General features: G+C 42.0%; 5 protein-coding genes across 7 annotated transcripts in view; 3 read left to right on the top strand and 2 right to left on the bottom strand.

Annotated features, from left to right (window-relative positions):
• The first annotated feature begins 18,210 nt into the window (after nt 1-18,210).
• On the top strand, nt 18,211-23,508 carry LOC133150323 (potassium voltage-gated channel subfamily A member 3). The gene is made up of 3 exons (XM_061272778.1): nt 18,211-21,091; nt 22,774-22,843; nt 22,935-23,508. The coding sequence occupies exon 1, from the start codon at nt 18,476-18,478 to the stop codon at nt 20,069-20,071; it is 1,596 nt and encodes a 531-aa protein (XP_061128762.1). The 5' UTR covers nt 18,211-18,475; the 3' UTR covers nt 20,072-21,091; nt 22,774-22,843; nt 22,935-23,508.
• A 4,478-nt stretch (nt 23,509-27,986) lies between these two features.
• On the top strand, nt 27,987-33,999 carry LOC133150409 (potassium voltage-gated channel subfamily A member 2-like). Of its 2 annotated transcripts, none has more exons than XM_061272914.1 (3): nt 27,987-28,224; nt 28,820-28,957; nt 29,354-33,999. In XM_061272914.1, the coding sequence occupies exon 3, from the start codon at nt 29,431-29,433 to the stop codon at nt 30,928-30,930; it is 1,500 nt and encodes a 499-aa protein (XP_061128898.1). In that variant the 5' UTR covers nt 27,987-28,224; nt 28,820-28,957; nt 29,354-29,430; the 3' UTR covers nt 30,931-33,999. The 2 variants fall into 2 exon arrangements, with proteins under 2 accessions (XP_061128898.1, XP_061128899.1); XM_061272915.1 differs by having other exon boundaries at nt 28,729-28,957.
• A 4,016-nt stretch (nt 34,000-38,015) lies between these two features.
• kcna10a (potassium voltage-gated channel, shaker-related subfamily, member 10a) lies at nt 38,016-46,493 on the top strand. The gene is made up of 2 exons (XM_061273008.1): nt 38,016-38,338; nt 43,944-46,493. The coding sequence occupies exon 2, from the start codon at nt 44,039-44,041 to the stop codon at nt 45,728-45,730; it is 1,692 nt and encodes a 563-aa protein (XP_061128992.1). The 5' UTR covers nt 38,016-38,338; nt 43,944-44,038; the 3' UTR covers nt 45,731-46,493.
• Nucleotides 46,494-54,206: 7,713 nt separating this feature from the next.
• Nucleotides 54,207-58,592, bottom strand: LOC133150439 (patatin-like phospholipase domain-containing protein 2). The gene is made up of 9 exons (XM_061272968.1): nt 58,285-58,592; nt 57,957-58,189; nt 57,820-57,885; nt 57,538-57,747; nt 56,177-56,237; nt 55,829-56,086; nt 55,631-55,745; nt 55,317-55,439; nt 54,207-55,014 (listed from the first exon to the last, which is right to left on the bottom strand). Exons 1-9 carry the CDS (start codon nt 58,490-58,492, stop codon nt 54,849-54,851), a joined length of 1,440 nt encoding a protein of 479 aa, XP_061128952.1. The 5' UTR covers nt 58,493-58,592; the 3' UTR covers nt 54,207-54,848.
• A 729-nt stretch (nt 58,593-59,321) lies between these two features.
• etv7 (ETS variant transcription factor 7) overlaps nt 59,322-60,948 on the bottom strand; it is a 4,343-nt gene continuing 2,716 nt past the window's right edge. For both annotated transcript variants that reach the window (XM_061272620.1, XM_061272621.1), the window contains 3 exons: nt 60,543-60,685; nt 60,366-60,466; nt 59,322-60,271 (listed from right to left, as the gene is read on the bottom strand). In XM_061272620.1, coding sequence (XP_061128604.1) covers nt 60,082-60,271; nt 60,366-60,466; nt 60,543-60,685 — 434 coding nt within the window. In that variant the 3' untranslated portion in view covers nt 59,322-60,081. The remainder of the gene's footprint in view (nt 60,272-60,365; nt 60,467-60,542; nt 60,686-60,948) is intronic.

Here is a 60,948-nt window from a genome sequence, read left to right as displayed (position 1 = left end):
CACTACTCACACACCCCCAAAAACTTTAGTTCTGGCAGAGCAAGGATTCTTTATTGGGTTGGGGGGGTGATTTGTCCGGTGATCTGCCAAACGTTTTACGTTACCAACCCCTCATATTCTTCAGAAATTTGAGCCACGTGAAAACAAAAAAAAAAAATCTAGAAAAATCTAAAAATACCCAATAGTCAAGCATATTTTTTTTGGAGGAGGGGGGGGGGGCGTAGATCCTTGGCTTCCCCTCTAGCTCCGCCAGTGAAGGCAAGCTATGTGCTATTTTGGCTTTCTGCACTTCATGATGCTGTCCAGCAAAGTTCAAAAGAAAAACTGGGTATTAACTTTCTTGTCTTTCTGCTGTCCTCTTGATTGTTTTCAGATTCCAAAATGTGAGAAAACATTTTTCAGTTTGTACAGTCAGCGCTTGAGTCTGCAAATAATGCTGACACAGGGGAAATTAATTTTCTCTACTTTCAAGAATAACAGATTTGATGGATTCATTTTCTTTTCTTTTTTCCGTTTTTTCAAGCAGAAGAGAATGTGCAATGCATTTGAGAGCAAATAAAATAAGCCACTTCCTTTCATACTACCATTATTCTGGACACAACGTACTGCACTATATGCCTGTTGTGGTTTATACGCCCGCATGTTATTTGACATTCTTCACTTGTATTGTTCCTTTCAAACAGATGCCCACATAATTTTTTATTTTTTTTATCCTTTGGCCTTGATTCTAAACCGCTAAAGTCGTGTTTATCAGCTTGCCAAGACACAATAGCATCGGACCGCACAGTGGGCAATTACTATATTTAAACTTTTTATTTGACATGGGAAACCATTCCACTTGAACACACTGGGGAGTTGTTAACGTGTTTTTGTAGACGACCAGTATGATTTTGTTGATATGGAGTTTCGCTGGTGAGAAACTCAGATATTGTGGATCCTTAATTTTATACCTGTTAGCATAAATATGCAAAAACTACCACATGCATGAAAAGGATTCTTAGAGAGTTAGTTCAGGAGCGGCAAATATAAATCGCCGCGTTGTGTTCAATTAAGGTCTTAAGCCTGAATGATCTGGCGATGGCGGTGAACAAGACAACATAAATCTTGCAAGCGATTCAAAACAAGCACAGGCCAACTTCCCAAACGCTCACATTCCATTTCTGGTGTACACTGTGCTGGTGTCGGCCTGCACAGTTGACATATTCACGCCGGGTTTGGATTACAAAGGAACATCCAAGATATACACTGGTTTGAATCAGATGCCCCCCTTCCCCTCCCACCCCTCCCAATTGTCTCACTTGGGTTCTGTTTCAGTTATTTCTTTACATGCCCTTGAATAACCTTATGAAACCTGAATTGTATTGACAACAGAACACATGGCTGTTTTTTTTTTCAACCGTAAATTCAAAAAAGCTCTGCAAGAGATGAGTGCTTGCAAGGGAGCATTTCATCACTTCCCTGCTGGCAGAGTACCGCTGACATGTTTTTTTAATTTCACCGACAGCTTCCTAATTCATTATACAAAATACATAAGCGCACATGTTAGGGACAGTAAATCTCTCATCGCCACGCTATTACTGTTTTCAGTCTGTCAAAAACAACATGCATCTGCTTTTTGTGTTATTGTTGCAAAGAGGAATTCATGGAGAAGTAATTAGTGTGAAGGCCTTCGCCTTCACACTTATCTTATTCTACACCATTTACTTTCTTCTTCTTTTTTATTCTCCTCACTTTTTTGTCCTGCTACTACTTCCACATAATTCAACCGATTCACTCCATTCCATTTTTGACGTATTCTAAATATTCACGAGATTTTTCTCATTCTGAAAATTTTCAGTTTTTGCAAAATTCGCAAATTTACGACAAATTCACGACAAATCTTTCCCCGTTCATTCTTAATGGCACAGTCAACATTTCACATTTATGTCTTTCCAGCTGGAAATTCACATTATTCAGCACATTCAAATCACATTCGGGAAGATTTTTGACACTCCCAAAGTTGCCAACAACCTAACCTTTTAAACCTGTAGTTTTTGTTTTGTTCCAAATTCCCAAAACTTTTAATTCCCATTCATTCTCTATGAGGGATTCAACATTTGCTCTAATTTCTACATTTTTCAACTGATTGCACCCAACTTTAAACTTTTGCTTACCAATTCCTCAACTTCCCACTTATCAAAAATTCCAAATTTTCAATTTTGAAATTCGCACCAAATTCTCCAAAATTAGTTTTTTCCCTTCTAATTTCGAATTTCTTTCACCGATTCAACCCGTTCAAACTTTCAACTGTTCATCTTTTGCCTACCTATTCCACAACTTCCCACTTACCAAAAAATCCAAAATTTTAATTTTGAAATTCACGCCAAAATCTCCAAAATTTGGTTTTTCCTCTCTAATTCCTACATTTTTCAACCAATTCAACCCGTTCCAACTTTGAACTGTTCACCTTATGCTTACCATATTCACTTCTTCACCCCCACTTCCACAATGGGGCGGCCATCTTGGATTGACCCAGAAGTGCCCCAAAATGAACACAAACTGAACCGGAAGTGCCCCAAAACAAACAGGAAGGGCCCCAAAATGAACAGGAAGTGCCTCAAGATGACAAGGAAGTGAACCGTAAGTGGCACAATTTTAACAGAACGCGAACCGGAAGTGCCCCAAATCAAACCGAAAGTGACCTATATTAAACCAGAAGCACCCCAAATCAAACCAGAAGTGAACTAAATTAAACCAGAAGTGACCCAATTAAATCGGAAATGACCTCAAATAAACCGGACGTGCCCCATATAAACCGGAAGTGATCTTTATTAAACCAGAAGTGCCCCAATTCAAACCGGAAGTGACGTAAAGTAAACCAGAAGTGCCCCAAATAAACCGGATCGCACTCACACCTAGGGACAATTTGGAGTCTTCAATCGGCCTATGTATTTAGGATGCGGGAGGAAGCCGGAGTGCCCGGAGAAAACCCACGCAGGCCCGGGGAGAACATGCAAACTCCACACAGGGAATCGAACCCGCACCCTCCTAACTGTGAGGCGGACGAGCTACCCAGTGCGCCTCAATGCACCTCAATTATTAAAGCAAATCTTTACAACACCCATCACGTATGGCATTCGGAAACTGCAAGCCTAGTTTTAACTTCGACATTGAAGCTATAACCCGTATTGATGTTGAAAATATTTAATCTCCTCATACATGAACAGACTTTGACTCTGACTTTAGACACCGTGAAAACTAGAAAAAGGAAATGAAACAAATTAATATTTGACATTACAGAACTTTCACATATACATCACCACGTACTTCACAAACACGTTACAAGCACACATTGCACAATAGACGTTACAATCAACAACTTAAGTCAACAACACAAAGTAATTCTTTAAAACACAGTTATCGTGTGCGCCGTTGACCAGGTATAGCTAAATTAACTTTCGTCGTTCAATTGCTCCTCTCGCTATTTCGCGCATCACTCTCGCTCCTATCGCTTCTCTATTTCTTTGTTACTTGTTCCGCGCTATGCAATCTCCCGTACGTAACATGAACAAAACAACAAAAACACAAATTAGAGAAAAACAACAAAATAAATAATGACAAATTAGAGGAAACAGCTAAATAAATTACATTTCTTCTGCAAATGTGTGCAGTTATTTATACTCCCAGCAAATTAGCCATTGATTTAACAACATACCAATGATGAGCAACGCACTTCTAGGCAACTAAATCAATGGTAATTTTAACGCTACGTCTAAACGATTGTCTAATTTGACACGCAGGGAGTTGTGTTTTCCACTAAAACAACTAATTTCTGGATGGGACGTTCAACAACAGATGGCCTGTTAGGACGTTCACCTCTTCTGGCGAATCTTCGATCACCTATCTGCACAGTTGCTTTGCGAACAACTCCACCTGCATCCTCACATAAGCTTCCATTCGTTGCGAGGAGCATCTTTTGATTTCAATCTTTTCTATGCTCTTAAGGTCACTGACCCAGCACTCCCACCTTGGCTTTATCTCATCTGGAAGTGGCTCATCCCAGCTGATGCCGTTCTGACACATTTTCTGAAGGACCTGTTGCCTGAGACTAGAAATGGGGCTAAAAACCCCAAAGGGTCATACATGGAGGCTACAATTGAGAGAATTGCACGTCGTGTCCATGGTTTCTCTTCGAGTATGACCTTGAAGAAGAAAGTGTCCATTTCTACATTCCATCTCACTCCAAGAACTGTCTGAACTGGTAACTCTTCATGGCTAATCTGTACGTCTTTCACTCCCTTGGCTTCTTCACTCTCACAGATGGATTCTAGAACTGCTCGATCATTGGAGATGAATTTGTGGAGACGGAGTTGTCCTTTGGCACACAAAGCTTGGGCTTCCTTCGCCAGTTTAATGGCTGGGTCCACAGATTCAACACTTGTAATCCCATCATCAACATAAAAGTTCTTTATGATGAATTCAACGCCCAGGGGGTATTTCTCCTTATTCTGCTTTGCAAGATACTTCAAGCCATAAATTGCCCAGCCTGGAGATGACGATGCTCCGAGCAGGTGAACCCTCATGCGATACTCTTTAGGCTCTGATTCTGTATCCCCACCTTTCCACCACAAAAAATGCAGATAGTCGCAGTCTTCCTTGCTGACGTGGAATCAGTGGAACATTTTTTCTATGTCACACATGACAGCTATACATGCGCTATATACACCGCGCAGTCCGTTGGTGAGATCAGGTCCGGTCAGAAGATGATCGTTTAACGCAGTCCCTTCATACTTAGCAGAGCAGTCGAAAACGACTTTGATCTTATCTGGTTTCCTTGGGTGATAGACCCCTTGATGCGGGATATACCACACATTTCCTAGCTCAGGGTTGCTATCTGCCTCTTTGGCCTCTCCATTTTTTAAAACATCTTCCATGATATTCACATAATCACATTTAAACTTGGTATTTCTTCCAAACCTGTTCTTCAGGTGCCTCACTCGGACCATTGCAAGCTTCTTGTTGTCTGGGAGACACGGTCGTGCTTTGAAAGGTAAAAGCATCTCAATGTGATTACGTTCATAATTTGGAGAAATTGGATATCTTCCTGTGATGCGTTCTTTTCACCTCGGTCGGTGTCGGCAGTTGGTGTCACAAGAGGCAGCTCTCTGATCCCTATGCGAGATTACATAGGCCTGTCACATCTTTGGAGCTTGCACTCTGACATTCGCTACTTACGATGCTCCAGCCCAAGTTAGTCCTTATAGCGAAAGGCTCGCTGTCATTTCCTGTAATAACTTGGCGTGGTGCTAGTGCTCTAGAGCAGTCCTAGCCAATCAGTAACCCCACAATCCAACAATGGGGGCATTTCCTGGGCGATGGCTGCAAGGTGATTCCACTTGTTTGCAGTTGTGCAGGTAGGAATGTGTGCTCGCTCAAATGGAATGAAGTCCCTTGAATAGGCAGGGGGTAGGCTGATGATGGTCTCTGATGTATAGCCTCTGATTTTAAGTCCACTAATTTTTGTACTTTTAATTGTTGATTCCTTTCCCATCATGGTGGAAACGTTGAGTTTCACCATTTCTCCTGCTGCTTGGAGCTTTCTGCACACCTCTTGGTCGACAAATGTTTTACTGCTCTGGGTGTCAAGCAAAGCATACGCCAGGATCTCTGGTTCAGAAGTGATCAATGAGGAGATCCTGACTGGAACTATCATTGATGTGCTACTGTCAGCACCTTCACTCACAGTGAATGATTGTGCAGCTGTCTCCATTTCTGCATTGTGCGCAATTTGTGAAGGTGATTTCTCCACAAATGGCCAGTCTTCATGTAACATAGCGGGATGGCTTCTTTTACATTTGTAGCTTTTACTTTACAGTCTTTTGACAGATGACCTCTCCTCAGGCATGCAAAACACAACTTATTTTCTCTTACGAACTTTTGCTTTTCTTCTACGGACTTTTACATTTGATGGCATTTATGAATGGAATGATCTTCTGACAGAACATAAATTTGAAAGGACCCACTTTCTGTGTGGTTGCAATCTCTTTTTTGGGTTTGTGTTCAACACTACTGTGGGTTTTGTCTTTGATGATTGCAGCTTGTGTGGACTCCGCGTTCGTGACACAGGTGTTTGCCTTTGACCCCTTTTTCTCTCGTCTGCTTTTCTTTGCTGGGTTTCAGGGCATGGAGTGAAGAAACTGGGTTGCACGCGATACATGCTTCTTTTGAGATGAAGGCCGCAAACCCCTTAAAGTTTTTTTAAAGGTAGTCATTACCACGGTCCAGCTGTTCGGTAACATGACGATTCCACATTACCGTTATCCATTAAGGGAGCTTGGCCAGCAACTTTTGATTCTCTTCATAGTCATTAAGTACTTGCAGACCTTTGACATGAGGCATAGCCGAGTCACATGCTTCTAGGAAGTCACCAATTCTCTCAATTTTATGTATCTTGTTCCAATCTTGGGCCATCCCTTCAGCTTCTCTCTGTATGCTCTCTGGACAACAAAGGAGTGTCCATGTCTTGCGTTTAGCTTATCCCATGCTTGCTGACGGGCCTCTGTATCTGTTCTGTAAAAAATACCTTCTAGAACTGACCTTGCCTCTCCAGCTACATACCTTTGTAGGTAAAACAGCTTGCATTGTATGAATGCCAATGGTTTGCCAGAAAATACTCCAGGTTCTGGAACTGGGAGTCGATTGAGTATTATTGAATCATTCAATGCTTGCTGTAATGATGGTTCTATTTTTGGGGAATATTGACTTTGCTCGCTCTGAAGAAGCCATCCGGAACCCTAGTGTAGCACTTCGGAAGCCACAAGTTCATCATTTCTTGATCCATCCACCCTTTCTCATTTACAGCGACAGTAACTGAGGGGGATTGGATTTTTGGCATAGTTTTTAGTTTAGAAATGACCATTGGTGGCAATCTTCGCAACATGCCAGCACCACTGTCAAGTGTGATTTTTCATGACCAGTTGTTAGTATATTAACACTCTTCTGCCCTTTTTCTGCTACACTTCGGCCCATGGGAATGTCAAACGTGAGGGGCATCTCGTCCATGTTAATAATATGATCCGGTTGTGCTCACTTACATGCTTCTTAATGAACTCACGGAAACAGTCGATCTTTACTTGGAAGTCTGCTGCGAGTGTTTCGGACATCGATGTTCTTGTTCTGATAGAGAGGCAATTGCGTTGCATGAAGCGATAACACCAAGAAGGTCCTCCTTGAAAATCTTTTAAATTCATCTCCTTGCCAAGCACCCGGGCATGGATTGAGAGGCGATTGCGTTGCATGAACCGATAACAAGAAGATCCTCCCACTACAAAGTCATTTACTGCACTGTTAATAAGCCTCTCCCAGCAGCACGTTGTTCAAGCACCCATGTGCAAACTCGTTCTTCGAGCTGTGGCCACCTAGCTTTTAGCCCACGATTTTGTTTTCTTCATTTCGCTAAGAGTAACCTCCGCTTTTCGCCAAAGTTTCTCACGAACGCTAAACTTTCCTTCTGCTGCTTGATTACTGTTTTCGGCTGCATATTTTACTACTTGCAGTTTGTAACCTGCAGAGAATGAGTTTCCATTTGGTGCCATTTTTGTTAAGCCCTTCCCAGTTGTTGAGTTACTGTCAATGGGGAAATTTAGTGCACCCTCATCCGGTTTAGTCTGAAAATGACTTTATGTATTTCTTTTTTCAGTTGTTGTTTTTTGTTTTGTTTTGTTTGTTTGTTTGTTTGTTTGTTTGTTTGTTTCATGGACTTGGATATGGATATGGCGCTTTAAAGTGTTAATTGCTTTTATTTGTTTTTTTCTCTATTTTTCATGTTTTGAATATGTTCAAGATAAAGATGAAATAACATGTGAAGTGATCAACTATACTAAAATAACATGTGAAGTGATCAACTATACTAGTAAGTAAGTAATGTGTTAATGATCAAGTAAAAATTTGTGAATAATTTCACCTATAAGTCACTCCTGAGTATAAATCGACCCCCCCCCCCCCTCAAAAAAAAAAAAACTATGGTGGTGTGAATGTGTGTGTGAGTGACAAAAAGAACCGTTTTTGACAGCTTTTTATGTGGTAGCACGAATTTTTCATTGCGACCTGTATTTTGCTGTATCAAATGTCATGAAAAGGGGATCAACACTACATGGAAGCGCAATGCAATAACTGCTGCTTTGAGTTCACGGGGAGCCAGCTTCTGTATTCACTGTACATAGTCTGCTCTCTAGCGGCAAAGACGGAACTACAATGCTATGGATGACACCACGCAATATAGGTTTGAAACTCGGGTTATAGTTTCAATGTCGGAGTTAAAACTAGGCTTGCAATTTCCGAATGCTATACGTGATGGGTGTTGTAAAAGTTAGCTTTAACGATTGAGGTGCAAAAAAGAATAAGTTACAGCACCTGATATTCCCAGGCGGGTCTCCCATCAAAGTATTAAGCAGGCTCGACCCTGCTTAGCTTCCAAAATTCTCAGGGTAGAATGGCCGTAAGCGATGACTGACGTCTAAATTTTGCATTTTATAGATAAAATCGAAGTTTCTAAGACCGTGTTTCATGGAAACATGGCTATCATGAAAAGTTATTCAGAGAGTGGCTGATGGTGTAGGGGTACAGTTGCTTGTCTTGTGTACTGACTCCGTGAGTTAGATTCCCACATGTGAGTGATGGTGTGATTGTGTGTGTGCATTCAACATTTGTTCTAACTTTTACAATTTTTGTCCGATTCAACCCGTTTCAACTTAGGAATTCCAAAGTGAATATTTAAAACCTGTAGTTTTCGTTTCTTTCCAAATTCCCCAAATCATCCCGCATTTTTTTTTTTAATTCCCATTCATTCTTTATGGGGCATTCAACATTTGCTCTAACTGCTACGTTTTTCAACCGATTCAACCCATTTCAACTTTCAACTGTTCATCATTTGCCTACCTATTCCACAACTTCCCACTTATCAAAAATTCCAGATTTTCAATTTTGAAATTCACGCCAAATTCTAATGCATTGCTATATAAATTGTAAAATTAATTGTAAAACTGTCCACAGTGTATAAATGATAAATTTCTCACTTTGTCTCCTTGTCAGTGGGAAACACGACTAGTCCTTGCTCCCCAATACAGCCAGAAACTTTGATGCAGAACAGTTTCATGCTGCCCTCTGGCCTCTAGTGGGTAATAACAATATTACATGTTCACGTGCGTAAACAGCTAAACAATAAAGTCCATTTCTCAAAACCAAATTTGAGTCATACAACTAGTATGGTTAGTGTGGAATCACTCAGCTCCCCTCCACCGGGCCACCGCACACGCAACAGGCAGCTCTGGAAACCCAAACCCTCATTATAGCCGTCATCCGTAAAAGCTGCACAATGGGGACCTGTTTACCATTGCTCTCACGGTCCCCAGATAGAACACACACATGCACATGCACTTCATGCCCTCGTGGCTGTCTCTCTCTGGGCTGATCAGGTGTCTGAGGCTCTTTCTATTCTCTTTTGTAGTGTGATACAAAGAGCAGGTCTTTACCTCTCGCCTTTTATCTTTTTACATTATCCACTCAGCTTACCTGCATGCATCTCCTACTTAAATCTCCTTGCCCTCATATGAAGGGCAGAGTGTGCTCAGTTCACTTTAAAGACCACCGGGGAGCAGCAGCGGCTGGCTGTCATTTGAATGGAAAATTGAAGATGCCACGAAAAAAAGGGGGCGGGGGGCAACAGTTCGTCTCAGTGCCTCGTTTAGCACCAGTGAAGCTCTGCCTTGCTGCTAAATGATTAATAATTGAGATTACTAGATTGACTCAAATCGCATTTGGAGTATAGCTTTCAAATGATGGCTGCGTGATTAGTAGCAGTAGAAAAAGTAAAACATTCCTTCCTTCCTTCCTTCCTTCCTTCCTTCCTTCCTTCCTTCCTTCCTTCCTTCCTTCCTTCCTTCCTTCCTTCCTTCCTTCCTTCCTTCCTTCCTTCCTTCCTTCCTTCCTTCCTTCCTTCCTTCCTTCCTTCCTTCCTTCCTTCCTTCCTTCCTTCCTTCTTTCCTTCCTTCCTTCCTTCCTTCCTTCCTTCTTTCCTTCCTTCCTTCCTTCCTTCCTTCTTTCCTTCCTTCCTTCCTTCCTTCCTTCCTTCCTTCCTTCCTTCCTTCCTTCCTTCCTTCCTTCCTTCCTTCATTGTATTGCACAATGATGTACGGAACATTGTTCTGGTATGTTAGCAATGAATAAACAATGGACAGTGAAGAGGAATTGAATTGTTAAGCTTTCACAGAGAGAGTCTCCATCTGGTGTCCTGAGGCGCAATTCCATCATGTGGCAAAAAAACTAGACAAAGCGCAGCAACATCTTGCCGTTCTAAACACACACACAACCACCACACTCATTCTTGCACACTTACATTCACATTCCCAATTATTATTTTCCCTTGAAAAAGAACACTGCACAATCTGTGAAGACGCTGTTATGTTTCGGGGCTACTGTGCTGGATCCGGAGCAGATTGTCTTGAATCTGTGCAAGGTCCAATAAAATCCCAAGATTACAAAGGCATTTTGGAGCAAATTGTGTTGCCCAGGGTCACACAGCTATTATTATTATTATTATCATTATTATTATCAGTGATTTGGGGTAAAAGTGCAAACTCGCCTTTTAACGGAAGGATGCCAAAGATTTTATCCTCAAGTGTTGATGATGCACATGTGCAAAGAGGATGTTTGATCACCCACAACGATGGGAAGAAAAAAAAACAAGTGGGTCATGATGGAAAGACTGCAGAGTGTGTTTACAGTCCCAGCACATATCGACTGCTGCGTTTTCACACTCGCTACAGCGCCCAACTGGAATATTTGCACTTTGAAAAATGTGTTAATGAAGTTTCCATCACAGTTTTCTTTCCAAAGACACATGCTATACAGCACATACAAAAAGAAACCAAAGGCCTGTTCCAACATTCCCCACTGATGATTGGAAAGAACATTCTTGACCTCTTACCATGGAAAAGCCCCTTGTGCGCACAATCTGCATGTCAAGAGCCTGCACGTGCTGATGATGTGGCTTTCCATTGCTGCAGCGCATTTACAGACACAAAGCAGCCATACTGAGGTAACACTTTACTCAATGACTCCTAATGACTCGAATGAACAAACCACGTTTCTTTGCTAAATGAAATAACAGGAAATGGTAGCAAAGACAAGAACTGTGTCTCAGGAAGCAGTTGCAGTGCACTTTTTACAGTGTATTTCATGTCTGCCAACACACAGACACACACACACGCACACAACCTTTCACTTGTATTTTGTCATGTCATGAGCTGTTTGCAACCTGCAGCTCGCTCCTTTCTCTTGTGCCTTACATAACAAGCAAATACCTTTCTTTCCTCCACGCTTTTTTTCTGGCTCACTCGCATACAGTGAGTGACATCGGCCTCAGCTTTGTCATGCTCTTTCCAGACTTTTTTTGTCATTGCCTTTCTCCACCCTACCTTTCCTGTTCCAATCAGTGCCTGTGATGAATAATTCACCGGGAGTCGCGGCGACCGGAGCGCTATGATTGGCAGTTTTATTCTCTTGTCTGTTTTATTATTAATGCACTTCTAATAGGCCTTCGTTCTACAGTGGACGCCATTTCAGACAAGAGGACAGTGGGCTGTGCGGAGAGCAACCCCCACCATCTCTGATCACACACCTATTTTCTCCCCTACCTTCCGGCCCGCCGTCCTTCACGTCGTTCCATATTTAGTTCTCCTGAAGGTCAGTGGCGTACAGAGAGTCCTGTGGTCTTTTTGTCTGTGCGGCCTAATCGACATGGAAGTCATGAATATTTGGGAGCCTCGATATAGGAAGAGCACTGACATTTTAAATGAACCAGTTAACCTGAAAAGTAATGCATGTTAATATTAGAAGTGGGCAGAAAACCGGTTATTGATTGTTGAAAAATTATACATGCGCACACGCACGCACGCACACACTCACACACACACACACAAACACACAAACACGTGTACACTCTGAGTAGTGGTTTCATTTTTAGCTCCGTCTTCATCATGACACACTGATACAGGGATCCACTATAAAATGGAAAAAAAAAAGAAAATGAAACAATAAAAAAATGCAGATAAGAGAAAAGATGACAAAATGAAATAACTGGAGGAAGGAAAATACCTCTCAAGCAAAGAAAAATGAAGTCTACTTCACACCACCTTGAACTAGCAAATTGCTCGTCAAGAGCAGTTGCACCCTCTTTGTGGCGATTTGTTGCTGCTGAGATTTCAAACATCAAGCCCAGACGTGCTAACCGCTAGCCCACACACTCATGCCTCATAAAAGACCACAAAGGAGCTACAACTTCTGTTAGTCTTCTGCTTGGTTGCACAAGCTAAAAAATGTGTCTGCCGAACATGATGCAACATTTGGCAGCTAACGTGCTAAATATTTTCCTCAGCAGCTGTTCGAGACGTGTTATTTCTGCCACTGTGACGGAGAAGCACCCGACTTTAAAATAAATATTTTCCCTCCGAAAATGTGAAAAATAAATGAAGAGAATAATAACTTAAAATAAAATAATATTTCCCAGATGTATTTCCACCCTAAAGTCACCACACACTGGCTGTCACTTTAGCTGTTATAAATAAGGTCAGGCATAGGTGGGACGCTGGGAATTGCATTTATTTCTGCTCCAAGGTTCAGAAATAAGTTCACCAAGAACAATATTGCTCACTTAGCCTGTCCCACAGATTGCTTTCCCCCCCGCCATAGAGTATTTCAAATGCAGCTCTTCCCCGAAGACACACTATCACATGCGCATAAAATACACGTACACAAAAAAATAGGCAAGGTGAAGGGCATACTGTAGCTTCAATATCTTCTGTATCTACATTTGCAGTCAAGGTGAGCCCACACTGAATTGCATTCCGAGTTATCAGTCAAAGTTTGGAGCTACAGAGGGAGGTCCGCGGCTAGCGTGTGAGACTTGATATATTTATGTGCTTCAATTTCTTTGGTGGTTATCATTAATTTTATTCTGAAGCCATGGTGGCACTATTTGATAGAAATATTGTGATATACTTGAAACAATCAGGTGATGAATTCTTCAGCACCAATGAAGATGGCAGATTGTCAGAATGGAATTTTATGTAACTGCAATGCCTTATGTTACAGGCTACATTCAAGTATTGGTACTTGATATGGCTAAAAGAAAAAATAGTATCCCTGACAATAACGTTGCATGTACATGTTTCCCCTTCTGCTCTTCTGTCCTCCTTTCTCTAAGAATAGAATGAGCATGGGGTCCCAGCAGTGGGCAGCAGAGGTGAGTGAAAAGCGCAGATGTACTCACTTTGTAGTCTCAGACGGGAGGGGAGGGGGGAGGACTTGGACACTGCACTTGATTTTTTAAAGAAAAAAAATAATAATAACAATGATTCCAATCCGGCGGCTCGGTGGTGCACTGGTTAGCACGTCGGCCTCACAGTTAGGAGGGTGCTGGATCAATTCCACCTCCGACCCTCCCAGTTTGGAGTTTGCATGTTCTCCCCTTGCCCATGTGCGTTTTCTCCGGGCACTCCAGTTTCCTTTCACATCCCAAAAACATGCTTGGTAGGCTGATTGAGCACTCCAGATTGCCCCTAGGTGTGAGTGCGAGTGCGGATGGTTGTTCTTCTAACTTCATTAACAAAATACAAAGAAGAAGCAAAGTGCTCTTCCACTATAGTTGGTGCTTTCCTTCTTCCTTTTTTATTTTTTGGGATTTAAATTTACATCCATGTCAGGCTCTGGCAAGCACGAATCCATAAAAGTACAACATTTTAATTTGTTTAATGCACGAGCATTGGTTGAAGCATATTCTTGAAGCTTGGGAAACAATAATTTCAATTTAGGTCAAACTAAAAATATAAGCTAATTCTATGTTTTGATTTCCAATTTTTCTATCTAACTCTGTGCCTCACCAGTCTTGAACCACACTGGTGTCAAAATAATGCCAGAATTTCAAACTCATAATCTTCAAGTTCTTATATAGTTTGCAAAGTTTTGTAATAGAAGTGTCCTGCTCTCTAATTACTCAAGCTATCAACCCAATTAAAAAGAGAGATAAATCATCAGTGTACTTGGGTGAGGGTGCGTGTCTTTTTACGGGAAGCTGTGAGAAAATTGGGTTAGAACTCTTATCACATTACCCTCCTTTACAACAGGGACCCAAAAGCTAATTAACAAGGAGAGCATCACGAACCTAAATTGTTCCAAGGAATTAAAAAAAAGAAAGCAGCTATGAAAAATACAGTACAGTTGAAGCTTGAATGTTTTTTTTTTCTTTCTAAAAATGAAATAGTGCGTGTCATTCATGCACCAGTTTCCCGACATCCGAGGACACAATGTTAAGAGCGCCTTCTGCGTCTTGTAGTAGGTGACAAAGGTTTGCCAGCACGATCATGTGGTTGGATTGGATTTTCATGTATGAAGGTTCTGGATCTGAAAGTGAGCACAGGTGTTTCGTTTAGTCTTGCCACCTGTCTGCTGTTTGTGTCCTGTCTCAAACCTTGGACGGCGCAACGAGGGAGGTTACATTCATTGTTATTGTTTGATCTTAACCTGTTAGCAACTGGTTTGAAGGCATAATTTTTGCTAACAGGTGGTGCCCACGCATGACTCCAATTTCTATACTGAAAATAATTACAGTGCATCTGAAACAAATGATTATAACAATATATTCAAGAGAAAAAGTATGTTATTTCGCCTCATTCAAATCATGCACAAACTGTCTATCACATCTTAATATCTGAACATTTAAATATGTAAACTAAAGTACTCATTTGTAAATAAATGGCTTCTGGTTTTTGAAATGTAAAAATACACCGTCTTATATTCGGGCCAATGCGGTATTTGAACACTGTAACATGGCAAGGTGTGAATGGGAGCGTTAATAGTTTTCTGTCTATGTGCCAACAGTGCGTTGGACTGCTGTCGTCTATGAGGCAACCCGCCATTCGAATTGCCACTCACCACTGTTATTGACGCATTTACCTTGGTTAAAAGTTGACGCTATCCTTTCATTTATTTACTGTGAAACTTGAAAGTTTCGGGTTATCACCAACTTGTACTTTGAAAGAGGGTATCTGTTTGTGTTCTTTGTGTCTGCATTTAGAGTTGCCTCCAAGCAGATCTGAGTCCTTTAAGTGAAAAGCAGTTTTCGATTCGCAATGAATGGCTGTGTTCACGCACTCAATGGTGCAAACAAAAGGTGGCCAACATTTTTTCACAATTAAACGGATAGACTTGAATGGCTATTTTATATCTTGTTGTGAAAAGCTCACGTCTTTTTTTTTATAATTATTTTTCCATTTTGCCTTTAAAGTGTTAACTGAAATTTTGATGTGAGATCCAAGAAGAAGACAAGAGAACCTGAGATTTTTTTTTTTTTTTACTCCTGGATCATTTATCCATTTTCTCGACTTATCCTCATAAGCGGGTGAACTGGAGCCTTTCCCATCCGATTTCGAGGATGAGGCTGGGTATGCTTGGCTAATCGCCCGCCAATCGCAAAGCACCCAGACCAGCAACTATTCACACTCACAAGACAGTTTAGACTGTTGAATTAACCAAAGAAGCACTTTCAGGTGGAGCATTCAAACTCCATCACAGAAATTTGAACCCGAGCCTCAGAAAAGTGAAGCAGCTGAGCTAGCCACTTTGCTACCTCTTTACAATTTAAATCATAATGTATTTTTACTTCTTGCATTAGTCTTGTGTCTGATATGTGTGATTAATTACTGTTCCTTCTCCATTTTGTTCTCATGTGCTCCGACACCACAAACAAAACAAACTGGGTCAGTCATTGCGTCTAATGGATAATTAAGAGGATTTATAATTCATCAAAGTCTTCGAGTCTCCGAATGGCCACATTATCAGCCACACTGTCTTGTCCTGATGGCTCCTTCATATGGAGATTTTTTTTTTTCAGCTGTCACTCGGTGTATGAATGGAATCGGCAGGTTGAAATAGGGTCATGCCTCTCTGTCTTGTCCTGCTTCATCTGAAATATTCTGGCAGGATGTCATTTATTATGCACACATATAACTGCCTCATGTTCATATTCATTACCTTCAAAGTAATGCTGAAGCTCTTGATAAGTATGGACGTCGTCAGTACTTGCATGGACGCTCTTTGTTTACGTCCAGCCCAAACAATAATAGTAGTGTCACAGCCTGGCCGACTTCCTCCTCACCATCCCCCGTTGCCAGGGTTACAGCAGGATGTGATGCAGCTCCTGTCCAGTCGGGCTTTTGTTCCACATATGTCTCAGTCCTTTCTGATTTTCTTCCGCCACATCTTTGTCTCTTCTGTCATGTGCAGCTGGATGATGCATGAGATGGCCTGGCGAATAGTTGAGCGGTTGATTCATTATTAGTCCAGGTGGTTTTTTTGTTTGTTTTTTTGTTTTTTATCATTATGACATCATGAGGAGAATGCTGGGTGGTGAAAGCATGTCACGGCAAAGAAGTTGTAATTATAATCTGGATCTAATTATGACATTCAGCGTTTTGGGTAATATCAAATGAAATATATAAATCTATATATAAATATATATATTCAGACACCCACTCATAAGTGTGGACCACAACACCGAGATGCCTTGTTATCCACCTTATTAACATCCTGTAAATTAACTGGAACCTCATCCTTTTCCAGGAATTGTCTGAGTGAACTCAGGAGGGATCCAAAGCAAGGCATTTTCCCAAGTGCAACCAGATGTCCATGACCTCAGCCAGCTGGAGTTATCCTTCCTACATAATGAGCCCCCCAACCCCCCACCCCCGCCCCATATGTTTCCAAGCCTGTTTTTTTGTCATCCAAGTTGAACGAGCAAGGGTACGGCACAGCTTTGTAGGCCGGCTTAGGAGTTCAAGTTGTTCTATATTTATCGTGGAAAGTAGAAGCCACATTTTGAGGGCCTTTAGCTGTCTCTGAGCTCCGTCCCAGTGGAGCAACTGGCCCTTTAATGCAAGACTTATTCAGTGTGGCCTCAATCGGCAAATGGTCTCTTTCACTGTCCCAGTCTCACTTATCAGCGGAACAAGCATTTTGAGGTGACACTTGAAATGCCCTCATTTGAAATTCATAAACACGCTATTAAATGGAACATATAAATCATTTCAGGGAAATGTTGATTGGCGCACGGAGTTACTCAGTTAAATTACAATTCTGCTCACTGCCGCAATTGGGTTGGCAATCTAATACAATCCAACGCAAGAGCTGCTTAAGAAAGCAGCTGTCAAAAAAAATATTTTCTTCATGAAGTTGTTGCCAGACGTCATACGATGCTCATCTGGTAAAAGCAGACCAAGGTCAAGGTCGTTTTGCTTCCTTTCTCCATTAGAAAGTTATTTTCACTTGTTGCTCTCTGTGTGTATGAACACAAAATGTGATGATGAAATTTTGAAGAGAGCTACGGATTCGGCATGCTTCAATGTTTTTATTCTCAGCTCAATCTACAACCACCCACTAGACTACACCCACACACACGCAGGGGTGCACACAGAAGGGGTCAACATAGTTACACTTATACTTTCTGTTATGCCCGTGTCCCACGTGAGGAAAAGCCATACAGAAAATGGATGGATGAACTTTCTATTCTTGTTTTCTTCACGTGAGGATTAGCATTTATTGCGTTTTCTTTGTGATCTCACCGGGGATGATCATCCCGTGCACAGTACACACAGCGAGCAAATACTTTTCAAAGTAGCCTGAGTAAAAACTGAGTTGAAGAAAAAAAAAAGTATTTGTATAGCACTTTTGCATTTTCTCTTTTCCCCTTTTCATTTCAGAACCCTGGACAGCAACTGTTCTGACCATTTCTGCAACCAGACTGGAAAAATCTAAATAATGTGTCATTTGGATCAATACATACGTACGTTCTGAGAAAGGGATTCTTTTTTAAACGTTTTACCAGACTATACCTGCTCGTTGGCTGTCGAAGTGAATGGGCCTGTTTTATTTAAATTTGCTTTCCATTCAGCATTTAGCTTTTCACGTCCAAGGCAATTACGTCTTAAATCATCATCTAATAACTGGGAACGATTGGTATATTTGTGGGCACCACCGCCTCGGGTTCTATCTATGAGCAACGACCTTGTTTGAAAAGCAGATTGATGCATGCGTGCGTGCATGCGGGCGTGCGTTGGGGCGTCCGTGCGTAACAAAGACGAGAGCGCGACGGCACGCCCAAAAAAACGGAGCTTGTTGAATGACGGCTGACTGTTGCTTTCGGCGTGCGTCCTTGCGCGCCGCTATTGGCCGAAGAGGAGGGAAATGCACCCATGCGCTTCGTGCTGTGGGCGGGTAGAAAGCTTGTTTATAACCTCCACGTCTCCGGCGATGGGCGGGAACAGCAGCCACGGAGTGGAGTGAGAGTGAAGGAGGACGAAGAAGACGCCAGGCAGTGGCAGGCACCAAGCTGTAGCGGCGGCGGTGGCGGCGGGGTCCGCGGAGGGGGCGAGGCGGCCGTCCCTGGATGCGTAGTGAGCCGCGCATGGACGACCACCTGAGCCTCCTGCGATCACCCCCACCGAGCGTGTGCAAAACACGGGACGACAACCTGGTGAACCACGGCTACACCGAGACGGAGCAGGACGTCATGACGGTTGCGGCATGTGACAACATGTTGGAGGAGTCGGCGGCTCTCCCCGGCCACCACTCTCTGGATCGATACGAGCCGGACCACGAGTGCTGCGAGAGGGTGGTCATCAACATATCCGGCTTGCGCTTCGAGACGCAGCTCAAGACGCTCTCGCAGTTCCCGGAGACCCTGCTGGGGGACCCCAAGAAGAGGATGAGGTACTTTGATCCCCTGAGGAACGAGTACTTCTTCGATCGGAACCGACCCAGTTTTGATGCCATTCTGTATTACTACCAGTCAGGAGGGCGCATCAGGAGACCCGTCAATGTCCCCATTGACATCTTCTCCGAGGAAATTCGCTTCTACGAGCTGGGCGAGGAGGCTATGGAGAAGTTCCGGGAGGATGAGGGCTTCATTAAGGAGGAGGAGCGGCCCTTGCCGGAGAATGAGTTCCAGAGACAGGTGTGGCTGCTGTTTGAGTACCCGGAGAGCTCAGGACCGGCGCGGGGCATCGCCATAGTCTCCGTCCTGGTCATCCTCATCTCCATCGTCATCTTCTGCTTGGAGACGTTGCCTGAATTCAGGGACGAGAACCGCGATTCAATCCCTATGGCGCCGGTGATTAACGGCACCCTGCCCTATTTCATCAGCCCCTTCTCAGACCCCTTCTTTGTGGTGGAGACGCTGTGCATCATCTGGTTCTCCTTCGAGCTCCTGGTGCGCTTCTTTGCGTGTCCGAGCAAAGCCACGTTCTCCAAGAACATCATGAATATTATTGACATCGTGGCCATCATCCCGTACTTCATCACTCTGGGGACGGAGCTGGCGGAGCGACAAGGCAATGGACAGCAGGCCATGTCGCTGGCCATCCTGCGCGTCATTCGCCTTGTCCGCGTCTTCCGCATCTTCAAACTCTCGCGTCATTCCAAAGGCTTGCAGATTTTGGGTCAGACCCTCAAGGCCAGCATGCGAGAATTGGGTCTGCTCATCTTCTTCCTCTTCATCGGCGTCATCCTCTTCTCCAGCGCCGTGTACTTCGCGGAGGCCGACGACCCAGACTCGGGATTCAACAGCATCCCGGACGCTTTCTGGTGGGCCGTTGTCACCATGACCACCGTCGGCTACGGGGACATGCATCCCGTCACCATAGGGGGCAAGATCGTGGGCTCTTTGTGCGCCATCGCCGGCGTGCTGACCATCGCGCTCCCTGTGCCAGTCATCGTGTCCAATTTCAACTACTTCTACCACCGGGAGACAGAAGGTGAAGAGCAGGCCCAGTATCTGCACGTGGGCAGCTGTCAGCCTCTGCCCGAGCCCGAGGAACTGAGGAAGACGCGCTCGTCTTCATCGCTCAGCAAGAGCGAGTACATGGTGATAGAGGAACATGGCATCAACAGCGCCTTCAAGCAGCAGCCAAACTTTCCTACCAGCACTCTGAACAACTCGCAGAACTGCATCAACATCAACAAGAAGATCTTCACCGATGTGTAGTCGGTTCTGGTGTCACGCCCGTCAAGAGAGGACGGGCCAAGGGTCGGATGTCGTGGAAGCTGCAAGATCAGTGAGGGGTTAAAAAAAAAGAGAGAGAGAGAGCAAGTCCCGTCGACTCAGAAAATTAGTTTCAGTCCTTACAATTAAAAAACAAACAAATTAAATAAAATCACGTATACGGAGAAAAGGCACTCCATAAAAGCCTGCAATAGAAAGCGAACCCGTTGTAGCCGCTAAGGGAAGCTTTAAAACTGTGAAAGACTACAAATGTATACTCCAATGACTTTCACCTTGTATTAACCAGAGTTGTGATTCGTCAGTCGTAGCCGATGTGCATTATCCAGGATCGTTTCGATGTGTTCAATGTGTCTTTAAACATACGTAGTATTTGAAAACAAAAACCAAGTCGACATATATCTATTAGACTGTGCTATGCCTTTATCATGCGTTAAAGTCTAGTCCAAAGTGCTATGTGTTAAAAATCAACCCCCGTCTAGAGTAGAGGCTTTTAGCCGTGCCGCGTGGGGCCAGTGGACCACCACGCTGTGTCTCATCACCCACTCAAGACACATGTGAGACAAAGAGAGGCAGAGCTCTTCCACGCGCACACGCGCGCTTCTCTTTGGATGCCTCAAATATAGCCTGCTGTGATGCAATCTCCATGGCGACGGCCGTTTCCAGGGCAACCCCAACCACCGTTGCCATGGCGCCCCTGTTTCCACAGAAACCTCCCAGATGGCTTGGAAAGCTATATTGAAGATTAGCATCTGAATAGCACGTCTTCAAGGACAGCTGTTGATGACGTTAGGTGTGTTTGCGCGTAAACACCAACGCGCTCATCGAAATTCGACTGTGATGATCCAAATGGTGCCAACTTTAATTATTGGACCAGTCTCAAACCAAGGAGGTGGATGGATAGGGAGGCGTCCTTCAAGGAATTCTGAATGGACTGTCTGGTTATCCTGGTTGCAATACTGATAGCGCCCAGCAGGAGTTGCTCTTTACCCACCGATGGCACCGGTAAGTACTCGCGCGTTTCCTTTCCATAATTGCACGTTTCCCTTTCACCACTAAAAATGTCTGCAGATTTGCCGCTGCTCTGTGGACCTGCCAATGCAGACATCCTGTTTGTTTGGACTGGTCCCAAAGAGGACGCGTTCAACACTTGGTGTCGTTTGCTGGTGTCTTTTGTTTCTTTGTCAATGGCGCGGTTTCACCTTCAGTTGACTTTGTGTATAAACAACATGCCTACTTTGCTGCTCTCGCCACTGCCCCCTGGCGGCCATCATCGCTAGCCAGCAGAACAGGTGGCTCTCATTCATTTGTGACCTTGTTGTTTACCAAAAGAGAGACGTGACTGAAAAGGGAGAGCTCCCCACACATGCATAAGATAGGGTTTTTTTCTGAATAGAATATAGTTGGCATCCTTAGAGACCGTATCTTGTCAAATGATATCAACTAAAATGTGAAATAGTTCTACAGGTCCATAAATATTGGGACATCAACTGAATTCTCATCTTTTTGCCTCCAAACGCCACCATATTAGATTTAAGATGAAACAAGCTGTGCTTTACCTGCAAACATTCATCTTTAATTTGAGGGGATTTTCTTCCAAATTATTTTGGAATTACCACAGTTGTTTATATTCATGCCTTGCATACTTTTAGGAAATCAAAGGAATGAGACAATTAGCTGGTCAGTTGTTCCATGGACGGATTCCTTTGTATTTATTGCTGACAAAAGCATCAGGACGATTTCTGAAATAGGCAATGAGATCATCTTCTTATATTCGGCCAAATGCTTCACACTGCAGATGGACACTGACACAAAGCATAATGTGGAAACAACCAAAGAGTTTGTGAAGTCACAGAAGTGGAATGATAAGCAATGGCCAAGAAGCCCATCTTTTGTCCGTGTCCCAATATTTACGGCCCTGGCTGTATGCAGTCAGGTCACTTTCACTAAGACAAATGAGAGGGAGTCTCACAGAATGACCCACATTACTGATTATTCTTTTGTGACCTTGCTTTTCAAATCTTCTCGTGAAAACCTCATCAGCAAAATGCCATCCTCACTTCTCAGGTCACATTAAAGCTCCACTGAGGGGAGATTGTACTTGTTTACCCTCTAATCTGATTGGTCAGGCTGTTGAAATGGGAATCAGCTGGATGGCTTGGCGAGAATACAAATCCAGTGGCGCTCACAGGTCTTCTCCCTTGCCTTGCCTTTTCTTTTCTTTCCTTTCTTTTTTGTTTTTTGCAACAGTCATGCACTTCTATGAGTGAACCGGGCATCTGCTTTTCTAAATGACAACTTGGGAAGCGAGCTTCTCCTCTCACCTTCTCTTTTGACACATTTGGGAGACACAATTTGGCGACAGTGTCTGGTTTTTTTGCTCTCTAGTCTGGGAAAACACTGCAAAATACTTGGCTCAGTTGTTCCAGACCAACATTTCTTTCTTTGCTCCAGCTGTTAACAACTATTATTATTATTATTATATTTCATTCATTTCTTTACAGAAAACGATCAGTGTCTTACAAGCACTCATTTTACATTCACAAAGGCAAAAATTTGTATGAGCATATATTTATGTGCATCAAAATTGTAAAGTCGGGGTTTGGGTTTGTTCATGTTCAGAAAGAAGAATATGGAATTTCTTACTACCACCACATGACTATTAACAATATTGCCTTCTATGTCAGTTTCTCAGGTGGAAGCTGTCCAGGCCGCCTGGAAGACTTGATGCTCCCTCGTGGACTGTCTCTCGTGCAGGTAAATTCCAAAAGCAACCTATGAACATAAAGATAGTGATTGAATGATATTTTGCTGGCCTTTTTAAAAATCATCTTTTTCTCTCTGCCAGGGATCTAAGACAGTATTTCTGCGGACCAAATGGAGTAAACTTGATTGACAAAGAATTCCCCCTGGAGGAGAATTTCCGTCTCTGCCTTCTCGCTGGCGTCCTCTTACTCGGTGCCTATATAGAAGCTCCACCCTGCCACTTGATCATCTTGCAGACCAAAAGTCAGGAAAATCGCAAGAATTATCCAAAAAACAAACAAAAAAAACATCAGTACAATTGATGACATTTTTTTTCCTATTGAACGCTCCAACAAAATAAGAGGCCAAACTTTTTGAGTGATAAGAAACTGTGATACAAATGAAAGACTGTTAACCACATGCCTTTGTTAGCTCGGTGTGCTCTGTATTGCTAACATTTAAACTACATGTATGTTACATATGATGTCTGCTGCTATTCCCCAGGCCTGAATGATTAAAAAAAAAAAAAAAGTGCACGCAGCACAGACATGCAAGCACACAAAGCTCGCATCTGTCCTTGAGTGCTCTGCTGCAGAATGTTGGCAAGGGGAGGCTGCGTATGTCACTATTTGTTCTATGTTACTCTGTGCTGTCTTTAAACATGACCCATTTAACCAGATCATGACTTGCACTGTCTTTATTTCAAACGATTTATGGACCATATTAAAACACTTAAAATGTTACAAATCAAATTGAAGGTCAGAGCTGACATTTTTTTGAATTTGTTACAAAATATTCTATACTGCCAAAAACTATTGTGACAGCCACATGCAATGATACCAAACTGTGGAAAAATATGCATGATGCCAATAAAATGCACAGCTTGCCAAAGGAGTACAGCAGGAAATCACCATAGCAACAAGAGCGAGCTCTTGCTCACGACACAAAAAGAGAAACCACCGAACGTCTCACATTCTGACCTGTTTACACTTTCTGACATGAAGATGGTTGGCTGCGTGTGTGTGGGTGAATGTGTCTGCGCTTGTTTATGTGTTTACTTCCTGGCAGAGAAACAGTGCGTGATCCCGCAAGCAGACACCGACTCCATTTGGACGGGAGTTAAACACGATCCATGGATCGCATTCGTGAGCCAGGATCAGACAGCAGGTGGTTCAGCTTGCGGTAAATTATGAAACCGTAACCGACAGTGTTTAGAGATAGCAAGAGAAATTAGGTCATTGTAAAATAAAATACAAAATATGTATTTTAAGGCGCAATGCAAACAAATCAAATCAACAGCCGTCTATCCATTTTCTCACTTGGATGAGTTGGAGCCTGTCCGAGGCGACATCAGGTGAGAGGCAAGGAAGACTTTGCCAGCCAATCAAATGGCACGATAAGCAGTCATAATCACATTTAGGCCTAAGGAGTCATAGAATCAAATCATACATGCCGTGTGACATTAATATGAGCGGATTTATGTCAGATTAGACTGATTCTTGTTTTCTATATGGACCAATAGAGCTCTGAGAGATGTATTGTTTCCAGGAAAGATGATGCTGTTGCGCATGTTATGATGCATGTTAGCTCAGTACAGCATTGTTACAAAAAAAAGCGCTGTCATTTAGAATACAAACAATCACGCTTGATTAATGCGGTTGTCAGACCACAGCGAGGGTGCATTAACTGTTGATTTGATTGTAGTGACCAGACGGAGAGCACTTAAGTACCGCCTACAGCCTGAGGAGCAAACATTTGCCGTGGGAATGATTTCTTCACTTCATACTTAATTCAGAGTCAAATTAAGTCCAGTGACTATTTTGTAAATAGTGCAAAGATTGGCTTGCTAACATGTGACCCTTCTTGGCCTTTTCTGGCACTATCTGAAGTATGCACTGGGGGAGGTAGTGGGGGAGGTGGGGGCAGTGGCCCTCCTTGAAATATGCTTGGACAGTCCCAGGTGCCAGGCTAGATTTTTGGAAAAGGTTTACTTTTGCGGACCCACCAAAATTATATTTCAGTAACTGATAGGTGAATGAGCTTTGCAAAGATTGCACCATCTGGCGTGTAACACATCAGCCAATTCAACAAATACGATATAAAATACACAAACAACTTTTAATCCTACCCGTAGAATCCTTTTAAACGGGGTTTCTGTCTCTAAGTTTCTTTTACGACCTCCACAGCAGTTGACGCATCGATTGCTCCGTCTGAGTCCAGGACTAACAACTGCCAGTGAAAGCGCATCCAGAATCAATAGAGTGCCTTGCCTGTGATGGTAAGGACATATCTCACCATGAGAGTAATGATGGCTATTCTCAACAGTTAAGCAGACTAGACTTGTACTTCCAAGGACGGTGTCTAAATATATGGAGCTGAGGTCTTAATGATAAACATATTAAGCATTGTTTTGAAATAAAATGAAAAAGCAACATTAGAGTAAACGAATTCCAAGGTAATAATAATAATCCATAATTGGACAGTGTGTGCATGTCTTGTTATGAATGATCACCTGCTGCAGCGGCAGTAGAGGTCATCCAGAACTCCTCCCCTGTAGTGTGCTGTCATAAGTTGGATCAGCGCCCTCTTCTCACCTTTTCCATGTCTCACTCCTCCTCCTCCTCCTCCTCCTCCTCCTCCTCCTCCTCCTCCTCCTCCTCCTCCTCCTCCTCCTCCTCCTCCTCCTCCTCCTCCTCCTCCTCCTCCTCCTCTAAATGTCCTCCTCTGTTAATGAAGGAGGAGAGGAACTGCACAACCATCATTAAGATTATTTATTATTCATGCTATACTCTTAGCACGTGTAACGCCCTCATATGCCCGCAAACATTAACATTAAATAAATGTGCAACATTAAGGACATAAAATAGTATTTAGATAAGCTGTCAAAAGACCAAATTGGACGGCTGCCAAAAATAAGAGTGAGCCATGATCATTAATTTTCTACTGCTTCTCCTTGTCAGGGTACAAACAGGAGTGGCCAAATAACCATTCAGAATTTAGACTCAAATGAGGCTAAAATGTATTTATGGATAGGAAATTGGAGGAAAGGACATTCAAAGTCCACACAAAAGAATTTCACCTCGGCCCTCATGCATAGTGGGCCATCAATCATCTCAATGACCCTTATGAAAAGACAGTGAATTGGACATTGGCATGCAGGCTCCATTGACCCTCCATTTAAAGATGAGCTTTTTCTTCATTGACATTCAAGGCTGGTGCTGGTTTAAGAGTTTCTGCCCATCAATCAGTCCTCATATGTGAAGTGTCACCTTCTCTCCACATACACCTTCAGTCTTAGTGTAAAACTGATTGCTAGTGATCAATGAGCTAATGTTACATCTTTGGAGGTCCTATATGTCATCATCCTGATCAGGACAATGACACGTTGATTGGAGCAGGGTTGCCTGTGCTTGGATTGTGCAGAAAAGCAGAGCAAGGAAGAAGGCTGGAACATGATGTAGCCCTCCTCGAGGGAAACTATAATTGCTATGTGGCCCACAACAACAATGAGCTTGAGTTTTGGGAAAACTAACTACATATTCTATGTTCCTTTTTTTGTATTAAGTTAAGTTTAGTATTAAGTCCACAAATAATTGTATTTAAATTGGTTGATACATTATCAGGGGTGTCAAACTTATTTTTGTCGCAGGCCGTATCATAGTTATAGTTTCCTTAAGAGGGCCATTATGACTGTCAACCCAAATAAATTTCGAGGGGCTCTCGAGGACCAGACTTGGGCTCCGCTGATACACAGTACACAACAAACAAATACGTAGTTTTGAAATCAGAGATTAGTAAAAACTGTTCAATTAAAAATAAAAAATAAAATAAAAGAATGGCAATAAAACGTGCTAGTGTTAGAGAAGACAATTTGTCATTTTTAGTATTGACACATCAATGCAAAATGTGGCCAAATATAATTACACTGCGTGCCAAATGTGTCCCACTGGCCCGAGTTTTGACATAGCTGCATAATATTTGTTCTTAATTTATCATTTGGATTTTGTAATTTTGCCTTAAACGTGACTCAATGCCACCATGTACATTTTGAGTAAAATAACCAGAGGTTATACTCTCATGTTACTCTAAACCAGTGCTTCTCAATTATTTTCTGTTACGCCCCCCCCTAGCAAGAAGAAAACTATTCGCGCCCCCCCTTCCCCACCGTGACTATCCTAACTTGTCTTGTAAGTCGTAAAATGTTGCACTGTCGCAAACGTCACAGAAGTAACAATGAGAGCGCCACTGCCCCCTGCTGTGAAGATTCGCAATTACACTTTATTCTAGTACTGCCAAAAAAAAAAGCCTGTTCCCCAGGTTCACACGCGCCCCCCCCAGGAATAGCACCGCGCCCCCCAAGGGGGGCGCGCCCCACTATTTGAGAAGCACTGCTCTAAACAATGCAATTTGCTGAGTTGCTGACAATGTTCTGTTTATTTACAGACCTCCTCACTGTATCACAGTCCACTAATTACTGGCCAGACCTGTTAGGCACATGCAGGAATACACACAAGTCTCTAATGCAATCATGAAGTACAATTGCTGGAATTCAAGTGCACATGCAGCAATTACATCTTTCAACCCCTGCTTGGAAATGCGGCAACTGGAAATCTCAATACGCAAGCCAAAGTGCTATTTAATGAGAACGTTTATCCAAACACTAAGATTTAATTGGCTCATTAATCTGACAGCCAATTTAATCCAGCCAATACTACCTTTTTTCATATTTGTGAAAATCAGAGAGAGAGAGAGAGAGAGAGAGAGAGAGAGAGAGAGGGAGGGAGGGAGAGAGAGAGAGAGAGAGAGACCTTGAGAAAGGGCTGCTGCAATTCCCCCATTCCAATATGTCGCTATAAAATGTTAGTTGCAATAATGTAAGAGCCCATTTAATGAAATCGTTGAAACAGTACTCCAAAAAAAGTAATTTTCCAGCCTGCACATTGTACTTAGAAATGGCGTAGATGAAAACATAAAATGGTTAATGTTGCATCAGTTTTTGTGCATACAGTACAGAATAAAATCAACAATTTGTTTCCCCTCTGGATTTAGCGACGCTTCCCCTTTAACTTGAACCACTTGAGTGTCGGGAAAGCGGGTTGGGTGAGTGGGTGGGGGCGCAGCAGTGTGGGGCGAGGCGCACCATGCAGAAGCTCTTAGTATGCGCCGCGATGCCCAACTGCAGCCCACGCAATTCCATGGTGGTGGATGTAAATGACAGATGAGAGACGCGGGTCGAGCAGGCAACTCCACAAGACCGCGACTAGATGGCACAATCGCTGGACATGCGAGTCAAATAAGGAAAAAAAAGAAAAGAGATGACCACTCACCGCCGTCACATTAAGAGGAGCCAAACTGGATACAATCTCGTTCATCTGCGCATCAAGCGAATCACGGTGAATTCCTGCATGCGTTTAAGCTGAAACGATAACAAATAAAGCTTAGATCTGCTTTGATTAGTGCATGGACATGGCTGGATCAACAGAAAAGGGTTGCAAACGGCTTAAGCATGTTGGGCACCTGTCACTTCCAACTCATTCTCCCTCCTTCCGTGTGCCAATAATCATCAACAATCACATTTGGCATTTAATGTGGAAGTGACCCAGTGCATGAACTTGGGTAGTAAACATTTTAACCTCAGTGATGTGGAACCATATGTGTTGTCATACGGACATCCACGAACAGAAACTTTCAGCGGAGGATACAGTTTATGGATTTGCTCTCGATTGCAATCACAGGTATACATAATGACATCAGCATGGGGAGGGGGGGGGGCACAGCTTCCCGAGCTGAAGTCTCCCGGTATGATGCTTGAAGAGTAGTTCTGCCGCTGAATCTTTCGCCACGCTGAATAATAAACTCTCTGAAGTGACATGCCTGAATTTGAATGTCACCATCAGCACTCCAACCTGTAGGCTGCATCTCGTAATGTATCCGTGACGGGAAGGCGGTAATTCCTGCGTCCTCATCCCCCTCACTGCCTTGCTGCAGAGTGCAAGATTTGGGTGATGTGTGGCTGGAAGAAAAGGGAAGCTGCTGGCTGGACGGCGAGGGGTGACTTTGGACACTTCTGCTGGTCCTGTTGGGTTTCGCCACCGTCGATTGTAAGCCAGTCTTACAAAGGCACAGGTATTGGGCTTTTTTATCGCACACAAAATGCAGATAAAATTAAAACTGATACACATGAGCAGAGAGAGGAAAATAATCTGAGAGATTGTATGGAGCACTCAGCAAATAATCGGATCTATTGGTTGTAATTGCAGCCTGTGAAATCTGATACGATATTACTGGCTGGCATATTGATCCAACTGCACGCTCATGCAAGAGAGAACTCATAACCCAATACTCAGAGACAAAGTGGAGCCGATGTGCTCAAATGGTCAGGCCCCACCTTGCTTGTGTCTTTCAAATGCCCCCGCAGGCTTGCTTGCCTGCAGGAATGTTTGACAAATGCGGTCAATATTAGACAGTAACCAAAATCAATCAAACCAAAATGACCGTTGTTTCCTTTTTCCTACCTTCTAGATCTTTATAGGCGTATCTCCTGCGGCCAAACGTGGCCCCGCCCCATTTAAAAGCTGCAGGTTCCATCGCCGTCCAGCATGACGGTTGCGACCAGCGACCCGGCAGACGAAGCGGCCGCGCATCCCGGTCAGCCGCACGACCATTACGACCCGGATCCAGATCATGAGTGCTGCGAGAGGGTCGTTATCAACATCTCGGGCTTACGCTTTGAGACGCAGCTCAAGACCCTGTCTCAGTTTCCAGAGACGCTTCTCGGTGATCCTAAGAAACGGATGAGGTACTTTGATCCACTTCGGAACGAGTACTTTTTTGACCGCAATCGTCCAAGCTTTGATGCCATTCTTTACTATTACCAATCTGGAGGGAGGCTGCGCCGGCCCGTTAACGTCACTCTCGATATTTTTTCCGAAGAGATTCGCTTCTATGAACTGGGTGAGGAAGCTATGGAAATCTTCAGGGAGGATGAAGGTTTCATAAAGGAAGAGGAGCGACCATTGCCAGAGAATGAGTTTCAGCGACAGGTGTGGCTGCTCTTTGAGTACCCCGAGAGCTCAGGTCCAGCTCGGATCATCGCCATCATCTCCGTCATGGTGATTCTCATCTCTATCGTTAGCTTCTGTCTAGAAACACTGCCAGTTTTCCGAAATGAAGACGAGGAGTACAATTATCTCTTCCAACCCAATTCCAACATCACCACCACCTACGAGACCTCGCCGTATTTTACTGATCCTTTCTTCATTGTGGAGACCCTGTGTATCATCTGGTTCTCGTTTGAGTTCCTTGTTAGATTCTTTGCTTGTCCCAGCAAAGCTGGATTTTTTGGCAACATCATGAACATCATCGACATCGTGGCAATTATTCCTTACTTCATTACCCTTGGCACAGAGCTGGCGGAGAGGCCGGAGGATCGAGAAGCGGGACAGCAGGCTATGTCCTTGGCTATCCTCCGTGTTATTCGTTTGGTCAGAGTCTTTCGCATTTTCAAACTCTCCCGCCACTCCAAGGGGCTGCAGATTTTGGGGCAGACTCTGAAGGCCAGTATGCGCGAGCTGGGACTCCTCATCTTCTTCCTCTTCATTGGCGTCATCCTTTTCTCCAGCGCTGTTTACTTTGCTGAAGCAGATGAGCCCAAATCCCAGTTCAGCAGCATCCCAGAGGCCTTTTGGTGGGCAGTGGTATCCATGACGACCGTGGGCTACGGAGACATGGTCCCAACAACCATCGGAGGAAAGATCGTGGGCTCTCTTTGCGCTATCGCCGGCGTTTTGACCATCGCGCTACCAGTGCCGGTCATTGTGTCAAACTTCAACTACTTCTACCACAGAGAGACGGAGGGCGAAGAACAGGCTCAGTATCTAAATATCCAGAGTGTGCCTAAAGCCAGCTCAGTTGATGACCTGAAGAAGACCGGTCGGAGTGGCAGCGGGTCAACGCTCAGTAAGTCTGACTATGTGGAGATTCAGGAAGCTGTCAACCACAGCGCTGAGGACTTCAGACCCGAAGGCATGAAAACGGGCAACTGCACTCTCGCCAACACCAACTATGTCAACATCACCAAGATGCGCACGGATGTATAATGTCAGTTATAGGTGTTGATTCGCCTGATGTGGAGTCTGCAGAGACTGGGAATGGGAGAAAAAGTATGGCCATAGATGACCAGTATTTGGAAGGCCAGAGCAGATGATTCGGCGCAAAGGTCAACAGGAGAAGACCTCACAATCGCCCGTATCGAAGGGACCTGGACCACATCGTCCTTCTGGGATATCATCGGCTTCTGCATGGTGATAGTCTTACTTTCCTGACAGTAGTTATCCAGCTGGCAAAAGTAGCCAAATAGTAGCCTAAGAAGTAATAATCATTAGAAACCATCGAATGAGACGAAGACGACAACGCTCAATCAGATCATCGTAATGTTCATTTCAATGTAAATTAGGGATTACTTGAGTACAAACTGGTTGTTCCGACTGGCCTAAGCACAGCAACCCTGTCATGGGAACAACCGGGAAAGATCCTCATACCTGATTACTTGACGATTAAAATCTGTAGGGCACTAACATTCCCCCTTGGTCTTGTCCAGACCACTGGCCTTTGCTGAGCCTAACACAATGGACCACAAGGAAGTGCTGAATCCGCAACAACGCATTACCTTTTCCCCCTTTCCCTCAGTGCTGCATTAGTGGGTATGCAGTCGTGATGCATTACCAAGCCTGGTTTGGTTTTTAGTCAATGCAAACATCTCTTCAAAGAGTGAATGTCTCATACGTGAATCACGTTTCATCAGGTGATATTTTGGCCTGATTCTATGAAATGAACAATACGGGATACAAAAGTATGTAAAGCGCATTCAACATTAGTGCCTATTTGCGTATTTTGTGTTTTGTTTGTTTATCGTTGTACCTTTAAGTGTCTCTTTAACTGCCACACAGACCAATTGCTACAGAAATACTGCGTAGTTTAACACCACTGCCCAACAAAAACAAAGCTGTTCTTAACTTCATAGCATTCCATCTTTGTAGAAATGGACACAATGTGAAATTGCAACAATGTGGTGATATTTTTGCATTTTTTTAGTAATGCTTGCGGCAGCTGAGGTAACAACTTAAATCTATCGCTAGTTAAGACGCTCAGTGTATTAACCCTACAAGCCCAAGGAAGCATGAGTGACGACAAGTGATTAATAATAGAGGAAGAATTAGCAAGCTTTGTAGAAGTAGGCTTTGGCATTCAATACAGTAATAATGAAATTATTTGATTTGCTCGCTGTTATATATTGGAAGAACGCATATGTCCATAAATTGGTCATATACAGTATAAAGCGCTGGAAAAATTTACAAGATGAGATTTGGCTATATATAAATAAATGTTTGAGTAAAACGAAAATTTTCTGAGTGGTTTTAAAAATTTATGATGACCTAACTCCCAAATTCACTCCAAATAATCTGATTATTTGCAGAAAATTTGAAATGGTGAAAATAGAGAAAAACATTCTTTTGATCTCTCAATTTTTCTAGAGCATATATACTGTATACATACTACATAAAGGTTAACAAGAAACCAAAGACAATCATAGCGCCACCTAGATTGGCATCTTGGGTTGTAAAATAGATGCAAGTTCAGCACTTCTAAAGTACACTTCAATGTTTGTACCCGTGCACTTTGAACAATCGTTCCGATGGTGCCCATGAGCTTTTGCAAAACTAACTTACATTTTTCATCAGCGTTGATCAAACTTATGCTATCCTGCTTTTGTAGTGCTGCATGTCTTTGGACGTTATCATTGTAGCATGCATCAATATGAATAATATTAGCAGATGGACTCAAATATACTCCAATGTATTTATGGGCATCGGCGTAATATGGAGAATGTGGAAGACATGAATGTTTTGTTTCACGATTTCAGTGTGGAATACATCTTTGGTTTCGGTCAGTGACATGAGTTTCGAGCCACGTGAAAGCACTCATTTTGCCAATTTAGGAAGACAAAGGTCGACGAGCATTATGGCAGAAAACACAATTGCCGATGTCATTGTTTTTCTTCAGTCAGGTGTGTCGCCATCAAAAAGAGTCTATCAATGAGGGGAAAATATTGCGTAGCTTGCATACGGCGGTGCAAAACGCCCAATGCCGTTCTTTACTCTTCAAATTCATCGCAGCGCACTGTTGACAGACGTGAATGTCATCATTTGGCACAAGTACACATACAGAGCACAATAAAGTAGTGGCGCAACGGTTTGCTAACTGGGGATCAGGTGCGGATTCATCAAAATGAAGTACCAGGAATTAATATGAGGATAAATAAATGAGACTCACTGCCCATATGTTTTTCTGCCCGATGGGCATTTTTATAGCATTATGCTCCTGTGTGTCTCTATGTAAACATTTCCTGTCGAGACTGACACTAAAATTGAGAGGCAATCAAAGATCAACACTCACATACACAATCGTTGCTTTCAATGATATTCAAAATGTCCCAAGCTCCAAATTTACATTGATTTCTTCTATGTAAATAAGGGATTAAAGTGGGTGCTCTCACAACTTTATCCAACATATAGTACATGCGGTTAAAGTGTATTTTGTACATTTAGAATGCTCTGTTATAGGAACCTCTTGAAAAAAAATATTTGGGAGGCATAGCTTCAAGGAGAATATACATATTCATGAGGCACTGCATTGTTTTGCACAATTTGTTATTGTTTGCTTTCCTGTGTGCGTGCGTGCTTGCATGTGTGTGCGTGCGTGCGTGTGTGATGTGCGTGTCTATGTGTGTGTGTGTGTGTCTGTGTGAGCGTGTGTGTGTGTGTGTGTGTGTGTGTGTGTGTGTGTGATGTGCAGACTGTTGATTATCTGCGAATTAGCATTCATCATGCCCTTCACAAGGACTTCCAGTGAATAACTACAAACGCACTATACATATGTCTAGAAAAATATTCAGTCATTCAAAATGAAAATGGACCTTTTAAATGTATTATTGGTCTTGATGATAAAACAATAACAATATCCTCAAGCTATTGTGTCTTTTTTTTCTTCTGACGTTTCACACCCTTTGATGTGACGAAATTGTTAGCGTTATTATGAAATGAATTATTCCAATGGTCAAGATCTAAATATAGTGACTTGTCACCGATTCGATTTATTTTCCTTCAAGACCACAATCATCAAGATGGACGAATCTTTCAGTACAGTATTGATGAAATCCCCACTGCCCATTAGAGGAGGATCGTTTTAGTTAACTGGAGAACTTCACCTTGGCTTTGTCATGCACTTTTCTTAAATGAGTCTTCATGCTGCTGGTCTGTGATTTACAGCAAACGCAAAGTGCTCTATTTATAAACTGCAACACAGTAAAGCGAAAAAGGAAGGTTTGGTATAGGGGAGAGCAAAATGTTCAGGTGTGTCTGCAGTAAATGGGACAAGTACAAACAAGTTCACAACCTGTGTGAACCGGTGGTCGGCTTCCTGTAGTGACCAAAAAAGCTTGTTTACTTTGTTGACGCTTGCTAAGTACAACGCTCTTCCGCTCTGTCCGTCCTTCTCACATTTCATTAAGCACACATTTCCTCTCATGTTTCTCTTTGTGGCAGCTTCCTAAACACAGGAGTAGACGCGCATGCACATTATCCGGAGTGATGCACCCCCTGTCCATCACATTTGGCTGCTTTCCAGTAAGTCAGCTAAGGAGAGTTGTCAGGGCAGTAAGTGGAAGTTGACTCAATCCGTTTTCAAATGTCCTTGAGCAAGACATTGGACGCGACGTGGCCCCACTGACTTTCACACATATTGGTGGCGGGACAATATGGTGCGAAAACCACAAATCACTATGACTTTGAATACGACTAAATAAAAATTGAAAAAATGTATGTCTATTTTTCTTTTATTTCCATCAAGGTTGACTTAGTTGTGATCTGTTCCCCCATGTTGGGCTACAGAGCTGCATACCACAGGTTGAGCTGGGAAGTTGGAGAAGAATTGATAAGAATGTAAATGTATGTATATACTATATATATAATATATATATATATATATACGTATATATATACTATATATATATACGTATATATATAGTATATATATACTATATATACATAAATACTGGAGACTGATTTCAATATGTGCAAGCAGACCACCAAATCGGAATAAATATGGAAATATGGTGTACATCCTCTGTCTTTTTTAATGGACACAAGTGTGCCGGTGATTGCGTGTTCCATGAGGCAATCCCCAATGGACCCAACAAATGCCTCACATGTTGGCAACATTAGATCAGTGTCGTAAATGGTGATTTATAACCTCATACGTGAGCCTTTTAATGAGCTGTCAAGATTTACTTTCTTTACAGCAGAACCGGTTCCAAGGGGGAGACCTGTACCATTTATGTGTGTCCACGTGGAGGAGAGCGATGGAGAGGGGGGCATTTGTCATCATTCCTGTCGCAACAGTGGAAGCCCCCTTGCAGTTATGTTCTATTTATAGCGCATTCTGCTAATACCCTCTCTGTTCCCCCCACCTTGCTTGAAATTGATTAAAGACTGTGATGTATTCTATATCGATTTGGTCAAGTGACCTGAAAAACATTGGAGTAGCCTCTGATGAAGGCGGAAGATTCCGCCGAAACATGTCAGGTAAATGAACCTAAAACAAATTTGTTTGATATAGAAGAACCAGAGAAGTAATTGAAAAAGAAAAAACAAGATGAACCTAGTACAACTATTGGAGTAGCCTATTTGTTTTTTCAAACTAGTTATGCAGAAAGGATGCACTGATAAAAGAGCCAAGGAATAATAAGATGCAGCGATGGACTGGAGAAGTAGGTGGACAATGAAAAAAAGAAAAATGTCGCACGGGAATTCCAACCTGACACTTCGTATAATGAGCCCAATTGATTAATGAGTTTGGTCTACATTCTTATGACTGCTTGCAATTACGTATACACATTTACTTACATCTTAACACAAGAGTGTACATATCTGAGATTACACTGGGCTGGTGTGTTTTTTTTTCGTCTGTTGTGTGTTTGGCGTGTGTTTGGCATGTGTCTGACCGTGCGCATGGGTGACGTTTTCCTACTTTTGATACTTTCATAGACAGCCGCAATTAGAAAGAGGTGTTTGCGCCATTGTGGGAATGAACACAGCCGAATTGTTTCCGGGACAATCAAAGCTGCTCGTCTCATTTGCTTTATATTCTGTGTAGTTGAGAAGCTTTTGCCTTTGACACTCTAGATTATTTTATTTTTTTATTGTTATTATTATAACAAAAAAGTGCTCTTTTGCAGTTAGACTGTGGCTATGTACAAGTATATGACAGTGTCCGGCTTTCCTCAAGGATTCCTGGTCCGTGAATCTGAATTCACATTTTATTCCATGGATCATAAACTCAACAAGGGAATAAATCACGTATCATGGCTTTTCCTCTGAACGTAATCTATTCTGCCCTCTGGCGGCCATGAGTAACTTTAAGCATTTAAGTATGTGTTGCTTTATTTCATATTAATGTTTGTATATCATTCTACATACAATATTGTTTTCAACAAAGGCATCCTCATAATTAGCACTGCCATGGCAGTTCATGTAAATTTTAATGAAGTTTCAATGAAATATAAATGTGCTATTCAATCTGAGCATGTTCAATTGCATCTGTGTGTTTTGTTCCATGTGTTCCGGCAGTCATTACAGACACCATTTCTTCTTTTCCACCCGGCTTGCCTCCTCCCAATCACGCCTCCCAAACATGATATAGAGAGCTTTAAATATCTGAGGCACATGAATAATTTATGAGCTCTAAAATGGTGTTGCATGAGCCCCCTCAGGTCTCTCGTGCTCTTTCCATCTTTTTAACCTACTCTATACTGTCGGCAGGTGCGCTTTATTGTTTATAGTGTGCCCACATCAGCCTTTATAATACCTCTTACGTAGAGTATTGATCAAGTAGGCATTACATAATGGATCGGTGACTGGATACAGCATTAGTAGTCAACAGTTGTATAATTGTATCTCAAACTCAAGTGCTCAATGACTTGCACTCCATTAGCTTCCTCCATCCCAAAGAGCATTCCCTCACCTCACCCAATGTCAATAATACTAATAACATTGATTAATAATAATAATAATAACAATAATAACAATCGTAATAATAATAAAATATGAAAAAAATGTGGAAATTATAGCAGTATATGTGCTTAATGTATATATCTTTATTTCTTCATCCAATTAATTAAATTTAAAGTTGAACAATGTCAAAGTGGCCCTTTTATCTGTATGCGGGTCACAAAAGGTTTGGACAGCCCTGGGTTAGAGAGTCATGCAATTTCATCACTATCGAGGTGAGGCCCCAACAAACGTCAGCAGAGAGCAGCATCTCCTCACTCTACGGTGTCGTCTGATCAGGCTGAGGCTTCAGGTATGGCTCAATAGTGTTACTATATACACGTACTTGACAATGAAGTGAATGGCTCTTCCTGACCTACAGATACTGGCGGTGATAGAGGGGCGTGGGGGCCGCGGGGCACTGCCCCCCTCCTCTTCTGAAATATGCCTCGATTCCGTATTCTGCCATTTTGTTATGTTGTTGGTTGCTTTGGTTTGGCATCACAGACTATTGACAAAAACAGACTAAGAAACGACAATGACAAAACAAAGCTAGATCTCACGTCCAAGCAGTTTTTCTTTGGGGGAGGGGGGTCCACATCTCATTCACCCTGTTCATAGAAATTATATTAAACTCACAAATTAGTATTTTGTGCGCACGTGGCCAAATATTTCCAACCTATATCACGTCTAACAAATAACTTTTTGTCTTAATCAGAGATGAGAATGAGGAGAGAGTCATCAGAGATGAGAATGAGGAGAGAGTCATCATGATGGAGTGCAGCCAAGAGAGCAGGGGGCAGCTTATGACCGAGGTTAGGAAAGAACCTTTTTTTAATCTCCTTAGTCTCTCTCTCTCTCTCTCTCTCTCTCTCTCTCTCTCTCTCTCTCTCTCTCTCTCTCTCTCTCTCTCTCTCTCTCTCTCTCTCTCTCTCTCTCTCTCTCTTTCTCTTTCTCTTTCTCTCTCTCTCTCTTTCTCTCTCTCTCTCTTTCTCTCTCTCTCTCACTCTCACTCTCACTCTCACTCTCTCTCTCTCTCTCTCTCTCTCTCTCTCTCGCTCTCGCTCTCACTCTCTCTTCATCTCTCTCACTTGCTCACTATCGACTACAGTTGTTGTTCTTGTTTTTTTTTTTTGTTTAACGTGGGTGAAGAGGAGTGGAGAATCGGCCAAATAATACGTCATTATGTTCTCGTTATATCACTATGACATCTGGCCCCGTCGTGACCTCCACTTGTACGCGGGGGGTGAAGTTGTGCTGCTGGTGCAACAATGCAAGCTGTGGATGTGCTGGCTGGGTGCAGTGTGCACTCAATGTGCCTCCGGTTCGGCCCGGAGAGCCAGGAGAGCTGGACCTATGCTAGCCGGGTGGAGGAGTTTTAAAGGTCTCTGCGGAAATTAAGGTGAGTTGTTGAGTAGTGACTTTTCCATCCTGACACACAATCTGTGTGACAAGTACAACAAACTCTGTAAGTGAGGAGCATTTGCAATAAGATTAGCAACTTGATGAAAATGAAAACACACCAGTGGATGACATTATCGGATACATCATCAATTAACTCTCCACAACGTGATGCTTGACCAAAATATCTTTCAATCGCAACGAATTTGCAAAATGTTTATCTGCCTTTATTCTCATTCTCAATTTTGTGATTTACTACCAGGTTTGTAATTATGACATACTGATAATATTTGAATAATCATATATGTACAGTATATTACTATAATGTCGGACTGTTGTTATCTTATAATATAATTTAAGAAAAAAACAATTTCAAATGACCATTCAAGGATAGCACAAGACTGCTGAATAAGAAAACAACATTAAGGGCCAGAGCTCATTGAATTATTTTTGTTTCCGCCAATATACACTCAAACTGTTCCAAAGCAGCCCAAAAACATTTAGGCCTACCTACGTTCTGATTTGGGCATGAGACCTACTGTAAGTGCAACTGAGACTTTTTTGCTGTCTAATGGTATAATTGTAACTTAAAACTGTTTGGCGTCATGGATTTGCATATTTTCTGATTTTCTTTCCCCCTCCACATTTCCCACATTTGAATGGAAAATGTGTACTGAATGTTTAACGGGAGGATTTTTTTTTGTCTTGGGGGGTATTTTTTATTTATTTATTTCAAATTTAATCAAGGAGCCAATCAGTGTGGTCGTCATTTGCCCATTCCTGTTGTAGGCGAGTAATTATCAGAACCCAAGGTGACTGTTTACATTTGGATCTATTTGAGTGCCAAAATAATGCAACTACAATTTACTGTTCATGAAAGTAAAGATTGATGAGTACAAATAATACTTTATGATTACCAATCACGCGTGTGTTGAGTTATTATGTCCTTAACGTTAGATTTCTTTTGAGCGTGTACAGTACTTAAGAAGAAGTGACAGCGTGGGAAAAAAGCAGTAAAAGTCCTTAATCTTTTAAGTAGTGTTAAACAACTTGATTTGTTGCGGGTTTGTTGAGTTAATGAATGTTTTATTCAGTCCTATCATATGTTAGCATCTTTGTGTGTGTGTCTGTGTCTGTGTGAGTGTTCATGTGTATGTGTGTGCGTGTGTGTGTGAGTGCATCTGTGCGTGTGTGTGTGTGTGTGTGTGTGTGTGTGTGCGTGTGTGTGCGTGTGTTTGTGGGTGTTTGTGTGTGCGGCTGGCTACTTTATATGATTGTGGGGCACCTAGGATTAGTGTAATAGTCAGTCCAGATGGCTGGATTTCCTGTCTGGCATAAAAAGTAGAGTTCTGGAAAATAATGTAACATTTCTGTAAATGAGACAGACTTAATCTCCTTTGGAGGAGGAGGGGGGGAGGGGGGGTTGTTGTTGTCAGTCGGGTTGGTGTGTTTTGTAGTTAGGGAAATGCATCCAGATTAACCAATTTTGCCTTTTGTCTTTTGTGCAAATGTTTTCATCCAGATTATAATAGATTTGTGTTGTACATTGATCACAAAAACGAAGTGATATGGCAAAAAGATTTACGCTAAATGGGGTTACGTCATAATACACTATTATTCTAGTATTATCCTCATTTAGAAATGTAATATAGTCGTTTATCCATCCGGCCAATCGGTCCGTGCGTCCATCCGTCCATCCGTCCATCCATCCATCCGTCCATCCATCCATCCATCCATCCATCCATCCATCCATCCATCCATCCATCCATCCATCCATCCATCCATCCATCCTTTATTGCAACTCTGATGATTGACAAATTAATAACCACAGTATGCTTCCTACACTGTTTAGGGTGTTTTAACAGGAAGTTTTTGATTAATTGGAAAAATGATTTTGTTTTGCTCTGGTTGTTGCTTCTGTGTGTGCGTCAAAGTCAGCTTTATTGTCAATCCCTTCATATGTCAAGACACACAAAGAAACCGAAATTCCGTTTCCTCCATCCCACGGTGACGAGACACAGTACACGATAAACATACAAGTAGACGACACAAAAATAAAAACAAGAAGGCACAAACAATAAATAATAAATAATAGATAAATAAAATGAGTGATGAATAAATAATAAACAAATAACCCAATAAATAAGAGGAGCAAAACTGAGCCAGTGTGCGTACAGCAGACAGTAAGCATAGCGCAAAGTACAGGACGCTACGCAGAAAGGGGGGGCGAGTTCAGGGGCGTGCGTGCGTGCGTGCGTGCGTGCGTGCGTGTGTGCGTGTGTGTGTGTGTGTGTGTGTGTGTGTGTGTGTGTGTGTGTGCGTGTGCGTGTGCGTGCGTGTGTGTGTGTGTGAAAAAGCCAAAGACGGATTTTGGACCCAGCTGCTGTGCACAGGATCTTGGCCTGGAGCCCGCTGACACACCCCTGTCATCTTGGATCTTCTAAATGCCTCGCGGGGACTGCACATTAACAACATGTGGATGGGGGGGGGGGGGGGGGGTGGAGCAGTGAGGTGCAGTGTGTTATCCGTGAAAGATAGCTAAGGTCTTTCACAAATGGAACTATGGTTCCATTCTCTTTTAATTGCGGTAGTGGTGCTGTTGTGAACGAGCCGCATGCAAGTTTTGGGCCGTACTGTATTTTGTTCAGATACGTATGTCGCTCATATGTCATATGTTTATGTGCTCATGTCATATGTTTACATCCATTGTCAATTTAGTGTCCCCATTGAACCAATCTGCATGTTTGCAAATCTTGCAAACAGAACTTGACTCAAGATTTGAAATCTGATATCGCTAACTGTGAGGCAGACTCACTAACCACATGTTAAAGTTAAAGTAAAGTTAAAGTCCCAATGCACGTCACACACACATCTGGGTGTGGTGAAATTTGTCCTCTGCATTTAACCCATCCCCGTGTGATTTTGATCCATCCCCTGGGGGAGAGGGGAGCAGTGAGCAGCAGCGGTGCCGCGCTCGGGAATCCTTTGGTGATCTAACCCCCCAATTCCAACCCTTAATGCTGAGTGCCAAGCAGGGAGGCAAAGGGTCCCATTTTTATAGTCTTTGGTATGACCCGGCCGGGGTTTGAACCCACAGCCTTCCAGTCTCAGGGTGGACACTCTACCTCTAGGCCACTGAGCTGGTCATGTGGTGTGCACACGGATACTTCTCTCCTTATTTGCTCAATTTTGAAAACGATTATTTTTTTATCACCATCACAACTATTTATATCTACAGTATTGAGGCAACGGCATTGAAAATAAGCATTTAAACGGTCTTTATTTTGGCATATTTTAAGCGGGCCCTCCCTCTAGCTCCACCACTGCCTTCTGATGAAAATAGAAAGTTTTTGGTTCATTTGAATAATTTCGTTCAGTGCTGTGGTGATTCGTGACACAAGTGTATTTTAGATCCGACCATTGCTGTGGAATTAAGTAAATTATTAAATTACCTCAATTATTATTAAATTATTAAATTACCTCAAGCCATTGTATTTGATTCATTTAAACATGTCTTGGTTGCTTTAAAAACTAAACAAGTGGTGTGTCTCCTGGTCAGGTTTTGTATAATTACAAGTTTTATTCATGTTTTTCGTGTGTATGTGCATGTGTGTGGGAGGCTACTTTCTGTATCTATGACAGCTAGCTGGCATCTGGCACGATTTGACACAAATGATCCCTCGGCTTATGGCACTGTGCTGCCCAGCCTGCATTAATCCCAAAAATCTTGTTCAAAAATATCACCTCTACCGACGAAGGCCCTGCCACAACCAAAGACACCCCTGCCGCCAAATCATAACAGTGGACAATATTCAAGGTCGCGCATCTGAGTTGACATTAGCTCATTGCGCGCTAAAGATACCGTACATATGTATAATAATGACCAATATTTAGTATGCTCGTACAAGCCCGGCAAAATGCAAAGCCAAAATAAGTTTCAAGAGGAATTTGCTTTCTTTGATTCAACTCAGCGGATACAACCTCGACTATACATGTTCAGCATATGTAGGTCAGGACCGCCCTTGTGCGCCATCTGTTATTTGTTGTTCCAAAAGTATATGAACACTCATTTATTCCTTTGCCCTAATCCACTCCACATAGCATATAAACTATAACTATGGGTAACAAGTTGACATTTTGGACGTATTATCTACTCTGTGAAGCTAAACCAGATCTGGCTGAACATCTGTTGATGTTTACACACATCTGGTAAAGTCACAGGGGTTAGCTCACGAAAAATGTGACGTTTCGCAAAGCAGCTGGCCACACCGTATTTCCGTTGCTACATCCAATATCTCACTTTCTATTTGTTTCTCTATATTTGCATCGCATGTGGTAGCATGCTATGAACCTGCGTCTTTCTCCTTCAATGTTGTGTATTATTAGAATGGCAGGAATAGACAGAGCGCCATGGGCCCCATGTGACACCTCTGTTTTAAGCTGTCAAGGTCATGCGCTTTCTTTACAATGAAATTCAACTCCATCACATTTATTGTATGGCAACAAACCTAACTATTAGTTTGTTCTTAATATTCTATTTTTGTGATTCACAATTCTGGCAACCCTGAAATAAATTTGACCGACTTTTCTTTTTTTTTCTCTGATGCACATTGTGGGGAGAGGAACGATTATAAAATGAGATTATAAAATGAGAGTGACAATAAAGACACACCGATTAAAAGCTTGCAGAGGTTGTTCAGGCATGCACTTGTAACAACCTTCTTCACATGCCAAAGTGTTTCACAGTGTGTGGACAAACTGGTATGCCAATGTGATTTGTGCATTCCGGAATGTGACATTTGATCATTCCTAAGCTCTGCCGTTGCGTTGTAATGAGGGAAGGTTGTTTGGACAGGACAGCTAAAAGCGATGAAGGGTCAGTCTCATTTCTCATAAGACTGCATGGAGATGACTATAAAATATGGGGATGTAATGAATGGATCATGAAAAATGTATGGCGAGTTGAAAATAGAGGATAGGACACATGAGGTGAAAAAGTATACATACGTTCATCTCCCTTTGTCATAATGTGTGTATAAATAGGCTCAGTCATATTTAATAAAGCACAAATCAAATTTGCATAAAAAAATGACATTTGATCAAAATGAGTGTCGATTCAATCTTGTTTCCCTTGATCTCGTCCTCGTCGGTAATTGAGCTTGTCATAACAATTAGGACCAAGCCTTTGCGCTATTATTAGCGTTCACATGCTACATTATGTGGGTGTGTACTGTTGTTTTCTGCACAAGGTCGCTGTAGGCGCAAAAGAACAGAAAGTAAAAATGAATTGAAATTTCACAACCATTTCATGAGGTTCAATGCACACAGTTGATGATTTAAATCAGTAGATTTGTGAAAATCAACATTAATTTCTGCTCCAAAATAGTCACAATTACCTTGATCAAAAAAGATAAAAATTGCGGTAAGCACTATTCTATGATAATAATAACAGTGTGAAGAAAGAAACATAAGTGGGGAGTCTTTTTTGGTCTTTCAATCTCTCTTTTGGGTCTAACATACCACATTATGCCTTGCTGAGGATTTTTAAATCATTGTTATCATTTGTTTGTCAACATGACTAACTTCTTGTGTCTCTCATTTCGCAGGTGTAGAAGAAAAAAAAAAAGAGTCTGTCTACTCCAGCTCTGCATGGTGATTTTTATCCTGGGTCCTGTTGATCTGCTTTGGCTGAACTGGAGCCATGGACATGGCCCTGGTAGACTTTGGGAGCCTAGATGAGTTGGGCCTCGAGGATGAGGACACTTCTGCGGATGAGACCACGGCTCTTAGTGTGGACATACCCGCAATAGCGGACATGCCTGTTAACAACCGTCAATTTCAAGCCCCACCGTACCACAACAGTCCTGTTCCATCGTACATGTGGGAATCCACATCGTCAACACCCCTCCGACTTCTACAGACGCTGGATGTACCTCATTCCCCAATGATAACTCAAAGCATTGAGCACACAGGTAGTCACTCGAGTATGATCTCCAACTGGAAGCTGCTCCTAAGCAGCGAAGCCACGAACGAAAGCGAGACAATCTTCAGCCAACTCGCTAAGGAGTGTTGCGAGGACCTTTTTGTCGATAAAAGAGGACTGGACGACGGAGATCAAAAAGTTATTATAAACATCGCCGGTCTTCGCTTTGAAACTCAGCTCAAAACCTTAGACCAGTTTCCCGATACGCTGCTAGGAGACCCTCAGAAAAGGATGGACTATTTCGATCCCATGAGGAATGAATATTTCTTTGATCGGAACCGACCCAGCTTTGACGGGATTTTGTATTACTACCAATCCGGGGGCAAGGTCAGACGTCCAGCAAATGTTCCTCTGGACGTGTTTACAGATGAAATAATATTCTACGAGCTTGGGAACGAAGCTATGGAGCAATTTCGGGATGAAGAAGGATTCCTTAGAGATGTTGACATACCGCTACCAAATAACGACATCTCCAGACAATTTTGGCTGCTAATGGAGTACCCGGAGAGCTCCAACGCGGCTCGATGTGTTGCGCTAGTGTCCGTGCTTGTTATCGTCATATCCATTATTATTTTCTGCATGGAGACGCTGCCGGAATTTAGAGATGACACCGATATTGTCTTGTCTTCGACCCTTAAGCCCGTCAACCTATCTGACGTTCACAGTTCTGCGGCTCCTCCTGATCTCACACTATTTTCCGATCCCTTCTTCGTGATTGAGACCGCCTGTATCGGCTGGTTCTTCTTTGAGCTATGTACAAGATTCCTAGTTTGCCCGAGCAAAAGAGAATTTTTCCACAATCTTATGAATATTATTGATATCATATCCATCATCCCCTATTTTGTCACCGTGGTGACAGAACTGGTCACGAATCCCGAAGACAACTCCGGACAAAACATGTCTTTGGCTATCCTTCGCATTATACGTCTGGTCAGAGTGTTTCGTATCTTTAAATTGTCACGCCACTCCAAGGGACTGCAGATCCTGGGACAGACCCTCAAGGCCAGCATGAGAGAGCTTGGCCTGCTCATCTTCTTCCTGTTTATTGGAGTTATCCTTTTCTCCAGCGCTATCTACTTTGCGGAGGTCGACGAGCCCAATACGCAGTTTGTCAGCATTCCTGATGGCTTCTGGTGGGCGGTGGTAACCATGACGACCGTGGGCTACGGGGACATGTGTCCCATTACCCTGGCGGGCAAAATGGTTGGGACCTTATGTGCCATTGCAGGCGTATTGACCATTGCTTTACCTGTTCCTGTCATAGTCTCCAATTTCAACTACTTCTATCATAGAGAAACGGAAGCAGAGGACAAGCTGACCTTGTCGGATGCTTTCGAGCAAGCCATCATGGCGGACATGGGTGTGAAACAAAAGAGCAGTTCCTCGCTCAATAAGATCAATGGCATTTGACTTATTTTCACATATAAAGGGTAAATAAAAATTGGACAAAATGCCTTCCTACTCGCACATGTTCAGAATAAGCGGAAGTTTCTTTGTATTCTTTCAAATTACATTTAAGTTTTTCCAAAGCTAACTCAATTCCTGTTTGGAAAATATATTTGATTTAATTTATTCAGTTCTGATATTTAATTCTCTATTGGCCTTGTACTGCATGATAAAGATTGTTCATGTTGTTCTTATTCTGGACCTTCTCGGGTGTTGCAAACGTGGCTCATATGGACTAAATTCTGTAACGGTTGGCCAAAAGTGCTACACCGAGATTCCAGATTGAATATGAACCCATGCTAATGCTATAATCCCCCCACACCCTAAAATAACTACCTACGAGAACTAGCAGTAGAGAGTTCAGACTAGTTTTAATACCATGTACACAAACAAAAACCATTCAAACAAAACAATAAACTGATGGAAATAATTTGTAGGTGGAGCATTACTTGAATTATCCATCCATCCATCCATCCATCCATCCATCCATCCATCCATCCATCAATCCATAAATCCATCCATCCATCCATCCATCCATCCATCCATCCATCCACTGCTTACCACAAAACCTAAACCTTTAAAACTTTGACCCCCCCCCAAAAAAATAACTTTTTTTAAAAATGTTAAATAATTTACCTTTCAACCCTGGATTCCAATGTATTTATAAAATGGAAAACTAACAAGAAAGCCATTGATAATGCCAATCAAAGAATACCAACGATTTGTTCCAGATTAAAAAAGATAAAAAAAAATTCTCTGAATGCAAAGTCATGTTTCTGCGAGAACAGGAACAAAAAAACCCACTATGGAAACATCCTGAGGCACCGAATCCATTTGTGGGTACACAGTATGAATCTGTACTACTTTCGGAATATTGGCTATTATTTGAAGGAGTCAAAAAATTGTTACTAAACATGTCTGAGCAGTAAAAGAAAAACACTCAACTCAATTGTGCATTAGGACTTTTATTATAAATATACTGAATATATAACTTCCCAACATGAAAATAACTTTTACACAGAAGTAGCAGTTACAATGACTCCTTGTGAGACCAATTCGTAACAAAACTGCAATTAATTTCATGAAGTCATCGGAAATACTACACATGGAAAGTGACTGAAGACCCCAAATACAACCCAATATTGGAAGAATTTTCAAATTGTCGATTTTTAAACTAGTACTTTAATGGCGGCCTCCATATGATATCCGGTCTGCGATGGAGATTAAAAAACAAACAATAGAAGACCCCAAATACAACCCAATATTGGAGAAATCTTCAAATTGTCGATTTTTAAACTAGTACTTTAATGGCGGCCTCCATATGATATCCGGTCTGCGATGGAGATTAAAAAACAAACAATATTTGACAATAACACACCATCAAGGATTGCACCATCGCATCAAACGATGTGTCGTCAATTATGAATTTTACTGACTAAGTGTGTTGGGCAGGATGGCGGAATGTGATGCGCGATTGACAAAAAACAAGAAGAAAGGTGTGATTTCAAGTTTTATTTCAAGGGAGATTTTCTTCCCAAATTGTTGTACCCATGCATAATGCACACCCTCGATTAAATTTTGCGCATTATGCACGGAAAAAGACGGTATTCAGGCTGTTGCCATGTTTGATAGTGTCTTTGCTTCCGGTAGGCCGGGCAAATTTGTTTGGCCTCTATTCCAAACCCTGACGCACATTTTTAGAATGCTGAGAATCTGAAGCATCAATGACACAAAAACTCATCTTGCCAAAAAAGCCACAAATTGATTTATTCTTTAAAAGAAATGGGTTCATCTTTATTATGTAAATTGAGTAATTAGCATGGCCCTGGCTCTGAGCAATACTGGACAAACTGAGAATTACTGTTTTGAATGAGTCCACACGCACACACACAGTGTGTATTCTTCAAGGACTTAATTGACCTTCTCCAAAGTGAATGGCTCATCTGTTTGATAACTGTGTGACTCTTGAGGCACGTTGGTTTCCGAATTGTGTGACCTTTGGAGTTCCAAGGATGCAGTGGCGGGCCATGCATTTCACACGTAGGTGTTTCAGTAGTGTGTTTCAGTTCCATCAAGAAGTCCTTTTCTATCGCCATCGAAGCTAATGCTGAAAGTCGAGCCTGCTTTGTCGTATTTCCGGCATAAGTTTTAATTCGCTTTAGGGCTGAGAATGTCCTTTCAACAGAAGCATGTTTTTCTTGATAAGTCCGTCTTGAAAATGGCTTTGACAGTAAATCTGCAACCAAATCCATTTCTTCTCTTCCTTCAGCCATTGTGGGTTGACAAAACAGCTATTAAATCAACACGACAATATCTTTATTTGTGGAGATGCAGTTTGGTAGCTCTGGCTAGTACACTCTCTGACTATCCAACCAATCAGAACCAGCTTTATTGGCCAAGGTTGTGCATGCCAAACAAGGAATTTGACTCCGGTTGATCTCAGCCTAGGTACAACATTTAAGTGACTAACATCCTTCAGGTGACTAACAACAGAGCGTGTGAATACGCTGAAGCAACAGTTTGATCAACATTTATTTTATGCTACAGGGCCCGCAGAACTGATTGTGAAGGCCTCCAGGCAGATTTCTTTGACCCTGGCAACAAATAGTGGCTGAAATGCGATTGGTTAAATGCTTAAATATGAAAATACACATCTGGAAGCAGCGCAACCAGGGGGCTCGCAATGAAAGGACCATTTGGAATTATTCAATACGTATTCACGGTCAAAATATAATGCAGCCATAAGGGGGTACAAACCAGTGTCTCCTTTCCTGTGCCGGTCCCAAGCCCGGGTAAATGCAGAGGGTTGCGTCAGGAGGGGCATCCGGCGTATAAATCTGCCAAAATTACACATGATGCAAACTCAGTCTGTTAATTCCATACCGAATCGGTCGAGGCCCAGATTAACAACGGCCGCCATCAGTGCTGTTAACCTACAAGGCATTGGTGGAAATTTGACAACTGTAGGTCGAAAAAGGAGGAGGAAGGCGTGCCAGTAGGCAGGTAGAAAACAGGAAAGGCACGAGTCTAGGACTGAGAGTTGGGACTTTGAATGTTGGGACTGTGACAGGAAAAGCTAGAGGGTTAATGGACATGATGCAAAGGAGGAAGGTGGACATACTGTGTGTTCAGGAGACCAGGTGGAAAGGTAGCAAGTCCAGAAGCGTAGGAGCAGGATTCACGCTGTTCTACCATGGTGTCAGGTCTATGTACCATCAGACATTAAACCACACGCTGGAAGGAAGAGGAGAAGACAACCAGAACAGGTTTACTCGCGAGGAGAACGATAGAGAGAGGAACCTCAGTTACAAACTCCATCAATTCTGAGTCCTTACTTCACGTGCTCCTCTTTTTAATGTTTTGGTTGCCCTGGTTACAGAGGCGTTGCTACACTAAAGGGAGGGGAGATTGTGTCTGTAGCAACGCTGATTAGCTAAGGAATGTAGTGTGGTGTGAATTAGCACTTCATTGTCGCCCCGTGACCCCCGCAGAATTTGTCCTCTTTCCTTAACCGGCTGTTCTTCTCCCATGGTTGGCTGACTCGTCCTCGAGTGTGATCAGATAACTTGAATTGCCGCTTTCCTGTGGAACAATGCAACTAAACCTTTGCTAACTTTATCTACTTGGTAAATTAACACACAATAATAATGAGTAACTTGTCCGAAACACTTCAACACACATTAAGTAAAGGTGAGGTAACTGGTATGCAGTTCCTTAAACAAACATTGAGTAAATATGGGATAACTTGTATGCAACTACTTCAAACTGTATATAGCAGTGCTTCTCAAATAGTGGCGCGCGCCCCCCTTGGGGGGCGCCGTGCTAAACCTGGGGGGGCGCGTGTGACCCTGGGGAACAGGCTTTCTTTTTGCAGTACTAGAATAAAGTGTAATTGCGCATCTTCCCAGCAGGGGGCAGTGGCGCTCTCATTGTTACTTCTGTGACGTTTGCGACAGTGCAACATTTTACGATTTACAAGACAAGTTAGGATAGTCACGGTGGGGAGGGGGGGGGGCGCGAAAAGTTTTCTTCTTGCTAGAGGGGGGGGGCGTAACAGAAAATAATTGAGAAGCACTGGTATATAGTAACACTCAACAAAGAAAAACAGTTCTGATCAACAACAATCTATGAACCAAACCTACAGTTAACCAAACAAAGAACATTTCCCTGATGCAAATAAGGTCTGCTCATTGTTGGTGAAGGCCTCTTACAGGAACAAAAACACACAGACAACATAAGGACAGGAAGGATACATACTGACAGGGATCAAAAGACATCCCTGTCACTAAAGAGGAAGAACCTAGATAAAAGGAAAGTCATAAACTCGTAAAGACAAGGCCTCCAGGTCTGGCAGGCCAAGGCTTCACTTAAATTATTCCAACACATGATGTGGATGGGAAGAGAAATGGAGTAGGAGTTATTCTGGAAGAGGAGTTTGTGAGGAATGTTCTGGAGGTGAAAAGAATGTCAGACAGAGGAAGATGGAAAGAGTACTTTGAAGAGTTGATGAATGAGGAAAATGAGAGTGAGTGAAGCGTGGAAGAGGTGGCCACTGTGAACCAGGATGTTGTGGTGATCAGTAGGGGAGAAGTAAGGAGGGCACTGACGAGGATGAAGAGTGGAAAGGCAGTTGGGCCGGATGGTATACCTGTGGAGGTATGGAAGTGTCTTGGAGAGGTGTCTGTAAAGTTTTTGACCAGACAGTTCAATGACATCGCAAGGGTCTCAAACTCCAGTCCTCGGGGGCCGCATTCCTACATGTTTTCCAAGTTCCCCTCGTTAAACACACCTGATTCAAATGATCAGTTCATCCTCACGTTCTGCAGGAGCCTGATAATTGAATCAGGTGTGTTTAACGAGGGAAACTTGGAAAACATGTAGGAATGCGGCCCCCGAGGACTGGAGTTTGAGACCCTGTCCTAGAGAATGAGAGGATGCCGGACGAATGGAGGAGAAGTGTGTTGATACCAATCTATAAGAACAAGGGGGATGCGCAGAGTTGTGGCAACTACAGAGGAAGTTAATGAGACACACAATGAAGTTAAGGGAAAGAGTGGTGGAAGCTCGACTAAGACCAGAAGTATCTGCGAGCAGCAGTATGGTTTCATATCCAGAAAGAGTACTACAGATGCAGTTTGCTTTGATGATTCTGATGGAGAAGTACAGAGAGGGTCAGAAGGAGCTGCATTGTGTCTTTGTAGATCTGGAGAAAGCATATGACAGGGTGTCCAGAGAGGAACTGTGGTATTGTATGAAGAAATCTGGAGTGGCAGAGAAGTATGTGAGAGTGGTACAGGATATGTATGAAAGTTGCAGGACAGGAGTGAGATGTGCTGTAGGAATGACAGAGGAGTTCAAGGTGGAGGTGGGCCTGCATCAAGGATCAGCTCTGGGCCCCTTCTTATTTGCTATGGTGACGGACAGGCTGACAGATGAGGTCAGACAGGAATCTCCATGGACCATGATGCTCGCGGATGACATTGTGATCTGTAGTGAGAGTAGGGAGCAGGTGGAAGGAAATCTAGAGAGGTGGAGGTATGCCCTGGAAAGGAGGGGAATGAGGATTAGCTAGAAGAAGACAGAATACATGTGTGTAAATGAGAGGGATCCAAGAGGAATGGTGAGGCTACAGGTAGTTGAGCTCCAGAAGGTAGAGGATTTTAAGTTTTTAGGGTCAACAGTCCAGAGCAACGGAGAGTGCGGAAAAGAGGTGAAGAGGCAAATCCATGCAGGGTGGAACGGGTGGAGAAAGGTGTCTGGGGTGATGTGTGATAAAAGAGTATCAGCAAAAATGAAGGGAAAGATGCACATACAAGATAGTGGTGAGACCGGTGATGCTGTATGGTTTAGAGACAGTGGCACTGGGGAAAAGACAGAAGGCAGAGCTGGAGGTAGCAGAGATGAAGACGCTGAGGTTCTCTTTGGGAGTGACGCGCTTAGATAAGATCAGGAACGAGTGCATCAGAGGGACAACGCATGTTGGGTGTTTCAGATATAAAGCTAGGGAGGCCAGACTGGGATGGTTCGGACATGTTCAGAGGAGGGATAGTGAATATGTTGGAAGAAGGATGCTCGGGAAGGAACCACCAGGCAGGAGGTCAAGAGGAAGACCAAAGAGGAGATTTACGGATGGAGTGAAAGAGGACATGATGTTAGTTGGGGTGAGAAAAGAGGACTCACAAGATAGGGTGAGATGGAAACAGATGGTTCGCTGTGGCGACCCCTGAGGGGAAAAGCCGAAAGGAAAAGAAAATTCATGGACAAAATATAATTAACATCAGTCTGTGGTTTAGATATTTTTAGGCCAGCAGAGAAGGCCTTGCAGGCCCTGACGGCCCAGCACTCCAGGAATGATATGCTACTAACGAGAAAACAACAAAAGACCGTGGACGCATACCTGGAAAAAGTTGCCACGTGAGGAGGACATCTGCCATGATGATTTACTATTGGTATCACCTAATTTTTTATTTTTTATTACGATTTTGGATTGATGATGATGAAGATGATGATGTCAAGGGGGACCAGAAGGGGGAATGTCAACTTACTACTTTTATTTTTCAGCCTCACAGCATCCTGAATCAAATCTAAAAGATCCATACACATCCCAAAAAATTAAAACAAAAAAACAACACTTAATCATGAAAATGTTAATGGTGCCCAAGTAAAATCTGACATCTGTTTCACTCTGGTGATTGCGTGAACAGGATTAATGAGAATTATCCCCATCGGACCTCACAGATTACCCAACTTCAAGATAGATAAACAGTCAGGGCAGGTCACATAAATTCTCAGACTCCTAAAGCGGCACAGTTTTGTCTACATTTTCCTTTTTTTTTTTTTTTAGTATTAATTCACTTTCTGCAGTCCAAGATCACTTACTTCATAAATGAAACCGAAATCAAACGTAAACTTTGATTTGATCAAACAATTCAGCCAAAAGAGAGACTGTTGCCAAATTTTCCATCAGGTTAAAACTTGTTGATGCTCACCAAGCTAGCCACACAAATCCTCACATGCAAAGAAGCACTTGGATGTATAATGTTGCACATCTCCTCCCATACATGAAGTGAGCTAATGGCTTTACACAACATCAGGCACATAACATGGCGTTAATGCTTCTCAAGTGGAATCAGAGGATAAAGTTTACACAAACACAAGCTTGCATGTATGAGAACAGAAATGTAGCTTTGGGTGAAGAGCAAGAAAAAAACCCATCTGATTTTAAGGTGTCTTTTGGGCCGACAAAGTAGCATAGTACATTCATCTTAATTCAGTATTATCACAATATTGATTGATTAATTCAATATACAGAGGCCGAGATCTACCGGAGTCAAATTCCTTGTTTGGCATGCTCAAACTTAGCAAATAAAAGATTGATTGATTGATTGATTGATTGATTGATTGATTGATTGATTGATTGATTGATTGATTGATTGATTGATATCATAAACATGTTTCTGCTCCAGCATGTCACTAATGGTGTGTGTTGCCGTACTGAGGTGGCCATATTGTAAAATCACACAATCCATCCATTATCATGGGTTGATCTAGCCTCTGGTCACAAGGGCAGCAGCTTGAGCAAGGAAGCCCAGACTTCCTTATATTATTTATGGGGTAGTTGTTGTTTTTTAATAGCATACTCTAGTGGCTGTGTCCCTGAAGGATGATTATGAATGAATTTAGTGCCACGTTATTTATTTCTTTTATCATTTTTTCCAGTCACATTATGTGGATATGGATATGACTGTGTTTTTTAAAATCTGTTGTCCATTCACATTACGTGTGCATAGATTGAGCAATAAAAATACACTCAACTTACAACTCAACTCAACTCTCTCACTCTCTCTCTCTTTCGCTCTCTCTCGGTCGCTCTCCTCTGTTTTCCCAAAAGCAGCTGCTTTCCGGCTGAATGGCTGGATCAATGGCTTGCATAGAAGACCACCAGATGTGTGTGTTATCCGTATGATCCGCCCACACATTATATAAGAGGATCCAGCAGCAGGTAATAGACCATCTGTGTGACATGAGACCAGATCTCAAACAGTTGGTTGCCGACCAATGCCAACACAGTCATTCATCCATTCAGACAGGGCTTAAAAGGTGACCAGTTGGACAGGAAATCCTTACAGAACATCCGCAGGTCAACGACCACACAGTCGGGTTATGATGTTTGCAAAAAACAATGGGGGTATAAAAACAAATAAAAAAACAAAATTTAATTTTTTGAATGTATGCTTCAAGGTTTTGAAAAAAGTATATACATTATAATCAAATATTTTTTTAATACACATGTATTTCATAGACTTTTAAAGTGGGTGCTTCCTTTGTGCTCAACACTCCACTCAGTGGTTATCTCATGAAACTTCATCAAAAATAATTTTATACAGGAAATCATTCTAGAAAAACATGCAAGAAAACAAGCAAAGACGAGATGGAGGCATTTGAGCGTGGGGCTAGTAGCCATAGCTTTATTGGTGACTAATAAGTGTCAGAAGCTAAAAGAAACAACAGCTCATGGGATGACAAGATGCACAAATAGTTCATTTTCTAGACACAGTTCTCCTAATTGTAAAACCAGGAAGCAAATGTTTTTTGTGCCAAATAAGCCATAACATACTCAAGTTCAATTTAATGACAAGAATCTTAAGAATAGATTTCTGAAAGGAATTTTCCATTTCTGATGCTTTAGCTTGTGAGGTCAGCATTGATTTATTTTTATTTAGTGGCAGCACGTTTGTTGTGCAAATTTTCCAAATTTAATGCATTCAGTCTTACATCTCCATATGGCTTGGCAAAACTGAGACACACACACACAGACACACAGGCATGAGGCGCATTTAAGAGGTTGCAAAGCTGGTGATGAGCAGAAAAGAGACTTCCTACTACAGAGACTACAGTGACAAAGATTTTCTGCATAATTTGCTTAAATAAGGCCTGCCTTCCTTCACTGAACTGTAAACTCAAACACTAGGCTGCTGGTTGAGAATTCGCACACAACGGCCTGCGTCATTACTCTTTCCATGTCAAGCACAGATTTTCAAACATGCTGGGTTATGTTAAAAAAAAAAACTAAATCTCCATTTTACAAGCCTCGTAATGGAGGTATGGGCCGCGAACTCGCAAACGTGATATTTTCAGAGAGAGCAGGACAAGATGACTCTTTGTGACTTGGAGGGAAGGTGTGCTTCAGCGGAACCCCAGTTTGAGCTTCTTCCAACAACTGCAACTTCAGCATGATGGGCAACAGCCTAGATGGTAAAGCATAGCAGAAGGAAGGAATGAAGGAAGGAAGGAATGAAGGAAGGAAGGAAGGAAGGAAGGAAGGAAGGAAGGAAGGAAGGAAGGAAGGAAGGAAGGAAGGAAGGAAGGAAGGAAGGAAGGAAGGAAGGAAGGAAGGAAGGAAGGAAGGAAGGAAGGAAGGAAGGAAGGAAGGAAGGAAGGAAGGAAGGAAGGAAGGAAGGAAGGAAGGAAGGAAGGAAGGAAGTCCACACTCACTTGAAAAGCAAAAACCTTAAATGTCCTTTGTAATAATTCAAAAAAGATGTCAAACCTGTTCTTTACGTTCTTCATGAAGGTAGAGAGCAGTATACCAAAAAAGAAAACTGCCAACTGTCTCAGGCTACACCAAGTCCAAAAAATCAACCCTGGAGTCCCTCGGGACACTGACTCGACTCTGTGTGGGACAGCATGGGCGGGGCGGATAATTCAAGTGTATCAAGTGGCGTCAAAGCACAAAGCTCTTACCGATACATTTTGCAGTTAAAATATCACATGATTCAAGAGCCATTTTAAGATAGCATTCACACGTCAGCCCTCAGGCATTACACTCAAGTTCACAAAATTGCAGTACCGCAAGATCCTTACATTTCTTTGGTCTCAAGCAGAGTCTGGAACAACAGCATCATAGGTAGCACCAAGTAGGTCAAGAATCCAGAAGGTCCCATCATGCTCCCATACATCGTCACATTGCCGGTCAGAACTGGAACGCAAACACTCACATTTGACTGAAGGGCTCTTAAATGGATTTTAGCAAAGTGCTAAGTAAAGAAGAGAAATGCACACTGTTTTTTGCCGTTTCAAAAGTGAAAGGAAGATCCACAACTGTCAGCTTGCCAATTGTGGACTGAAGTTCAGTCCAAGTGTTTGTCTGCGTCTTTTGGTTGCCTTGAAGAAAAAACAATACTGTTGTTTTCATTTCATCAACATCCTCCTCTTCTTCTTCCTCTGGAGTGGTCTCTTGGAATGTCAGCATTTTAGTGCGACAGTTGAGCGTGCTCTTGAGTTCTTGAATTGTCATCATTTTCATGTTTGGCACAAGCTCTGCATACAAGGGGACAAAAAAGGATAACATTTATATTAAATAAAAGCTTTGTTTGGTGTGTGCTTTCCTTCAAGGTGTAGTTGACCAACCGTTGTTGAGAAGAAAATGAAAGGCGTCTTTGTAGCCATTGTGGTAAGCTTGCTCCACAATCTGAATAAAGAACACAACACACTATTATTAAAGGAATTGCCAGTTAACTGAGCTACTGGCTGAGTTGAAATATAAAGTCCAAAGTAAAAGAAATTGTCATACACAGGCAGCAAGGAATCTGCTCAGGGCATTGAAATGGATAACTTGATGATTCAGCAAAAAATACAAATATATTATATATATATATATATATATATATATATATATACATATATACATATACATATACACACACACACACACACACACCGTAATTTTCGGACTATAAATCGCTCTGGAGTATAAATCGCATTTTGGAGGGCGATTTATTCGACAAAATCCAACACCGAGAACAGACATGAACGAGCAACAACAGGCTAAACGATACGGTATGCTAACGTAACAAACACAAACGAGGAGCTGAGAATGGGCCTGACGTAACATTCAGTTATTTAAAAGAAATATTACATAAATAACACGTTTATAAAACCGTCTGTGTCACTTCAATTCATTAAAATCATCGAGCGCCGCAGTTCAAATTATTCCACAGGCCCATACAACGATATATAAACTATACTTTAAATAACAATCACATAAACAATATTATCAAACCATTTGTGTCACTCCAAATCATTAAATCCATCGATCAAATTTCTCGTCTTTTATCGATCGTCCTTTGTCAACAATGCTGTGTGCCGCGCCGCAGTCGCAGTTCAAATGATTCCACAGGCCCATACAACGATATATAAACTATATTTTAAATAACTATCACATAAACAACAATATTATCAAACCATTTGTGTCACTCCAAATCATTAATTCCATCGATCAAATTTCTCATCCTTTATGTCATCCTGGTGGCAGAGGACATGTCCAGAGGATATGCCGCTTTAAAGTGTTAATTACTTTATTTGATTTTTTCTCTCTATTTTTCATGTTTTGAATATTTTCAAGATAAAGATATCAAAGCATGTGAAGTGATCAACTATACTAAAAATAACATGTGAAGTGGTCAACTTACTTGTGTGTAAGTGATGTGTTAATGATCAAGTAAAAATTTGTGGAAAAAAACACAAGTCGATCCTGAGTATAAGTCGCCCCCCACCCAAACTATGAAAAAAAAACGCGACTTATAGTCCGAAAATTACGGTATATATATATATATATATATATATATATATATATATATATATATATATATATATATATATATATATATATATATATATATATATATATATATATATATATATATATGATAATATACTATGATAATAATAATAAAATAATAATTTAAAAAATATATTTTAAAAAAACTCACTTCTGGCTTTATTGGGTAGAGCGCATTCCAGAACCTGAACCCATTGGCCAAATTGCCCTTCAAGGTCACCCCAGTCACCACCATGTCCAGCATGCTGGGTTGGTCTCGTGGACATATGTCCGCCTCCCCGGAGAAAGGAGACACTGTTAAAGTGAGACTGGGTAGCTCCAGAACTGGCTGCATCTGACTGAAACCGCCATCCATGTAGTGCTACAAGATGGGACGACAGATATCAGAGAGGGAGACGCCACATGTGTTTCCTCACTGCTGAAAAATACTCACCACACCGTTGAGGGATGGCGGAAGCATACCGCAATATCCTGGAACAAAGCAGCTACAAAGTAGAGCCTGAAATTTTGAATAAAAAATGCTTAGATAAAAAATTCTCTAATTGCTATGAATCAACTCATCTGCCTCACCCGCACGACATCATCCTTGGACCGGTATTTTGTTATAATCGTGGGTTTGCCATCATCCAGACGGGTCGCGACCACGGCGAGACGTCCGTTTGCAAGGAGATGCGCATCAGAAGGAAGATATTTGTTCAAAACAAACTTTATCCAGTTGAGAATTTCCACAGAGGGGTTGAATGGTCCAAATGTAAAGGCCTTCATCGCTTTGGAGAAGTTTAGCATCTCATTTTGCATGGTAACTGAGCATGAGATTAAGAGGGGGGGGGGGGGATAATCAGTAATTACTTCCAAACACAAAAATAGCAGATTGCTAAAAAGTGAGAAAGATACTTACTCAGGTTTACTTCACAAGCAACAGCAGCAGCTACCAAAGACCCCGCAGATGCACCGAGAATAAACGGTGCCTTGCGAAGAAGCCATGGTGCGTTATGTACAAAACATTGGGCAACCCCTATCTGGTAGGTGGCCAGAAAGCCTGATCCAGAGAAGGAAATGGATGAAGGAGCTTCCCCAAAATGAACGCAGGACTCCTCGAGAACCATGGTAAGGCTGTCAGGACAAGAACTCAATTTCAGTGGCCCCCCACACAAAAAAACTGAATTCGCTCAGAGGTGATATCCAGTGACAAGTAAGAGAAGGTTTTATAATGAAACCTTTTAAAAAGGTCTCAATTAGCCATAGCATGTTAGTCAAGCACATGTGATGAGAGCATACAACACTCATACTGTCCGTCTGCTCCAGTTTGATTGATTTTTTTTAAAACCACTTTCCATGTGATAACGTGAGAGGAAATGCTTCTATTTGAGTCAAAGGAAGGAGTACAAATATACCAAAACATGTTTACTTCTTTGCCAGAGCAAAAGACACCTTGGCAATGTGGCTTGTTGTTGTGTTCTAGTTGCACTAGGTGATACACAAATGAAAAAATATAATAATAATAATCAACCACTTTATACACAAACTAATTTTTTTTTTCATGATAGCTTCACCTGTATTTTTGCTTTAAATCCACCAATGCAACGTTCTAAAAACGTTTCACAAATCTGGAAAAATTCTGATCTTTTGATACCAAACCTTTTGATGATTTTCCTCTTTGGCCATTGTTTAAATGCTAGTTTGTTATAAGATATTTTAACTTTCTACTTTTCATTTTATTTGTCAACTTTTCTCCATATAGTAGTCTTCACAGGCTAAGTTTAGAGCATTTTTAGAGAATTTTCTTTTCTTTTTGTTTACCTGCAATTGTTATAGATCTACAGCAGAGGTCACACTTGAGTGACCAACGCAGTTCAGTGTCAAATGTCAATACAATCGTTAAGGTATCAACACATCACTAGAGCAAGGCACTTTGTAATCAGAAAAACAGCTAAATTCTCGAAAGCTCCCCAAATATTTATTCAAAGAAACAACAACAACAAACAGAACTCACCATAAGAGGACAACAAAGGAGGCAAATAATTTAACAGAGAGTGAAAGGAGGCAGGCAACTAAATACAAGGAAACTGACCGTGACAATCAGGAACACCTGGAGAAGACCTAAGTGGCTGAGGGAGTTAAAACCGGTTGGACGAGACAGGACAAGACACGAAACACACAAAAACACATGAAATTGCATGAAATGCAAATCTAAACCAAAACAAGTATCATAAGAGTAGTAACGCAGGGTTTTGTTTTTTGCTGTAATGTGCGTCTAAGTAGATACATAGCAACAAGTAGCATGACTAAAAAATATATATCTAATAACAAAATGAATAAGCTATTGTGATAGGCTTGAGAAATGTACCAAAATAATGTAGATACACTGTTGGTGCTGTTCAAATTATAATAATTATTTAAAACAAAACAGGGATTGCATGTAGTGATTAAAATGAGTATTATTGATGAACAGGAGTTGTGTAGTGTATAAAATGTATCACACAACAAACATTCAATATACTTCTCGTACAATATAATTAAAAATTGAAGACATTCAATAAAATAGATAGTTATTTTTCTCAATAGTGTTTGGTGTGATTAAAATAAAAGTATTGATTCACAATAAAGGTCAAAGAAGAGGAAGCATAAAGTAAACAAGTCAATGATTGACAATCTTAGTTAGAACCAAGATAATTCTTGTTGCACAACACTTGTTTCATCTCAGCGGTGGGGCAGATGGCGAGCATTCGGGAGAGATACGATAAGGGGAAACCTCAAAATGTTCCTTGTTCCGTTCAGATAAAGGACTACTGTCTGAAACGTTCTTGTCCTGAAGGGGAGAGTGTGCTGGAGACTCCAGAGGGTCATCCAGCTCTTTGCTGATGTCTTGTGGTGTTTTCAGAAACCTGATGAGCGACAAAAATAAGACTATAATGAACAATGAGACTCAAATAAAAGAAAGATGGCAAAAAATTGTGACAAATAGAAGTAAAATGAGACCTGAAGAGGAGTTTTTGTCCTTGCTCCTTTTTGATGATGTTGAGTTTGTAATAGTGTCTTAAAGCACGAGACATTTTTTCATAGGTCATATTGTCCCGATTCTATAGAGGACATGTGTCATCGTTAGTACGGGCGGCAGTGTGTCAATATTTGATTGGCACAGAACTTGGTGCTAACCTTGTGATGTCCCCACAGACGTGCGAGGCCGTTGGGATCCACCACCCTGAACACCTGGCTGCCACGGTCTTCCCATCGGATGTATTCTTCATATTGGTCATCACACAGCAGGTTGTAGACGTAATCCCACAGAAACCTGCATTCTGTTCATACAAAGGGATTAAAAAAAAAAAAAAAAAAGTCAATTAAATATTAAATATATATCACTGCAGGCAAAACAGTTTGGACAGGGTATGTATGTATGTATGTATGTATGTATGTATGTATGTATGTATGTATGTATGTATGTATGTATGTATGTATGTATGTATGTATGTATGTATGTATGTATGTATGTATGTATGTATGTATGTATGTATGTATGTATGTATGTATGTATGTATGTATGTATGTATGTATGTATGTA

The sequence above is a fragment of the Syngnathus typhle genome, linkage group LG2 (assembly GCF_033458585.1).
Source record: "Syngnathus typhle isolate RoL2023-S1 ecotype Sweden linkage group LG2, RoL_Styp_1.0, whole genome shotgun sequence".
Taxonomy (NCBI): domain Eukaryota; kingdom Metazoa; phylum Chordata; class Actinopteri; order Syngnathiformes; family Syngnathidae; genus Syngnathus; species Syngnathus typhle.
The sequence above is the reverse complement of the archived record's forward strand: the minus strand, read 5'-3'. Positions and strand labels throughout refer to the sequence as shown.

What these genes read in the sequence shown, in the direction of transcription:
- kcna10a (XM_061273008.1), top strand. Translation starts at nt 44,039, where the DNA reads ATGGACATGGCCCTGGTAGACTTTGGGAGCCTAGATGAGTTGGGCCTC.
- LOC133150439 (XM_061272968.1), bottom strand. Translation starts at nt 58,492, where the DNA reads ATGGTTCTCGAGGAGTCCTGCGTTCATTTTGGGGAAGCTCCTTCATCC. An exon ending in TGCTTGTGAAGTAAACCTGA is followed by an intron (nt 58,190 to 58,284) that starts GTAAGTATCTTT and finishes TCTCATGCTCAG; the next exon opens with TTACCATGCAAAATGAGATG. An exon ending in CTGCTTGAGACCAAAGAAAT is followed by an intron (nt 55,440 to 55,630) that starts GTAAGGATCTTG and finishes TGTCCCACACAG; the next exon opens with AGTCGAGTCAGTGTCCCGAG.
- LOC133150323 (XM_061272778.1), top strand. Translation starts at nt 18,476, where the DNA reads ATGCGTAGTGAGCCGCGCATGGACGACCACCTGAGCCTCCTGCGATCA.
- LOC133150409 (XM_061272914.1), top strand. Translation starts at nt 29,431, where the DNA reads ATGACGGTTGCGACCAGCGACCCGGCAGACGAAGCGGCCGCGCATCCC.